At 39.7% G+C, this 72089-nt stretch overlaps 2 protein-coding genes and 2 long non-coding RNA genes across 4 annotated transcripts; 1 reads left to right on the top strand and 3 right to left on the bottom strand.

Annotated features, from left to right (window-relative positions):
- Positions 1–3864: 3864 nt before the first annotated feature.
- On the bottom strand, positions 3865–4514 carry LOC125589228. The gene has a single exon (XM_048761731.1). It carries the CDS (start codon positions 4336–4338, stop codon positions 4069–4071), a length of 270 nt encoding a protein of 89 aa, XP_048617688.1. The 5' UTR covers positions 4339–4514; the 3' UTR covers positions 3865–4068.
- A 38475-nt stretch (positions 4515–42989) lies between these two features.
- On the top strand, positions 42990–52207 carry LOC125589227. The gene is made up of 2 exons (XR_007325407.1): positions 42990–44111; positions 44291–52207. It is a non-coding gene; the product is annotated as an uncharacterized LOC125589227 (long non-coding RNA).
- Positions 52208–55530: 3323 nt separating this feature from the next.
- On the bottom strand, positions 55531–56956 carry LOC125589226. The gene is made up of 2 exons (XR_007325406.1): positions 56538–56956; positions 55531–56436 (listed from the first exon to the last, which is right to left on the bottom strand). It is a non-coding gene; the product is annotated as an uncharacterized LOC125589226 (long non-coding RNA).
- An 832-nt stretch (positions 56957–57788) lies between these two features.
- Positions 57789–58376, bottom strand: LOC106414067. Its single transcript, XM_013854780.3, has one exon. The coding sequence runs from the start codon at positions 58261–58263 to the stop codon at positions 57994–57996; it is 270 nt and encodes an 89-aa protein (XP_013710234.1). The 5' UTR covers positions 58264–58376; the 3' UTR covers positions 57789–57993.
- Positions 58377–72089: the final 13713 nt, after the last annotated feature.

The raw sequence follows: 72089 nt of genomic DNA, 5'->3' as shown, positions 1-72089 counted from the left end.
GGTCAGAGTGCTCCAAGGGATGAAGAATTTGATTGAAATCTCCACCAATCATCCAAGGTTTAGTATCAAGACCAAGGTTCATGTGCAAGTTGAGAAGCTCTACCCAGAGATCCGTCCTTTCATCACTCAAGTTTGAGGCATAGATAGCTGTGTAAATCAGAGGAGTACATCGTGGGAGAAGGACTTCACAAGTAATCTGCTGACGAGACTGAGCGATGACCCGAATCTTTACTGGGTCTTTCCAGATTATGATGATGCGACCATCTTCATCCGACAGATGATTGGAGAAGAAGTTCCAGCCTCTACAAAGAGTATTCATCAACTGAGCAAGCGAGAGTTCCTTTATATGTGTTTCCAGTAAAGCACCAAAAAGTGGCCGATGGCTATTGAGCCAATTTATGAAATTCCGATGTTTTCCCGGATCATTGAGACCACGGACGTTCCAAAAAAAGAGCTTTGCGCTCATTGGGAAGGTAAAAAAGAGTCTCCAGCATGCTGGAGAGCAGTAACATCAGTGAGTATCGAAAAAGGGTTTTGAAGTGGTGGGTCAAAAGATGGGGTTTCTGCAATGAAGTTAGCGAGACCTTCATGGAGAAAAGGTGAAAAAGGAATAGAGGAAGAAGATGGATTTGTCACAGTAGAAGGGAGCGGGGGTGAGAGGGAAGGAGAAGAGCGGCAGCGTTTCAGGGAAGGTTTGTATGATTTAACTGGTGGGCTATCAGTGGATGAATAAGAAAAGCTGGGGTTGGTGGCCAGAGGAGGAGGGGGTGGTTCTTTAGAGGGTGGTGGAAGAGAGGGATGAATAGAGGGTAGGGTTGATTGTGCCAGAAGAAAGGAAGAATTTAGGTTTTTGGCAACTTTAGTGGAGTCTATAGTAGGCGTAAAGGGCAAGGTCGGTTTAGAGGGAGTTTTCTTTGGAACATACTACTTGGTCGGTTTAGAGGGAATCTTTTTGGAAGAGGAAGAGGGGGCCAGAGGACCTTTCGCCTTGCTTGAATCGCCATTCTCAGGTGCTACAGGTGGAGGAGGAGTATATTTAAGGCAATTACGCATGACATGGCCTAGCTCATGGCAGTGAGAACAGGTTGATGGGAGCCAGGGAAAGTCAACTTTAACTTCCACTACCTCACCATTCTGCCGCGTAAATTCCACTACAGACGGGAGTGGCTGGGTAAGATCAAGTTCAACTTTAACATGAGATAACGTTAAGTTCACCATATTAAGGGTAAAATCATCTGTTTCTTTAGGGTCCCAAACTAGTCCCGCGACCCAGCTGAGCCCTTCTTGGTGCCTCAAGTCTAGTGGAATGCCTGTGAGGTGAGCCCAGAGCTTTATCGAACGGAGTGGAGGTGTAGTAGCAGAATGACCCGAGGACCACTGTGCGGTATGGAACATGCTATCACCCACATACCAGATATTTTTCTCCAAAATCTTTTGGCGCAAGAACTCACTTTGAATCCTTACAATGGCAGAGTGGTTGAGTGGATTAAATACACTTTGGATCTGATGGAAAGGAGGAGCTCTGCCATTAAAGTAGCAGACTATAAAGTCTTTATGCAATTCTGCACCTTTTTGAAAGACCGAATCTGGAATCATAACACTAGGTCTTCCATTTTCAGCAATGGTAACAGGAGCTAATCTTCTAAGGGTTTTGTCGCCTTTGACTCTGAGTTTTTCTGCTAGGGTTTGGGTAGGTTGAGGAACAGGGTGAGTATTGGAAGGGCTTGTTGGAAGTGTAGGAACATTGACAGGAATGGGGGGGCCGTAGGAGGTAAGGAGGATGTTTCAGGTTGGGCTGGGGTGAGGTCCATCGGGTCCACTGAAGGAGGGACCACAGAGGTGGATACTGTAAGTGGGGCGGAGGTTGAAGTTGAGGTAGCCCCATTAGTTAAAAGGGGTGAGTTACTTGTAGGAGGTAACATAGTGAATTTTTCTGTACGGACAGAGGTAGGTGTGAAAGTAGGGTTTGCAGTAAGACAAGGTATTGGAACAGATCCAGTAAGAACTGGGGTAGTAGATAGCTCTAGGTTAACAGATCCAGAGGCTTGAGTAAGGTGGGTAGAATGAGTCATGACAACATCAGTAGTAGGTGAGACAGAGGAACGAGAAGCAGAGCGGGAAATTTCTTGGAGGCTTCAGAGAGGGGTGGGTATTGGTTAAGGGATAGGGGTGAGTGGGGATCTGGAGGGTCAGGGGGAAAAGGTGGAGGAAGGAGAGCTTCATCTGAGGAAGGTGACGGTGGTTTGAGGGCGGAAGCACCGCCGGGGATTGACCAACAATTCTGCATTGGGAACTGGGTCAGAGAGAAAAATTAGCCATTTTCCATAACAAATTTTGCATGTATGCATGTTAGCGGAGATTACGCGAAAATCTAGGGAAGTTGGATTTGTGAAATTTATTCACCAATATCCTCTCTTTTATCGTTTAAAATATAGGGCTCTCTAAAATATATCTTTGAAATGCATTTTATTTTTGGACGAACTATACGTTATTTAAAAACGAATTGCATACTTGACCAAAAACTAAAACAAAAATAATTCGGCTAAAACCCGTACTCGGCGGTGCGGTGGAGCCGACATCTCTCTCCTATAAACCTTTGAATAATGTTAGGAGTAGGAACGTTTATAGACAAATGAAAATAACTGCGATTATACCACATGTGTCACTTTTTTTACTGTGCTATACATTTAATCACTTCATTGTTTCATTTCTCATCTAATTTGCTTTGTTTATGACGTTTTAGTATACTAGATTCTAGTGCTAGTTACAAGTTTTCTAACAAGTTAATAATCCGGCAACCCAAGACCACCGAATTAGCTGTCAAAACTACCAGAAAATCGAACAAATCAGCTTTCTGTTTTTTTTTTGTCAAAAACTTAGTTCCAACAGTCCTTACGATAACAAAGATTGCTAGATGTGATACACTTAAGAAGGAAGAGTAAGAAAACAAAACAGAGGCTATACAACAAAACAAACGCCAATGGTAACAAGAACTCGCTAACTGTTCTTATAATTCTAGTCATTGCTGGAGTTTCCTAATATATTTTCTTTCTTCCAGAGACCAGAGCTAGCCTGGAAAAAAAAACGGAACCGAAAAAGCGAACCAGAACTAACCGAAGACCCGAAACTGAAACCATACCAAAATCCTCAAATATCCGAATAGTTAATATATTTCTGTATCCGAATAACCGAACCGGAATCAGAACCGAACCGAAAATCGAACGGATACCCAAATATCCAAAAAAACAATTTTCATCTTTTTGATATAAGGTAAAATGTCATAAACTCCACTCAAACCGAGGTTGAACAGGAAGAGTGAGAACTTTATTACCATCATACCACATTATCTGTAATTTACTCTCTTATATTATAAATATGTATCTTATTTCTAAATTAAAATACAGTAAAACTTATAAAATTAGCACCGTAGTAATTCGTACTCTAGTTGGATTGATGAATATGCAATTATGTAACCACTAAACCGAACCGAATTTCATAAGTATCTATTGGATATAAAAATGTTTTATCCGATACACCCGGAACCGAATGGTTCCTACCCGAAACCGAATGGTTCCTACCCGAAACCGAATGGTTCCCGAATGCCTAGGGCAAACCAGAGCTATAAGGTACGAACCAGTATTTCTAATTGGTGCTAATGTGTTTGATGATACTTAGTTTTTCTTCTCTGTGTGACTAACTTTTTTAAGTCTTTTAACTTCCCAAACATTAATAGATCATATGATTACCGAATTTAAAGCTTGGTTTGATGCATAAGCGTTAAGAATCCCATTCCAAGAAGAGCATATAGTGAAGTTCGATAGCAAAAACAATGGCAAGCTCGATTCATCACACAAATGGATACAGTAACATGAACAAAAAAATTAATATTCATCTCTATGTTCTGTACATTTCGAAACCGTCATTAATTGTATCCCGAAACAATCCATCAAAACCCCAAGACTCATAGCGTCTATTTGAGGTTCTTAGGCTTTCGATTCCACCGACATAGATAAAACCTTTCGGATCCAACCGAAGGCAAATATAATAAAAATCTTACATCTGTCTTCATCAATTAGGACCCCAACAGCTCAAGTACCTGACTGTCCTGAGAGACTCCTCAGCTTTCTTGGCCGTGTCACCATCTTTACCGGAAGCAACGACGGTGGTGGACGAAGAAGAGAACCTGTTCGCCTGAGTAGCGGATCTCACGTTGTTTCGGATACGTTGATTCACCGATCGGATCATGTAATTCCACCTACATAGACCTAATTGGTCTTTGGAAGCCTCCACAGCTCCAATGGTTGCTGCCACTAACCATGCTTTGCTCCTTGAACTCATCTTTTATCTCTGTTTTTTTTTTTTAATCGCGGAAAATCTTGCTTTGTTTTTTGTTGTGTAAATAGATAATTTCTTTGTGAAAGTTGTCGATGAAGAAGATGAAATTTGATGAGTCCGTTTATATAATATAGAAGAAGAGGATTATAGATTTTGCCGCTTGTTAGTGCAAAACCAGGCGCTGTCTTTCCCTGGTTTTCCCAAGTTTTTGTTGTCTAAGTTTTAGTGATTTGATTAGCTAATTACCATTGTGCCAACCTCGGTACATGTTGGACGAGGGTCAATATTGTCTTTTAAGAGATCCTGGATTACAGCAAGTGTGGCTATGCGCACATGGTTTTCCTGTACTATATTTGGCGCTCGTGCCAACCTACAAAATTATAGTGTCTCACCGATTGATTTATAACCACAAAATAGCATAGTCAATCCACGTCTCTTAGTGATAATCAACTCTCTGATCTCTTGTTTGTTCCTCTCACGTTGGGTTTTCTGTTTATAAACACGTCACTGTCGTTTTACTTCAATCATTACAAACATACATCTATTTTCCTGGTTCATGTTTGAGACTTTTTTTTGTAAAGATTGTCACCGATAGGAAAAAATATAAAGGAACGAGCAAACTAGTACATAAAATAGAAAGAAAATTAAGGGGCGGCAGCAAAATAAATTCAGCCTAATTTGGTTTGACAAAGATTAATGGAAAAGCTACTTTGGGCTCTAATCTCCCGAGCAGATTTGCTGAAGGGGATACCCGGTAGAACGTCTAAGATTTACCAAAGCAGTGATCTTGTTTATTAGCAGAGAACCCAATAACTTAAAAGTCTTAGAAGGCATTGTAATCCCGTTATGGCAACGTCTATTCAGCTCCTGCCATATAACATATATTGCTCCTTGCCAAGCTTGGAGAATGCATGTTTGAGCATGTTGGCAGTATACTTCCATTGAGTCATGTCCGAATCAGAAGACGCATCAATGGTGGTAAGATGAGCATGGGGAAGAAGTTGCTTGTTTGTGCATGCTGGGAGTATAGACCAACCACCATTGGATCTAACATCAGATACTGATCGCAACGGCGGAATGCTGAGCCGAGAGAGACCATCGGAGCCAAGATATATAGTGGTATATGTGGGAACTAAAACCGGTAATCAAGAATTCGATAGAACAAGAGTTAAGCCTGGGGAAACTGCGAGAAATAGTCTTTGTGACTAGATATTTGAGATAGTTTGCTCGAAATGAACTTTTATATGGACAATGGATATGGTGAATACAAATAGAAAAGCTTGATATCTTCGTCTAAAGTCAAAATCGGAAACTGTTCACCTTCTTCTTCGATGTCCACCAACAATGGAGTTTGGAGATGACAAATGAGACAAAATGTCGTGAAGAATCTCGATGTCAAACTTCGAGATAACAATTCACTTTTGGTTTTAATTATGCTAAACGTTACGAGATGTCCAGATTCATCGCCTTTAAGAAACCTCTTTACTCCATCGACACGATCTGACATTCCATGTTGCTATTCTTCTTCTAGGCGGTGTTTTTCCTCTTATATAAAGGTGAGCCTTCATCCTTTGAACATCATCCTCACAGTTCATGATAATCCAAAAAAGTTAATTGCAATCTAATGGCTAATTCATTTGTTCTTCTTGCTGATCTGAAGACTGGCCACTGTTCTTCACCGTTTAGGTACGACTTCTCAGGTTCTGGGAGGCTAGGAACTTGAAAGCTGTGGTGAGTTGATAGGTATGGACATGCTCCTCCTTGATGCAAATGTTATTCTGTTCTTTAAACTCATGATCATTGTAATGTTAACATATTCCGACGTTTTTAACTTAAATTATCAGCTTTTGTGTTCATATCTTTATTGATACTCTTTTGAATGAGAAAATTTGGAACCATTTGTTGATTACCTTTCTCTCTTGCTCTTTTTTTTTCATCAGACCCATCGCTTCTTTTTCGTCTTCCTTGGTCACAGTCTAAACGATTTGATTTTTTTTTGCTTCATTTTAACAGAGAATGTAATATCTAGATCACCATGAAACTGGAGTCATCACCGCCGAGTTATGCCCGAGCATGATCCAGTGCCGTTGCCAACCGAAGATCTTGAACATCAGTAAGTCTCTTACTCTTAGGACCATAGTGTTTGGTTTCTCTTGATTTTCTATTTCTTACTGCTTTTGTTTGATGAGACTGAACTTAGTGTGCTGTTGGATGAGGATTTAGTAGACCGGTTCTCGAGTCAGGTGACAGAGACCGCTTATGGGAATTTAGACTTCTCGCTTCAGTGGAAAGAAAGCAAAGAGATGATGGAGTTGATGGTGGAATCTGTAAGGAAGCAATCCCTGGAGCTGCAGGAGAAACAAAAGAATTCTGATTTGAAACAGTCTTTGAAACACAATTAGACTCATGCCAAAGAAACATGAAAAGCAAAACAGAGAGCTTCAAGTTAGAAGGAACTTGAAGAAAGAGAGTACGTGCTTGAACGGAAGGAGCAAGAATTGGATGTACTATCATAACAAGCTGAGAATCGAAAGAGACCCAGGGATGAATTTGAGCTTTCATTGCTGGCTGAGAAGGATAGAGATGACGATCCTACTAGAATAGACTATATACAATCATATCATAGTGTTTTAATTTTTCCTCAGACCATAAAACCATATATGGAAATGGAACAAAAAATTCCAGAGATAAAACTACGTGTGAAATGTTTCCAATAGATAAACGTTTCCAATAGAAAAACATACTGCTCTCTTCTCTTTCCAAAAAGTTTTCTAGATGTACTATCAACCTTGGAATAGTGTAACTCAAAGCTTAACCGTCCAATTGTTTTTATAAAAAAACATGAGGGTTATGTTGATAAAATAGACCAAGATTATTAGCAGATTTAGTTTATCTGGAAACCAACTAAGATTCATACCTATACAAGTTAATCATGACCACACTCACTCAATTTGCACAATTTACATCATTTCAAGACATCTCCCTACGTTAAAAGCCAAATTAGACAGAAATGTGGTTCAATGAAAATCTGAAACGAAGTATAAATGAGACGATATGTTAACTAAATGAGAGGATATGTTAAGAGGTCCGGCAATTGGTCCGGTTTGTTTCTGTTGGAAACAGGTTGTGGTTTGTAATCTAAGCAAAAGCTAATGTACTACAAATCTATAGTCCAAGCAAAAACTATCCGTTTACAAATGATAGTTAGTACCAGTCCCATAGTACTTCAATATAATGACGCCATCTATTGATTTATTACAACTGATGTGTCCAAACGATGGTTTAAATCATTTGGGGTTATATTGCAGATATTACAATGAACGCTACATCAGTATCGTAACACACATGGTAATCACCATTAATCAGCCCAAACCTAATGGTATCCAGTTACCCAAGTATCATCACAATCTTCACAGCACAAACTCTTCCACAATGACTAAACATCTTAGATGTTTCTCCCGTAAGTCCTTAGTGTCCTCCCACCGTCTCCCACAGTTTGTCTTCGCACCTTTCGGTTTTCATGTTCTCTTAGTTTGTCTTTCTTATGTCTTTGCTATGTCTTCCCACCTTTCGGTTTTCATTTTCAAACTCAATCCCAACAAAGCTCCGGGTCCGGATGGTCTAACGTCGGCTTTCTTCAAAGCTTCGTGGGAAACTATTGGTCTTGAGGTCGTTGCAGCCATAAAAAATTTCTTTGCTTCCAACTTCCTTCCGGCTACGACAAATGCAACTATTCTATCTCTGGTCCCCAAATTCCCTGGTGCATCAAAGGTAACAGATTACAGACCAATTTCCTGTCTCAACACTATCTACAAAGTCATCTCGCGACTGCTAGTAAAGAAGCTAAAGCCTATGCTCTCTACGCTAATCCTTCCTAGTCAAACAGCTTTCGTAAAGGGTAGACTATTGATAGAGAACACAACACTAGCAGGGGAGCTTGTTAATGGATATCATAAGAATAAGGGCCCTAAAAGGATTACCATTAAAGTAGACATAGCAAAGGCTTTTGACACTCTCTCCTGGGAGTTCTTGTTCTCTTGTCTTGAAGGACTCCATCTTCCGCAAAGGTTCATCCGTCAAATCAAAGCTTGCGTCTGCACATCAAGTTACATGGTTGGGTATAATGGATCAGTACATGGGTTCTTCAAAGGAAAAAGAGGTCTGAGGCAGGGTGATCCACTCTCACCTTATCTGTTCGTCATCGCCATGAATTGCCTGTCCCACATGCTCAACAAGGCGGTGAGACAGAATAGATTCAACTACCACACCAGCTGTGCCTCCACAAAGCTAACCCATCTCTCCTTCGCTGACGATCTTCTCATATTTATAGATGGGTCCATTGATTCTGTTCAGCAGGTCTTGCAAGTGCTGAAGGAATTTGAGAACCGGTCTGGGCTGGCGGTGAGTATGCCAAAAAAGAGTTTCTATGCCTCGGGATTAACACCTTCAGAGACAGACTTGATTCAAGCTTCTACTGGAATGGCTCTAGGCTCTCTCCCATTCCGTTACTTAGGAGTCCCACTGAACTCAAGAAAATTGTCGCTCACGAACTGTGAACCATTGATTCACCAAATCAAAACTCGGTTCTCCTCCTGGTCAGTGAAGTCTCTCTCCTTTTCAGGGCGCCTTCTCCTCATCAAGACGGTGATTGCTGGCGTTACTACCTTCTGGTGCTCTGCTTACGTCCTGCCCAAAGCTTGTGTAGACAGAATAAACTCCTTATGCAGTATGTTCCTGTGGAAAGGAAACATTGAAGGTCTCAACTCAGCAAGGGTTTCTTGGGATACAGTAGTACTTACTAAAAGGCAAGGAGGGTTGGGAGTAAAGGATCTCTATACCTGGAATAAAGCATGCACCTTGCGACTTCTCTGGCTTCTATTCTTCAGGCCAGACTCTGTGTGGGTTCAATGGTTCAAGGAAGTTATCCTCAAAGGCTCGGTGTATAACTACTGGACTACAACTCCTAAGCAATCTTACTCCTGGCTTGTGAACAAGTTACTCAAACTCAAACAGGTGGTGTTCCCTTTAATCAAGTTGAGGTTGCAGAATGGCGAAACGGCACGGTTCTGGTCAGACAATTGGACACCATTTGGTGACCTTCACACACACTTGTCGGGAACAAACTCTAGGTTGGGAATTCCTCTTCATGCAACTGTCGCCTCTCTGTATGGAAACGGCACTTGGTCTCTACCACCTGCACGTTCAGAAGCGCAGATTGAGTTATATGTCTATCTTACAACAGTCGAACTTAACTCAACTCAAGATTACTATGAATGGGAGATCAATGGTCAAGTTCAAACAACTTACAGAACGGGGTGTCTCTATGATTACCTCTGCGCTTTAAAACCTGATGTCGTTTGGTATGATGCAGTTTGGATCTCAAGGGCTATTCCTCGTCACAGTTTCCACACCTGGCTTGTTATCCAAGACAGACTCCCTACGCGAGATAGATTGTTAAAGTGGGGACTTCAAGTGGAGTGTTTGATCGTGAAACGGTAATAAATAAGATGTGGGCTTAAACAAAGACGTCTTATTAATGGTCGGAGAGAAAACGTTCGATCGGTTACAAGGAAATAAGAGGAGAGTGCGACAGAAAGGAAACCGGTGGCTCGATAAGCTACCGGAGAAGTATAACTAACGGCGAGACGAAGTAAAGGTGAAAACCCTAATCTAGCCGTCAAGTGTTGGTCAGTGATTTCGGATCCTCTTCTCGTTGTCTCTTCTTTCCCTTATATAGACGTCCCGATGCCTCGCTCTTGACCTAATTTTACGCCATCTTGGTGGGCCTCCTTTGCTGGGCCGAGAGGCCCGTAGGTGTTCGAGCAACCGCTGAGCCGAACGCTCTTCAGTCGACGATGGTCAGCTAGAAGTACTCAAGAGTCAAGCCGAGAGACCTGACTCTCGAGCCGACAGATCGAGCCGTCGCTCTTCCTAACTCGGGCCAGGCCTTCCTATTCCTCGGGCCCTGTGGGATGGTCGAATCCATCCTCTACAGTAAGTCCCCCCCTAGTCCATCAGTGAGCGGGTGATTTCCAGCTCGTGATGGATTCTAAGGTTTGAAGGTTTGAGAGAATAGGAGGTCTGTCGGAAGATTTGAACGATCGGTCGGCGAGTCGCACAGCGTTGCCCTCTCGGAAGCGAGCAGCAGAGGCTTTTATCTCTCCTTTTGGTCGTCGTGTCGTAAGAAGGGTTCGTCGCGAAGGTTCGCTGGATATTTGGGAGAGTTTCGAGGCCCATTAAGGCCCGTTTAGGCTTTAATGACGATACCTCGAATCCCCCACCCCTTTTTTCTTCTTCTAGATGAATCGAGAAGTTGAAACGCCGCGAGGGTCCGCTGGGTTTTTAGGGCGGATTTCGAGGCCCGTTTAGGCCCGAATAGACCTAATGATGGCGCCTCGAGTTTCCCCCCTCTCTTTTCCTTATAAATACGCGGATCCCCTTCCATTCCTTCAAGTTTTTCTCCGCGATCAAAGGTACTTTCTCTCTCTTTCCCTTATCTCTCTAAGCGTTGTTAGATTTGTTCGAAACGTTCTTCGCTGTTTCGCTCTGCGATGTCGTCGGGTCAGAGGTTATCGGAACAATCGAAAGGAAAGGCAGCCGCAGCGACGTCGAATCCGACGAGGAATCCCGACGGGAGTCGTGTCGTAGATTCGGAGGCGATTCATCGCGAGGCGATGATGGACACGGCAAATCTATCTCGCTCTCATCGACTTCTGGTTGCGGATGCTGCGAGACTCGCGAGAGAAGGATGTCAGAACGTCGTTGCGAGGGATGCAGTGGAATGTTCGAGAGACGGTCAGAGCGGGGCGATGCCCGTTGACTCGGTCACCCTGAGAGCTCGACCTGCGGAGGTTGGTCTCTCGGATGGCGATGATTCTGAGGTTGAGTTCTTCCCGACCACTTTTTACCCCGATGGAATTTTCGAGGAGCTTCCTCAACTTCATCCCGACTTATTGCGTCCTGCCTTCTTGGCCGGTCAGGACTGGGAAGGCGTAGAGGAGACGAGGTCGACTCTTGGAAGCGTGAAGAGGGTTCTTCGGGCTACGGGTGCCGTAGGCGTGACCTTCCTTGTGCCCACGGGAGCGCAGAGACCCTGGTCTCCTCCGATGGGGTACCAGACGGTGTACGAATCCTATTTTCAGGAGGACACTCGTTGCTGGTTCCCCATCCCGCGACTGATCACAGCATACGCCAGACGTCGGGATCTCGCGATCAGTCAGCTGCTGAATGGCTCGCTGCGTCTAGCGGTTACTTTGTCGGTTTTGGCGGAGCAGATCGACATGCCGATGAGCGTTAGGTCGTTCGAGGAGATGACCTCGATAACCGATATGAAAGATGGCACCTACTCGGTGAAGATGCGACCAAACTGCAACATATGTGCCGGTCATCCGAACAAGACGCAGAATTGGCAGCGCTCCTACTTCTTCCTTAAGTCCGACAGCTCGGCCTTCGAGGAGCCTCCCCAAGATGATTACCGAGTTCTTTGGAACCGTTCTTGCGGTAGAATACTCTATCGCGAACCGTAAGCGATTTGTCGATTCTGACCAACCCCCTTTATTTTTGTATGCAGTCGGCCATCCTACCTCCCCAGCTTATCCCGAAGATTTCTTGAGGAGTGTTCGCGCCGTCGCTCTGCTTCGAGTCTATCGCTGGTCTGAGATATCCGTGGAAAGGATCTGTGGGCTTAAAGATCGAATCACTCGAAGTACGTTCTCTCGCACCTCTAGACTGTGTTCTTTTAGTCGCAATTTTTTTTTGTCGCGTCCTGACTCTTCTGCCTTATGTTTTCAGGAGGGTGGAGATCCGACCTCCCGACCGTTCTTCCCATTCGTGCTAAGCGACTGGACATCTTCCCGAGAGATATCCAAAAACAAATTACCGAGGCGAAGAAGATGGGCACTCTCCCTGACTTGAGCGTAATAATAGCGGCCCAGCTGGGGCTGGCTAGCGGGGAAGGACCCCCAGCAGCGGTTCCTCGTTCTGGCGAGGCTCTCCCTTCCGGCGCCAGAACTGCGGGGAAGGGCAAGAAAAGAAAAAGAGACGATGGTTCGGGAGCCGGGAGGGGCGCCGAGGGGACGAGCGAGGCCCCTCCTTCTATTGAGCCCCGGAAGAAGAGCAAGCCCAAAAAGACAAAGAAGAAGTTCGCCGGCGAGCAGTTGGGAGATGCCGATGAGCAGGTGGAAAATGCCAACGAGCAAATCGAGCAAGAGGAAGAAGATGCTCGAGGAGAAGAAATCCAACCCGAAGAAGGGGGTTCTGAGGTCGAAGCCTCGGAGGGACGGAATAACGAGGAAAGAGTGAGTGAAGGAGGGGAGCGCGAGACTTCTCTTAATGTCGCTTGCTCGGATGATTCCGAAGGGGATAGCGAGGGGTCGCCACTCCTGATAAGGAGGGGAAATAATGAAGGCGACGATGAGAGGCAGTCCCCTGTCCTGACGCTTCCTTGCGAGAGAACTCCGATTCCCGTCGGAGGAGGGGCCGTCCAGATCGGCACTTCTTCCGGTGGCTCTGCTATTCTAAGGAGGGCTCCTGGATTCAACTTTCCCGACAAGGTCGCCTTTCACTACGAGGGACCGGCTCCCTTAGTATATGTTCCGGAGAAATGTGGGGAGTTTCTCCGTCAACTAAGAGGGAGGGCGAAACCTCTTCCTGCTGTGAAGGACCTGATCTTCGGGGGTGAATACGAAGAAGCTGCAAGGGTCAAACTGCTGGTAAACGGCTTGGTCCTAACTTCTCACGATTTTTTTGAATCCTTTGACTCCTAACTTCTCACGATTTCTGTTGTGTCGCGCGTTCAGGGTGATAGCACGATGAATGTCGTGATTGATAAATACGACACGGCCCTTAAAGGAGCCTTGGAGGAGCTCGAGCGGGCCAAAAAAGAGTTCGCTGAGAAGGAAGAGGTGTCTGCTCGTCAACTGAACGAGTCGAGGGCTGATCTGCAGAGGCTCGACGGGGTGATGACCCGCACCGCTGCTCGACGCGACGAGTTTAAAGCTGCGCTGGATTCGTCTCGACGAACCGTCCGCGAGCTTGAACAGAAAAACACCGATCTCGAGAGTGAGAGGGCTTCACTCGCCGCCACGCACGAGCGAGAGATGAAACGTCTGAGAGACTCCAGAATCTTGGAGGTGACGAGAGAAAGGGGGAGAGTAGAGGCGGAAATGGCCGCCAAGGCTAATCGTTGCTTTGCCAGGATTCGTTCTCGAGAGGAGCGTCGGGGTCCTTACGACGAGGCTCGGTTACTCTACAGCCAAGCCTTTGGGACTAGGAAGTGCCTCGAGGCCTTGAAGGGAGCCGGGAACGACATACCGCAAGCCTCCATTGATATGTTCGTCGAGTATGAGAGGAAGTACGAACAAGAGGCCGAGCAGCTGAAGGTTGGCGAGATCCCTGAGGGCGACTTTAGACTCTCTCCTCTTACGTTGGAGTCTCAGTTCGTGGATGCCCGGATTCTGGCGGGCCTCGATCCGTTTGGTTCCAACGCCGGCTTAATTGACTCGGAGACCGCGGCGAATCTTCATGTCTCGTTTACTCGCCCGGTTGGAGAAGGGTGCGAGGAAACGACGCTTCGTATCGAAAATCCTTTGACTGTTCGAGGAGGCGAAGAAGACACCGGCGAGGTGTTGGAAGATGCTGCGGTGCAAGTCCTTCCGATTGCCCGCGGATCGAGCGTCGGAGCTTCGGAGCTTTCCGCGCTTAATGACCGCGAGAGTGATCGGGAAGCTTAGTTTTCCTTGTTTGTTGTTTTCTTTTGAGTCATAGATGACTCATTGTTGTAGTTTTTCGAACCTTCGCCTTCGAGGCTTTTATTTTGTTATTTTCTTGTCATCTCGAACTCTTTTAGTGATCGAACTGAATCTCTCAACTTAGATTTGTCTATCAAAAATCGAAATTTCTCAAGATTTGAAATGACTCTGTTCGTTCGGTGCGAGATGCTGACTCGAGATGTCGAATCGTTATAGTTTTAAGCTCATTATGACTTTGTCTCGGTCGATCTCTTTGAGTCGCGACCGTTTGCCATTTTGAGTTTTAATTGTTAGTCAAGAGTTTTCGACTTTGACGGTTCCAAGTCGATCCTAACGTAATTTTCAAGCGTTTGGTCGGTCGGACCTTACTTAGTCAATTATAGGATGAATTGGAGTCATTGTCTCGGCCGTGTTGATTTCGGTCGCAACGCGGTCGATTTCCGTGAATATGTGTCTGATCGGGACGTATTCAACGTGGGATGCGAGTGCCGATACGTTTGTTCGAGGAGCCGGGGCGTGCTCGTGTAGGCATCGCTTAAGTGATCGTCTGCTTCTGAGATCGATTCCTCGGGGAGGAGTTTTCGACTTTGACGGTTCCAAGTCGATCCTACCGTAATTTTCAAGCGTTTGGTCGGTCGGACCTTACTTAGTCAATTATAGGATGAATTGGAGTCATTGTCTCGGCCGTGTTGGTTTCGGTCGCAACGCGGTCGATTTCCGTGAATATGTGTCTGATCGGGACGTATTCAACGTGGGATGCGAGTGCCGATACATTTGTTCGAGGAGCCGGGGCGTGCTCGTGTAGGCATCGCTTAAGTGATCGTCTGCTTCTGAGATCGATTCCTCGGGGAGGGATTTTGTTTTTTTTTTTTTTTTTTTCGGCTGGACCCTTTTTCTTTGGGCTGCCTACGTATCCCTTTGCGGGAATCAAGCCATTCGTAGTTTTTTTTTTTTTTTTTTTTTTTTTTTTTTTTTTTTGGCGAGTAAAAGTGGCCTTTGGGGCGCATTTACTCGTTTCTTTTTTTTTTTTTTTTTTTTTTTTGGCGAGTAAAAGTGGCCTTTGGGGCGCATTTACTCGGGTTGGTGTTTGCTTTGACTAAGGATGGAAGAGGCGGAGATGTTTGGCGTTCCAGGCTCTCGGTACTGCTTCGCCTGTTGAAGTCTCGAGGCGGTATACTCCTGGCTTGATGACTTCGACTATCTTGTATGGTCCTTCCCAATTGGCTCCGAGCTTGCCGGCTTTCCACTCCTTAGTGTTTTCGAAGACCTTTCTTAAGACAAGGTTGCCCATTTCGAGAGGACGTGACTTGACCTTTTTGTTGTAATAGCTTTCGATTTGATGCTGGTAATTCTGGATACGGAGTAACGCTTGGTCGCGCTTTTCCTCGATGTCGTCGAGTGCGTCGAGGAGCATGTCGCGGTTGAGTTCGGTGTTCTGTGGCATTCGTGATCGGCGCAGACTCGTCACATTCACTTCTGCGGGAGCCATTGCCTCGACGCCGTATGCCATTGAGAAGGGTGTAGTCTTCGTCGCCCCGCGAGGAGTGGTTCTGTGGGACCACAGGACACCATCTAATTCGTCTGCCCAGCAACCTTTCTTTAAGTCGAGTCGTTTCTTCAGACCGTCTATGATGGTCTTGTTCGTTGATTCGGCTTGACCATTACTTTGCGGGTTTCTTGGTGTCGACATGTTGAGTCGAATGCGCCATCTGTCGCAGAAGCCCTTAAAATGATGCGAGATGAATTGCGAACCGTTGTCCGTGATTATCTCGTAAGGTAGTCCGTATCGGCAGATTATGTTCTTCCAGACGAAGCGTTGTACCTCCTTGTCGGTTATGTTGGCGTAGGCTTCGGCTTCAACCCACTTGGTGAAGTAATCGGTGAGGACCAGTATGAACTTCTTTTGTCGAGATGCCGGCATCGGACCTATGATGTCCATTCCCCATCGCATAAATGGGTATGGAGCAGTCAAGGTATGGAGAAACTCCGTTGGGCTGTGTATGGTTTTGGCGTGACGCTGGCATTTATCGCATTTGCGCGCGTATGTCTCGCAGTCGGCGTTCATGGTTGGCCAGTAGAATCCGAGGTTTTTAACTTTTAATGCGAGAGCTCGCCCGCCCGAGTGGTTGCCTGCTGCTCCTTCGTGTGTTTCGGCCATGACGAGTCTCGTTTCTTCACCGGCGATACATTTGAGTAGTACCTTTGTTGCAGTCCATCGGTGTAGTTCCCCGTCCATGACGACGTAGTGTGCGCTGCGTCGTTTCAATCGCCGGGCGTCCCATTTCCCGATGGGCAGTAAACCTTCCGCGAGGTAATCGATGAGTTCTTTGCGCCAATCTGTTGGGTGATCATCTGGCGAGCGAGATTCCACTTCGTCAATGTCCATTGCGTCGTCGATTGCTGCTATAATCGCGGCCTGTTCTGCCTTCGTGTCGATGCTTGGTTTCTCGATTTTGTGGATCGGGATTATCCTTTTGACTTGGTCGTGTAGCTTGCTTCCCAGAGCGGCGAGGGCGTCGGCACAAACATTTTCTCCGCGAGGAACCTTCGTGAGTTCGAAGAACTCAAAGTCTCGCGTAAGATCCTGGACTAGTTTGAGGTAGGCGTCCATCCTTTCGTTGCGGACGTCGTAATCGCCGAGGTATTGGCTTACGACGAGTTGAGAGTCGCAGTAGGCGCTGATTCTTTTGGCTTTCACCGCCTTGGCGAGACGGAGCCCCGCGATGAGGGATTCGTACTCAGCTTCGTTGTTCGATGCCGCGAAACCAAAACTGAATGATTGCCGAATGAGTTCCCCTGTTGGCGATTGCAATTGCACTCCTGCTCCTGACCCTTTACTCGTTGATGAACCGTCGACGTGGAGGATCCAGTTTACACTTGGTAAGATGAGGTCTTGCTCCAGCTCTGGCGTCAACTCGATCAAGAAATCGGCAAGGACTTGTGACTTTGCTGCTGTGCGATTCTTGTATACTATGTCATGTTCGCTCAGTTCCATCGCCCATTTGGTCAGCCGTCCCGATTGATTAGTATTTTGCATCACCGTCCTGAGTGGTTGGTTGGATAGTACTTCAATCGTGTGCGATTGGAAGTAGGGTCGCAATTTTCTCGCCGAGGTGACGACGGCTAGGGCCATCTTTTCGAGTGTTGGATATCTCGTTTCAGGCTCCGTCATTCTTTTACTTGTGTAAAAGATTGGTTTCTGTTCTCCCCTATCTTCTCGAATCAATACGCTGCTGACGGCGGAGGATGTGACGGCGATGTAGAGAGATAGTGTGTCGCCGGCTTCTGGCTTCGATAGCACTGGTGGGGTCGTAAGATAATGCTTGAGTTGATTGAACGCCTCTTCGCATTTTTCATCCCAGACGAACCTCTTGTTCCCTCTTAGCAGCTCGTAGAAGGGAAGACACTTGTCGGTCGATCGTGAGATGAACCTGTTGAGAGCTGCTATGCGTCCTGTTAGTCGCTGCACTTCGCGGCTGTTTTTCGGGCTTGGAAGGTCGAGAATCGCCGAGATCTGCTTGGGGTTGGCTTCTATTCCTCGCTGAGTGACGATGTAGCCGAGGAATTCCCCGGAGGTGACACCGAAGGTACATTTGGCCGGGTTGAGCTTCATCCCATAGTCGTTCAAGATTTTGAAGCACTCGCGCAAGTTATTTAGGTGGTCGTCGGCCTTGAGCGATTTGACTAGCATATCGTCGATGTACACTTCCATGGTGTTACCAAGCTGATCAGCAAACATTTGGTTAACGAGTCGCTGATAAGTCGCGCCGGCGTTTTTTAGCCCGAAGGGCATCACTTTGTAGCAATAAGTTCCTCTGTCGGTGATGAATGCCGTCTTCTCGCGATCATCGGGATGCATCAGGATCTGGTTGTATCCCGAGAAAGCGTCCATGAAGGTTAGGAGTTCGTTACCGGCGGTTGATTCGACGAGACGATCGATGTGAGGGAGCGGGTAACTATCCTTTGGGCATGCTTTGTTGAGATCCGTGAAGTCGACGCATATGCGCCATTTGCCGTTCTTCTTTTTGACGACGACCGGGTTGGCTAACCATTCGGGGTATCGAACTTCGGTAATAAAACCCGCGTCGAGGAGCCTGTCGACTTCGTCGTTCACTGCCTTAGATCTTTCTGGACCGAGTTTCCGTCGCTTCTGTCGGATGGGTTTGAACGTCGGGTCGACATGCAGTTCATGGGAGGTAACTGCGGGGTCGATCCCCCTCATGTCGGAGGTCTTCCAGGCGAACGTTGAAGCGTTATCTTTGATGAAAGAGATGATCCTTGAACATATGTCGTCGGATAGGTAGACGCCCACTCGGATGATTTTCGTTGGGTCGGATTCGTCAATTGCGACTTCGCGAACTTCCTCCTTCTGGGGGTATATCTTGTGGAGTGGTTTGCCGACGGAGTTGACGAGGGAAGTCTGTTGCTGCATCTTTACAGTTGCAATTAGCAGTTCTCTCGCGGCTTGTTGATCTCCCCGAATCGTCTGTGTTTTACCGTCTTTGCCGGGAAACTTGACGCATTGATGGTACGTCGAGGGAACGGCTTTCATGGAATGCAACCATGGTGTTCCGAGGATGGCATTATATGGTGCTTTGGCTCGGATGACGGAGAACTTGACGGTACGGGTTATACCACCTGCGTATACTGGAAGACGAATTGTTCCGATCATTTGCTCCGAGGCTCCGTTGAAGCCAGTGAGCGTACGAGAAGAAGGCTTCATATCCCTTAAATCGACTCCCATTTTGTCGAGTGTGTCGCGGAAGATGAGATCGACTGAGCTGCCGGTATCGATAAGGACTTTCGCGACTAGGCATTCTCCGATGTCGAGGTCGACGAGGAGAGGATCGTTGTGCGGCATGTGGACACCCTTGGTATCTAGTGCCGAAAAAGTGATCTGGTGATCATTTTCGACTGGAGGTGGCCACTTCTTGGAGGCGGTGGCTTGTCGCTTGTAGTCTTTGACAGCTCGAACTGAGTCGCCGCAAGGAGGTGATCCTCCCATTATGACGCTAATGTGCGGGGTGTGGGCAGCTCGCATTGACTCGAGTTGCTTCCTTAAATCATCGGTTGTGTTCTCGAACTGAGGAGTTTCTGCGGGCTTTTTCTTTTTTGATTCGAGACGTCGTCGCAGATCGGATCCTTTCGAACGGTTGAGTTGGATTCGCAGGTCGTTGGCCTTTGAATTGAGCTGGTCGCGAAGGTCGCCGTTTTGACCTATTCTCCTGGCGCTGGATTTGGAGATGGTCGCGCCGAGATCGGCGCTTCCTACGTGCTCGTTCGTAGCACTCTTTCGCTTCAGTAAGGTGCGCAGGTCTTTGTCTGCTGTCGGGGGAGTGAGAGACTGCTCGACCGTGCTGTTCAGTTTGTCGCGTACATCTGGTTGCATTATCGAGGAGTCGTCGTCAGAGGAGTCGCAAGGGCGAGAGAGTATGACTTCCACTCGTCGCCGGCGACGCGGATGTTCGTCTTCTGACGAATCGTTGGCGGGGCCAACGTTGTTGACAGGAGTGCGCTCAGGGCTTGCTCTTTCCTCGCTCGGGGCCGTGTTCTGTTGAGACTTCTGTGCCTTCTTCTCCTTGTTCTTACTCCAACTTTTGGTGTTTTTCGGTGTCGTTGGAGAAGTGGGCATTTGAATCGTCCCGTTAGTGATCCCGTCGAAGAATTGCCCGATGAGGACTTTGCATTCTTTTGTATCGTGGGAATCCCTTTTGTGGTAGAGGCACCATTTCCTTGGCTCCTCGGAGTTTGAACTCGTTGGTTCGGTCGACTTTGATTGCTTCGAGGCGGGGTCTCGATCCCAGTGATTCCAGCCTTTCTCTCGCGTGATGGCTGCTGATTTTGGAGACTCCTCATCATCGACCGAACTTACGTAGCCTCGCTTCTGAGTGGTATTTCCACCGGAGGAATGCTGGCGAGGCTCGGAGCGGGTATCGTTCGTTCGGGGGGCTCGCTGCCTGGCCGCTGCTTCTTTTGCGAACTTTGCTCTGGTGTCTTCTTCCATGCGGATAAAGTTGTGCGAGCGAGCGATGGCGTCGGAGACAGATTTGGTCGGGTATCGGTAAAGATCCTGGCGGAATGTGGAATCGACGTGCAAGGTGTTCATCAAAGATTCGACGGCGATATGGTCGGGGATATCGATCTTCGAGACAATAGCTTTGAATTTCTCCATGAAGTCGCGGAGACTTTGGTCGCTGGCGTGAGTGAGGTTCCACAAATCTGACACTGTTGCTTCCTGGTTGGTGAACATGATATAGTTCTTAAGGAAGGCCGTTGAGAGGTCGTGGAAACAGTCCACGGAGTTCTCTCTGAGGCCGGTGAACCAAGTAAGGGCCGGGCCTTCTAGGGTTTCGACGAAGAGTTGGCAAAAGCCGGCGTCTTTGTCTTCGTCGGTCAGGTTTGCGCGTCGCATCGCTATGTTGAAAGATGTGACGTGGGTGGAAGGGTCGGAGAGGCCTTTGAAGGTTGGAAGACGGAGTTTGTCCATCTTCTGTAGCCGTACGCCGGTAACTTTTCGCGTGAAGGGTGTACGAAGAGAATCCGCGAGTACATGCTCGATCTGGGGGGCGGACGTCGTCACCTGGTGGATCTTAGAATTGATATCGAGGACCGACTGTTTTAACGCGGCTAGTTCGCTTGCGGTGTGCGCACCGGTGTCGTTACCGGCACTTTGGTTATCGTTATCCCGCGTAGGCGCCAAGTCGGTGGTTCGTTCTGTGGCGAACAGGTGTCGACGATACTGCGCTGTTGACGCTTCGGCGTTTGCAGCGAGGGGAGCGAGGATCTTTGCTATCGCCGTGATTTGGTCAACTGCCGCCTTCTGTGCCGCTTCTTGTAGGGCCAGGCGCGCCAGGATAGTTTCCATGGTTGCGGGATGGGGAAGTGGAGTTGCTGGTGTAGGCGTAGGCGTCGCCTCGAGAGCTTCGCGCTCCTCGCCTGAACTATCATTGCTAACGACCATCGTTCTGACGTTACTTTGCTAGGGCCCCACGGTGGGCGCCAACTGTTTGATCGTGAAACGGTAATAAATAAGATGTGGGCTTAAACAAAGACGTCTTATTAATGGTCGGAGAGAAAACGTTCGATCGGTTACAAGGAAATAAGAGGAGAGTGCGACAGAAAGGAAACCGGTGGCTCGATAAGCTACCGGAGAAGTATAACTAACGGCGAGACGAAGTAAAGGTGAAAACCCTAATCTAGCCGTCAAGTGTTGGTCAGTGATTTCGGATCCTCTTCTCGTTGTCTCTTCTTTCCCTTATATAGACGTCCCGATGCCTCGCTCTTGACCTAATTTTACGCCATCTTGGTGGGCCTCCTTTGCTGGGCCGAGAGGCCCGTAGGTGTTCGAGCAACCGCTGAGCCGAACGCTCTTCAGTCGACGATGGTCAGCTAGAAGTACTCAAGAGTCAAGCCGAGAGACCTGACTCTCGAGCCGACAGATCGAGCCGTCGCTCTTCCTAACTCGGGCCAGGCCTTCCTATTCCTCGGGCCCTGTGGGATGGTCGAATCCATCCTCTACATGGAGGGCCGTTGTCTTCTCTGCAACTCAAATCCAGAGTCTCGGGATCATCTCTTCTTCTCTTGTAACTATAGCTATGATCTGTGGGCAATGGTAGCTAGAAGACTACAACTTGTACCCTCTCGTCACTGGTCTATCACTATTCAGCAATTGATCGCACTTCCCCCACCCGCCTCTCAAAGAATCCTCACTCGACTGGCTTGGCAAGCAACTTTGTACTGGCTATGGACCGAACGTAATACTCGCCTCCATACGCAGATGTTTCGATCGGTTGATCAGATCTTCAAACTACTTGACAGACAACTGAAGAACAAGCTTCAAAGCTTCAGGGACACAAACCCGACTCGGTCTTCGATCATGATGCAAAGCTGGTTTCGATTTGGTTGATCACCGTCTCCCTCCGTTCTAATTCATTGAGTTCTCGACTTCTCCGTTACAACTAAAGGTCCTCCTTTTGGGCTTTATCATTGGGTATTGGGCTGTACTGAGTTTGATCTGTTTTTCATTATGGGCTGATATAAGTAACTAGAGTTTATGGTCTATGGGCTCTTGTAAAACAATTTTTATTCCCCCTTTTATTTAAATTATGAATGCAGTTTACAAAAAAAAAAAAAAAAAAAAGTTTGTCTTTCTTTAATTTGCTGCTATCATGGTATGAAATATTACTCTACTTTTTATAAGAAATGCAAGTTCACATTAAGTATCACTCCCATTGCATGTTCAAAGACAATGATTAAAAATGAGAAAGTGATTACTCTTACAATATCATCAAAGACAGACATGATGTTCCCAAAAAGATTAGAACATCAAAATGCATATAAAAATATTCTACACTACTCATACAGTAACTGACTACAAATAAAAGTAGTTCCTTCTAAAACAAGTAATCTTGGTTACGTTACTTATCACTTAAGAAACACTTCGCCATCTTCAAGCAAGAAACCATGAATCACAAACATAACAAAAAGCAACAGAACTATAACTCTGAATTCAAAATCTGAAATGTAAAAGTTCCACCTTTACTACCCCTTCCATCTTATCGTATAAATCGTTATAGAACAAACGAATATAAACAGCTATTTGTTTACCTTCTTTCCAGCTATCACTAAGAACAAACAAGTTATAAAAATAGCCATAATCAATGGATTAAACTAAAACTTGACTCTTATATATCTTAAACAAGCACTTGAAGATATGAATTGTATATACAAATTGTGACGCAAGATGAAATAAAACACATAGACATACACATACACGATGCTCAAATAAAGGACCACTACAAGAAAACGTTTCTATAACAACAATCCTCATAAATTTACATGGCATTTACAACGAAATTACGAGGAGTCCAAAATTCGTCGTAAACTCGATGTAACTTTACGACGAAACAGTTGCGTCGTAAAGTCAATGTAAGTTTACGACGAAAGTACGTGGAAAGATAAATTTGTCGTAACCGTTACATCGACATTACAACGAAACATGTTACCGTTATATTTAGGTGAAAACGTGTATTCTATGTGCTTTAACTTAACTAATTTCGTTGTAAAGTGGTTGTAAGTTCATGTAAAATCGTTGTTATATCCATGTAAAACATTCTTTGTAAAATCCATGTAAAACATTCCTTGTAAAATCGTTGTTATATTTCACCTACCAAACTCGAAAATTTCTCTATATATATGTCATTTCCCACAACTCTTTTCCTCACAACACACAAACGAAAAAAAAAAATCAGGAAAAAAAATTTTCAAAACAAAATCTAAGAAAAAAATGGCCCGTGGCGGTAGTATTTACGAGTTACGGAGTTGGATGTATTTGCACAAAGATTCCGACGGGAGGGTGACGAACGCATTTCTGAGCGGGCTAGAGACATTCATGCACCAGGCGGGTTGTACACCGATCACGTAGGAAAGCGGTAAGATGTTATGCCCCTGTCAGAAATGCAAGAATTCAAAATTTGCACGTAGTGAAACTGTATGGAAGCATTTAGTAAACATGGGATTTACACCACAGTACTACATTTGGTATCAACATGGAGAGGGTTATGGGGGAAATGAAGCTAGTAGTAGTAATAATAATTTTGAGGATGCTCATCATAATGAAGAACCGAATCATTTGCATAATGAATATAATTATCATCAGGAGATGATGATAGGGTTCAAGATATGATTAGTGATGCATTTTTAGAAACAACTACAACAATAGCTGATGAAACTGGAAATGTAGAAGAACCTAATTTGATCATGATAGGGTTCAAGATATGATTACTGATGCATTTTTAGAAACAATTACAACAATAGCTGGTGGAACTGGAAATGTAGAAGAACCTAATTTGGATGCAAAAAGGTTTTATGAAATGCTAGATGCTGCAAATCAACCAATCTACACTGGTTGTAGAGAATGTCTCTCTAAATTGTCTCTAGCAGCTAGGATGATGAATATTAAAACGGATCATAATTTACCTGAGAATTGCATGGATGCATGGGCGGAGTTGTTTAAAGAGTATTTGCCAGAAGACAACGTGTCTGCTGAATCTTATTATGAGATTCAGAAATTGGTTTATAGTCTTGGGTTGCCTTCGGAGATGATTGATGTTTGCATCGACAACTGCATGATCTACTGGAAGGAAGATGACAAGTTAGAAGAGTGTCGATTCTGCAAAAAACCACGATTCAAACCGCAAGGCCGTGGGAGGAATAGAGTACTGTACCAAAAGATGTGGTACCTACCAATTACAGGCAGATTGAAAAGATTATATCAATCTGAGAGGACTGCTGCGTCGATGAGGTGGCATGCTGAACATGTCCAGAGAGATGGCGAGGTTGCACATCCATCAGACGCAAGAGCGTGGAAACATTTCAACAAGGTACACCAAGATTTTGCTACAAATATTCGGAATGTCTATCTAGGGTTATGCACCGATGGATTTAGTACATTTGGAATGTCTGGTAGACAATATTCTTTGTGGCCAGTCATTCTTACGCCGTACAATTTACCGCCGGATATGTGCATGGAACAAGAATTTCTATTTTTGACCATATTAATCCCTGGGCCGAAGCATCCAAAACGGTCTCTTGATGTTTTTCTTCAACCGTTGATAGAAGAGCTAAAGCAATTGTGGTCGGAAGGGGTGAGGACGTACGATTGTTTCTTGAAATTCAATTTTACGATGCGAGCAGTTCTACTGTGGACGATAAGTGATTTCCCTACTTATGGGATGTTGTCTGGCTGGACAACACATGGAAGATTATCTTGTCCATATTGTCTTGGATCGACGGATGCTTTTCAACTGAAGAATGGTAGGAAGAGTTGTTGGAGAAATAAGACATTGTTCCGGCACAAAAAAAGTTGTCAGAGACAGTCCTCCTCTATATCTCACCGGCCAGCAGATCGAAGCGGACATTGATTATTACGGAGCTCAGGAAACAGTTAAGGTTGGAGGAAACTGGCATGTTCCTAGAAATATGCATGATGGGTATGGTGTCTCTCACAATTGGCATAAGAAGAGTATATTTTGGGAGCTACCCTATTGGAAGGATCTTCTCTTACGCCACAATCTGGATGTCATGCATATTGAGAAAAACTTTTTTGAGAACATCATGAATACAATACTTAACGTCCCTGGGAAGACAAAAGATAACAAAAAGTCAATGATGGACTTACCTGATATTTGCTCAAGAAGTGAGTTACATATCAAGAGCAATGGAAACGTTCATGTTCCCATCTTCCGGTTGTCATCAAAAGCCAAAACAACTTTGTTTGACTGGGTTGCATCAAAAGTTAAGTTTCCTGATGGTTATGTTTCAAATCTGTCAAGATGTGTTGAACGAGGTCAAAAGTTCTCCGGAATGAAGAGTCATGATTGTCATGTGTTTATGCAACGACTACTTCCATTTGCTTTTGTCGAGCTCCTTCCAGCAAATGTCCATGAAGCACTTGCAGGTAATTATAAATTTATAATATATACACATATGTTATGAAATGTTATTAATTTGATTACTTTTGCAATATACAGCCATCGGAGCATCTTTCAGAGATTTTAGCACACGTACGTTCAAGGAAGAAGTCATCAAACAACTTCATCAGAACATTCCGATCATATTGGGCAACCTGGAGAAGATATTTCCTCCTTCATTTTTTGACGTCATGGAGCATCTAGTTGTCCACCTACCGTATGAAGCATTGCTTCGTGGACCTGTTCACAACGGATGGATGTATCCATATGAGCGACAGATGAAACATTTGAAGGGGAAAGAAAGAAATCTTGCAAAGGTGGAAGGTTCAATAGTTGCGGGGAGTTTGACAGCCGAAACATCTAACTTCACATCATACTACTTTGCTCCAACTGTTCGTACGAGAAAAAGAGTTCCTAGAAGATATGATGATGGTGGAGTACCGACATCATATGCAATTGATGGTGTTCCTGACATTTTCTGTCAAATTAGACGGTTTGGTGGTAAAACGAAAGAAGTATGGTGGTCATATGAAGAGGACAAAAACCTCATGCAGGAGTCCGTCTAGAAGCTGTAAGTTTTGTTTTTAATATTTATTTTAAAATTTTCAATTAATTTAAATTTTAATATTTAACCTTTTTTTTTGTAGTTAGAGAAGACGGGAGTCTTACCATATTTGTCTGAGCTATTCAAGATGACTCACGCCTCATCCGACGGAGTTTTTGTGGATCCTGCATCTGAGAAACTCTTCTATGCAGTGGCTGCTCGGATTGAAGAACGGGAGACGCAACTAACCCAGCAGTCTCCCGATGGATTACCCGTCACATTGACCACCGAAGAGGCCGACAGAATCTTCGAAGAGGTACAACTTAAAATTTTTGTTTACGTTATTTTTAATATTTTAACATAACTAACTATATTAATATATGTTTTAATTTTATAGGTGGCTCCTAAAAAGAAGAGACGAATAGTCGGCATAGGCTCTGTTAACGAAGTTGAAAGGGCAACTTCGTCATACACTTCGAGACGGGATGAAGAGACTTCTCAGATGAAAGCTCGAATGGATAGCCATCAGGTTCGTTTAGACTCTCTTGAGGATCTGCTAGACGTGATGGCGGTGGGAAACCCGAATATGCAGAGAAGGTTGAGTGAGAGACGAGCCGCTCTTAGGTTGCCATAACGAAATCCCGAAGAGTCCGATCCAAACCGTCAATAGCAGAGCAACCCCACCGACTACTTCGACAATATGTAGTTTTTTTAATATTTTTGTTTGTATTATGAATTTAAATATTGTATGACTTTTAAATGTTTTTTAAAAATATGTTTTTCATTTTCATATTTCGTTTTAAAATTTAAAATATTTTAAATTTCGAATATTAAATATAAATTCAAATTTATTATATACTAATAATAATATAATAAGAATCGATGTAAACTCCTCGTAAACATTACATGGAGTTTACATCGAATGTTTACGAGTGATTAACATCGAAAGATTTACGAGGGTTTTACATCGAAATGTTTACGTGTTCTTTACAACGAAAATGTTTACGTGTGCTTTACATCGAAATCATTACGTGGGCTTTACCACGAAATCTTACGTGTCGTTTACGACGAATACTTTCCCTGCGCTTTACGAGGAATATATTTCGTCGTAAACGTAATGAGTCGTTTACGACGAAACCTCCGTTACGACGGTCGTTTAACAACGAAACGTCTTTCGAAGTTAATTCGTCGTAACAACCCCGTTTACTACGAATTTACAACGAATACTGCCCTCGTAAAAAGTATGTTTTCTTGTAGTGAACAATACACATACATCTAAATGTCGGCCTAATGTAACATTCCTCGAAATCCACCGTACACAATTTGCCAAACCGACTTTTCTCCCTTCTTCCTTGTAGTGGTATTGAGTTGTCTTTAACGAGATTAACATGAAAGCTCTATAAACTAAAACAGATAAATTAAAACCCACATATCAATGTTTCCGAGCCCAAAACATAATAAAATACAAGTAACCCACCAATTATGAGTTTTTAAAAACAACTAGCACGAAGACTATGTAAAACTCTCACAGCATATCATGTACCTTAGACACCCAAACTCTAAAATATATACAACCATCTTGAACGAGCAAAATAAATCATATCAAATATAATCCATGTTCCAATCAAACCAACCCACCCCACGCATAACTAAATACATTAATCTTTCATATAACACTTGCAATCGCAGTCCTAATATACAAACAACAAAATCTAACAACTATAAAAAAATAAATAACAAGTAAAGTATATTGTGCGCGTATAGCGGACCGACCTATATTACATAGTAAAAACAATATAAAAATAAAATACAAAAATTTATAAAATAAAAATAAAACAATAACTAATTATATATACTCTGAAAACTAAATAATAATATATAGAGAAAAAGACAAAAATAGCACTAAATCAAGTTTATGTTCCCAAACTAGCACTCAAGGTCAAAAGTCACAAAAATAGCACTTAATGTTTTATCAAAAGTCACAAACTTAGGGTTTAGAGTTAAAGGGTGGGGTTTAGGATTTAGGGTTTAGGGTTTAGGGTTTAGGGTTTAGAGTTTAGGGTTTAGATTTTAGGGTTTAGGGTTTAGGGTTTAAGGTTTAGGGTTTAGAGTTTACGGTTTAGAGTTTAGGGTTTATGGTTTAGGGTTTAGGGTTTAGAGTTTAGGGTTTAGAGTTTAGGGTTTAGGGTTTAGAGTTGAGAAATGAGGTTTTGGGGATAAGATTTCAAATTTTGAAAAATAAAAAAATTAAAATTTTCAAAGGATAAACTTAGAAAGGTGCTATTTTGGTCATTTTAGTTTTTGAGTGCTATTTTTGTGATATAAACTTAGAAAGGTGCTATTTTGGAGATTTGCCCTAATATATATTTTAATATTTTATCGGTTTGGATAATATGTTGAATGGAAAATATTTCAAATTTATATAGTAACGACCATTATCATATAGATTTTTTTTATTAGCTAATTATAAAAAAATTTATAGGGAATCGATTATTTTATTTTTTGTATCATCTAAATTAATATGTATAAAATAAAATGTATAAGAGAAATTAAAAAAAAGAATGGATTCAAAAACAAAATATAAAAAGTAAAACAATTTACAATTCATAAGTTGTATTTCTACTACATTTTTGAGTAAATCAATGTATTTTACTTACTGATCATAATAAAAATAGAATAAACATCAAATAAATCAATATTTTGACAAGAATAGCAAAATATTCAATATAATTTATTTAAATTTAACTATATTTTATTTGATTTTCATTTAGTTACCCGCCCATATGACGGGTTTTACCCTAGTCATATATAAAATAATAGTCTTGACTTATTTTTATACTCCCCATTTCGTTCCACATAATCTACATATCTAGCGTGCACATGTCATGCCTTTCTCCGAGTATTTCAGAATGTTTCGTAACCACTTGACCGCGAGGTGGCCACCATGTCTTGGTTGTTATTTACTCAATTTGGAGCTCGCTACCCCCAACTGTGAGGTAGCCCTTAGAGAGAATAGTTGAGCTTCACGGACGGGTGATGTAAATGTTACAAATTCAATCTATCTCAATTGGGCTTTAGTGGGCCGGATATATTGTGTTAAATTCTTCTCAAACATATGCTCAAACCACCGTGGTGATCGTTATGAACCAGATTGTGGATGGCTCATAACCAAGAGATTATGATTTGTAATCTTTCAATTTATCTACGACGGTATAATCTCCTATATAAGGAACATCTATGTTATGAATAAAGATAGACTTTTCCATTACTTTTATAACACGTTATCAGCACGAAACTCTAAATCCCTAAGCTAATACCCAAATCGAAAAACCCTAAAACCCTAACCCTAGCCGGCGATCCGACGAACCCTAAACTCCGATCGCGTCTCTTGTTCCCGCATCTGTTCCAGCTCGCGTCCCCGATCAGCTTCAGCCCAAGGCGTTCCGGATCCTAGCTCAGACGTTCGCGACCCGAGAGCAACTCCAGCATGCGACCTCTTCCTCGTTCGCGACAGCATCAGACAGCTCGCGTCCGACGATCAAGGCGTTTCCGATCAAGCAACAAAGGACGTCCGCGACCCGATAGAAGCAACTCGATCCATTCCAGCTCGCGTCCCGTTCGTGTCCAGCTTGCTGCTCAACTCCTTTGGTGGTCCGATTCAACAATCATCTAAGGTTAAAAGGTAATTCAAAACCTAAGAACCCATAATCGAACATGGATTGATTGATAAAGAATGAAACCCTAAAACCCTAATCTTTATGAATAAAAACCATAGGGTAATAGATCAAAAATCCTAATTGAGTAAATCGAAGCTCTAAAAGTTCGATACCCCAAACCCTAAATCATGTTCCTACATAATTAAAACTCCAAATCGGTTTTTACAAGTTAAAATCCGATAAACCCTAGCCCTATATCTATAAACCCTAAATAATATAAGTATGAGAATTAATTATACTATAATTATCAAATCACATATTAAAACCCTAATCGAATATTTTGAAATCAAAATTGTTTTCGGTTTTGATCATTGAGGTTTTAAATCTGATTGAATATGATGCTATGTTGCTAGAATTGTTTGACCGTTAAATTGATAGATTTATTTTCTCATCCTGCTTGGTTAATTGTTCATCTGATTTAAAATTGTTTAAACCGACCAGCCTGTTAAAACATTGATTGAATCCGATAGGTTGCTAGCTTGCTTTGCTTATATAATCTTATAGGTTGATAGATTGATTGAGGTTTACGTGTTTAAAATCTGAATGATATGATTGCATGATTCTTGAGGTTTAATATCATCTGCTAGGATTGATAGTTTTGTAATCTGGTCTGTTTTAAATAGAAACCCTAAATAATCTGTATGATAGGTTATATTGACTAGATTTGGATGTCTTTGAGAATTGAGAATCCGTATGCTAGGTTGATAGATTCATGATAAAATCTAATGTCTTGAGGTTTAAGATTGTATGCTAAGTTTGATTAAATTGAATGATCTGATTATATGTTTTTGAGGTTTGATAAATTCGGATACTAGATAAATTATTTACACATGGTTTATGCTAAATACCAATCAACCTTGAAACTGATTCATTGAAATTCATGCTTGAAATCTATATTTTAGTATTGCTAAAATCAGTTTTGAAACTGATTCATTGAAATTCATGCTTGAAATCTATATTCTAGTATTGCTAAAATCAGCCTTGAAACTGATTGAGTGATTAATAAATCTTTTTACTAGTCTTACTAAAATCCATTGATTGTTAAACCCTAATTGCATGATTAATTGAATCTGTTTTTGCTAGTCTTGATAAACCATAATATTATGAGCACATAGAAATAGTATTGCTGAGACTTTCTAGAAATCGACTGATTTGATTAAATGCCTTTAAGATTGATAGTCTCATTGTCCTCACAAGATTGAAATCCGAATTGATTGTTTTTAAGAGTAAGGCCGCATGAAAATTATACCTAAATATTGAGTGATATATGATTTGAGATGTCGAAAATCAACCTGGATTTTGCTGCCCTAAATCTCTCTGGAGATAATTATTTACGGTGGGCATTGGATACAAGATTATCCTAAAGTAAAAAAAAAAAACTTGGTGAATGTATCATAGAAGGCAATAATGCCAATGAGAAAGATTGATACAGGGCAATATTAATTATTAGCCATCATCTTATTAAGAGTCTCAAAGATCAGTATCTGACTATAGAGAATCCTCTAGACCTTTGGACAGAGTTAAAAATCGAGATATGATCACCAAATAACGGTGTTATTACCAAATACCCTATTTGATTGGAGGAATCCCAGAATCCAGGACTATAACTCCATGGAAGAGTCTATTGCTAGCTGGGCAAAATAATGGATTACTGATGAGAAATAGTGAATTGAGACCTCTTGGATTAACCCCATTACCTGATACCAATAAGGCCGCAGAAGGAAAAAAAAAGGTAACCACGTCCAGAATGATAGACTACACGGTCATGGCCGTGGAGGGTGGAAAGGACGTGGCCATGGCCACTATAAAACATTTGGTCGTGGGAATCACGATGGTAGAGGCCGTGGGTATCAACCCAATTTGAGCCATGGTCAAGGCAGTAGCCGTGGTATATCCTTTAAACCTCAAAGCTCGACCAAATCAGTGTGCCATAGATTGGAATGGGGAACCATTGGGCTAAGATATGAAGGACTCCCAAACATTTTTGTGACCTCTATCAAAGAGAGTCTGAAAGGGAAGAATCCTGAAACCCACTTGGTCTATAAAGATGGTGAAAATAATTTCGAACATGATCAAGATGATCTTATGGAATATGAGACTTATGATTGCCTAAAACAGTCAAGTTGATAATCTGATTTTGACATCAAACTTGTGTGATTGCTTTGCTTGTATGCTTTCTCTGATTTTTATCTCCTTGAATTTATTTCTATTACACTGTCTGCTTAAATTAAATGAATGAATGATTTTTCTATATGAGTACACTGAAAAACGCCAATATAAGTACTAAAGCAGGTATCGCCAGTCTGAAAGAAGACTATGGCTAAGCTAGGCTAATATATTATTGCCTAAGGGTATGCATCTAGAAATCAGTGATGCCTTATATTAACCCAGCTCTAAGAGCAAGAACGGCCTATTGAGTTTTAAAGATATAATAATGAATGGTTTCCATATTGAAACAATGGGCGAAGGAAACAAAGAGTTCCTTCAGATATATGTATAAAATCTCCCAAGGCCATAATAAGTCCTAAAGAATATACTTGCATTATGTACTGACCTAGACTATGCATAGATCAGTATGATAGAGGCTAAAAGCCTGCGAAAATATACACTTTATGGCACGGCCGGATTAGCCATCCTGGTCCAAACATGATGCAAAAATTGATATTCAAAAGGCACATATTAAAAGATAAGAACAGTTATCCCAGAGAATCTCACGTGTGTAGCATGTACACAAGGGAAACTCATTAGGTCATCACCAGTAAAACGGCTACGAGCCCCTTTTTCATAAATAAAGACTATATGTCTAGATAATACTGGTGAATACATGTCCCAAGCGTTTAAATGATTATGGTATGTCCATGGGGGTAAGTGTGGACAATTCTGTGATACATGTCCATACCAAGAACGGCTTGGCCGAAATCTTTTAAAACGCAAATAGCTGATTGATAGACCATAACTTATGAGGTCAAAACTCCCATTCACAGCTTGGGCCACACGAAATTTACATGCACCTAAGTTAATACGCATCAGACCATTTAGTGAGCATAGATATCCCCTATCACAATTATTAACGGGTCAAGAGCCAGACATACCCCATCATAAGACATTTGGATGTGTTGTCTATGTACTAATTGCTCCACCACAGAGAACTAAGATGGGACCTCAAAAGGAGGATGGGGATATATGTTGGATATGATTCTCCCACAATAATAAAGTACTTTGAGCCAACTATGGGTGATTATATTTGTGGCCATGTACACGGATTATTTTAAGACCAGGAGGAGGAAAAATAATAATAAAGCTGGTAAAAGAATGTTAAGAGAAATAGAATGGAATCAACCATCAATGTCTTGACAAGATCCTCGGACTAAAGAATGTGAAATAGACGTCCAAAGATTATACATTTACAAAGCTAGCTAATCAAATGCAAGACACATTTGCTGACCCGAAAAAGAATGACTAAGTCATATATAAACCAGCTTGTAAAGCACCAACGAATTTGATGTCCAAGAAGAGACACAGTCAAGTTGCTACAGAGTCTAGACAACGTATGAAACATGGTAGACCAAATAGGTTCCAAAAGATAAGAATCCTCGGAAACAAAAGAAAGGTGCAGAGAATGATAATCAAAATCCAAATCCGAGGTTACTAAGGAAACCATCTCAGACATGGAGATAAGGCCGGCCGGCTCTAAGGTATAGGTACCAAACAATGTAGCTTGGGACGCCAAGCTGCAAAGTATTAAAGGTCCTGATAATAATGAATCTCAATCGATTATATCATGTCTGGAATATAATGGAACCAATAAGGAATGTCGACATAAGATGATTTATTTGCATACAAGGTAGCACTTGAATTTATGAATATAAGCGAGGATCATGAACCCACGTCAATATAAGAGTGCGCACTCGTAGAACAGATTGGATTGAATGGAAACGTGGGGTTAAATAGTTTAAGGAAGAAAGGCGTATTTGGCCATATGATTAAGACGCCATATGATGTTAAAACCAGTGGATATAAATGGGTCTTGTGAGGAATAGAAATCGTGAGATATAAAGCTGATGTTGCACAAGGATTCTCACAAAGACCAGTAATAGATTATGAGGAGACATACTCCCATGTGGTGGATGCAACTACTTTTAGATTTCTCATAAGTCTGGCTATATAAGAGAGAAAATTAGACTTGCAGCAAGTTGATGTAGTGACTGCATATCTATATGGTCCACTGGATAATGAAAGTACTAAAGGGTATTGAGCTGAAAGTACAGCAAGTTCTCGAGAACAATATTGATAATCATCAAAGTATATGATCTGAATATCCTAGGAACCTCTGGATACAATTTTCCAAACAGTTGAATATCTCAAGAAAGAGTTTGAGATGAAAGATCTTGGAAAACAAAGTTTTGTTTGGGATTACAGCTTGAGTACATTAACAATGAAATCCTTGTGCATCAAATAGTATATACAGAAAAGGGTACTCAAGAGATTTAATATGGACCAGTCTCACCCATTATCTAGTACATGGGCGTGAGATCACTTATTTTGGACACTAATCCATTCCAGTCCAAAGGTGGACGATAAAGAAGTCCATTTAGTCCTGAGATGGACGATGCAGAAGTCTTGTTTTAGACACTGATCTAATTGGTCCATAAGAAGTACGATGAAGAAGTCTTTGATTTTGGTTTATTTTATACTAACTAGCCCAAAGAGGGGTTATTTGGTTTTGTTGATTTGTTTTCAGACAGGTTATGTTTTACACATGGTGGTACACGCATATCACGGCAACATCATCCAAGATTTCGTGTGTGTGTATTTGAGGTCGATGACTCAATATGTTCGATCAGATTGTGGCATGGCCGATGGTAAAGAAGAACCAATTATCATGTTCGAGGACGAAGCATATTCTGCCCAAGATCTTTATCACCCACGGATTGCAGAAAATTGGAGAGGTCCAAGGGATTTTCAGTAATGTCCAAATCAAGGGGAGTAATGTGTGTTGTACTCTTTTTCCTTCACCATGGTTTTGTCTCAATTGGGTTTTCCTGGTAAGGTTTTAATGAAGCAACATTAAAGCACATTACAAGCTCTAAATGGTTATGGCATCTAAGAGGGAGTGTTATAAACCAGATTGTGGATGGCTCATAACTAAGAGATTATGATTTGTAATATTTCCATTTATCTATGACGGTGTAATCTCCTATATAAAGAATCTCTATGTTATGAATAAAGATAGACTTTTTCGTTACTTTTATAACAGTGATAGTTTTTTCGGTTTTTTCCTATATGTTCGATCAATTATTATTCTAAAGAACTGCTCATTGATCACTATGATTCATTAGATCCTTGATCAAACAACTCGTAGAGAGAATGTGACGTTCGTTTTTGGCGTGAGATTGCTTCAGAGGACACGTGGGTAGTTTGGATTTGACGAGAGTCAGACATATTCTGATGAAAGTCATTTAATCTTAAACATTTGCTCAGATCAGACGGCTCAATTTTTATAGAAGAATATTCGATTTTATTCTTGATAATTATGAGCGGATCCAAGTTTCCACGTTCTTTTAATTGTTGTGATATCTAGGTATTCTCCTCCTCTATCTATACATCTGAGTCGCTCTATAGAGATAATTATGAACCTTTCTTTTGCTTCTTTTTTTACAGAACTTTTGTCACCGTCTTTGCTTATTTTAGCTTTCCATGACGAAGTCGCCCTAGTGAAATAAGGATGTTTTTCTAAAGGGATAAAATAATATCGGGTTTTGAGGGTAGTATAAATACGGGTCTAACTGATTGTAATTTTTTTCATTCACATAATAAATATACAACTTCTGAACATGTATTTGCCTCAATCGTGTTTTGCTCTCTTAAGTTTCTTTGCTTTATTAAGGTTAATTAGCATTAGTTCATAACATAAATTGACTATATCCTAGTGGGAACGAATCAAGTTCCCTGATTTACCCGGACATTGACTTGATTTTGATTTTGTTAAGCATATCCATTGAATGAATATAATGAAACCTCTGAATCAAGTTGGATCCCCAAAAATTCAAGTACATTAAATTTTGTAGGGATTCATCAGCATACTTTGTATCACCTGAGGCGATGGAGGCGGAGACAATGGAAAATGCGAAAGAAATACTTTTGGTATGAGAAATGGATCTGGCATTATTCTGGATCATGTTGAGATACAACGGAGAACTTAGTTCCACCGGCAGACGCCTAACTGGTCTTTAAGTGTATGATGCTTGCCGCCAACGTCCATGCCTTTCTTGTAGAATTCATCTTAAAATTGATTGAACAATTTAAGAGGAAAATCTGTTTTTTTTGTATGTTCCGTTAGATATTTGGATTTAGCTATGAAGTTTGTGAATTCTCCAATGGAAGATAATAGGGACTGAAGGCTAGATTACAAGGAACTGAAAACAGACAAAAACTGCGTTTAAAAGCTGAAGTGGGATTGAAAACCAGATGCATTAAGCTGCTAATTTTTCTTCGTTTTCTACCATTTTAGGCTGTTGATAACATCTAATATTTCATTTTTATATGCTTAGACTACTCATTATTTTATAGTAGTAAATGTTAAGGACGAATTGGTAAAAGTAGATTCCCGTATAGAGTTCGTCCTAGCCGCATAACGCTCTCATGCACGACTTCTGAGACAAACGTTAGTACCCATGCCTTACGGCGCTGGTGACGCGTTTTCTTGCACGCGCCGGATTCTTCGTCGCCATTACAAATTTTCTCAATCTACCAGCTCTTTCACTGTTGTCTATGTGTTATACCGTCTTTGCTCGCCTTGTATCTCTGTGGAAGAAGATCCTGGCAGCTTTCTCGAAGGAGACGATCCATGGAACCAGCTCATGCTGCACTCTCTCCATCGGTTGGTCCTTTCGACGACGTCAATCTGTGTGATATCTTCTCTCTCCCCCCCGCTGATCTTTGCATTCTGAGTGCTAGCGTCGTTGAATCTGCCTCTGTTTGCCGATGATCTCTTGCCTCATCCGATTATGCTAAATTGTCACCGGAGCTCCATCTTCACCAGTTGAGCCCTCTCTTTCCATCTCCCAAAAGCCATGAGCTTAGCCATCCACCATTAGCTCCATATCTATAAATCGTCGCCGGATCTCGTCGTGAAGTACATATAGATACCGAGGTTTCTCGGAGTTTGTCTCCCCTCTTCGCCTCTCCTGATGATGAAGTCTTCCCCGACGTGGCTTCTCTTCAGTGACTGTGCCGTTCTTCTCCGACAAATCAATGAAGGTGGTCTCCTCTCCACTTTTGATGTACGGTATATACTCTTCATTTCTCAAACCATGAGGAAAACAATGCGCTCTGCTTCCTAAATAGGCTTGGCCCCACAATACGTGTGGATCGAGTTACTCTCGAAAGGGTATTCTCCTCTTCGTCAACCATTCCGCCGCACTGTCCCATCCTTCCAATCTCCCGGGACGCATCTCCTTTAACGCCGCTGCCATCGTAACACTTTGTGGCCACCGGTGTTAGTGTGATCTAAGTAACCTTCTCCCTGTCATGCCCCACCAAGACTCTTCAGTGCTCCAGTGAGAGAAGCTGTTCGGTTGGTGCTCCCTTTCCCGGCATTTCCCTGTGTTGTTGCCTCCTTTCCATCTCCGAGGATTTGCGAGTCCGACACACATCTTGGTACATTTGGGCCTCGTCTTACTATGCTAGAATGGGCCTTTGCTGCACTTTAATTTTCAAGCATTCCTTCGGTGTCATGGGTCCCTTATTCTTTGACACATCCTCTGCCAAATTAATTTGGAACTTTATTTTCAAACTCAGGCATCTAAGGCCTCATCACACCATATTTGGCTACGGTTCTGAAGTCTCACAATTATTTTCTGCCAACTATCGGATATTGCCAGAGACAGTCTCTAATCGCTCTCAAACCCATTGATTAGGTACTTCAACATCAGTATTAACTCTGACTTCTTCTTGTTCTTTCGAACAATGGTTTTAGGATCTACAATGAAGCTCTTTTACCACATCTATCTTTTTTTTTGTTTTAGTTATTGTCACTTATCGTCTTGTCATTGAGTGTATCTCCAGTTGTAAACGCTTAAGTCCATTGGGATTTTTTAATTTTAATATAAATATTTGGTGTTCAAAAAATAATGTTTGGAACGAATATAATAAAGGACATAAGTGGGTTTTTTTGTATCATGGATTGCCAAGGTTTCAGCGTTTCGGCAACTGGTTTTGGAGTTTTGGTTTTGGAGTTTGGCCTCGAATTCTACCCACATTCAACTCAAGTGGTTTTTTTCCTTTTTTTTAGTAACTTTTTTTTTCTTTGCTGCCTATTACACCATCTTTATATTAACCATTACCGCTTGACATTCTAATAACCTAGTTTCTTTTTGAACATTTTCTAATGAACTAGTTACCATAGAATGTTAAAAAGCTTTTTCTCTATATTAACTTTTCATTAATTCAATCCTGGGTTTTGGTGTTAAAAACTAATATGTCATAGTATAGAGAAAAAATATATATATCACAGTATAATAGAGTTTAGCTACATAATTCACATATTCCAAAAAGGTACATAATTCACAAAATAAATTTTCTTAGAGTATCTCCAAAAATACACTCTATTTTGAAGTTTCTAAAACTCTATATTTGAAATTTAAATGTGTTGTTCTCCAAAAGTAAAACTTAAAACCTAACTTCAAAACGTTTTATATTGTGATCCTTATATTTGTCATAATTAATTTAAATTCATAAAAATTTTACTAGCACAAATATAAAATATTACAGCAATATTAATTAATAAAATTTTATATTAAAATTTAAAAATATAAATAACATAATTAATATTAAAATTTAAGCGAAATACCATAATATTTCATAAAATTATTTTTGTAATGCATATATGATATTCCAGTGCATTTTAAAGTAAAAATGACTCTCTCTTTAATTTTAATTTGTAGATTACAAACTAAAAATTGTTGAAATCGAGTGATATTAATACTTGTAATACATTAGATTTAAAAAAGAATGTAAAAGAGGACAATAAAATATTGTTAAAAGATTTAACTTCTACCGATGATATTAATACTCGTGAATACATTCGATCTGAACAAGGAAGAATCCTATGAAAAAAACATAAAAAGAAAACAACAACCATCTTCGGTTACAAAATTTGTTTGGACAATATTTTGGAGATTTTGGAGGTTTCGGATCAAGTTTACCTGACTATTAGTGCTGTTGTAATATTTCAATTTTTGTAATAGTTATGTCCTCATGTAATTTTTTAAAATCTTTTTTTGTTAAGTTTTTTTTTGTATATTGTTGTTGTATAAATATACTTTTAAAATACTTTAAATCTTATTTTAAAATTTTATTTTATGTGTAAAATTTAAATTTATAAAAAAATTGAAATATTTATGAGATACAAAATTTGTAAGGATTAAAAAGATAAACGGAAAAATATTAGAGAATCATAAATGCGATGTGTAATTGTAGACACCAAAATGCAAACAAAAATATGAAACTTCAAATTTGAAGTTTTGAGTAGTAAAACTTCAAATATAGAGTCTCACTCTTCAAAATTTAAAATTTGAAGTTATGAAATTTCTTTTTGAAGAGAAAAAAAATCATATTTGAAGTTATAAAGTGTCTTTTGGAGATGCTCTTATCTATTCTATCAACTACTATATATTCTATCTCGGGGTTTGAACACAGATTGATATTTGGCAAAAACAGTTTTGAGATATTTATTGCAAAGACGGATGCAAAACCAAAACTACTTAGATGGATTCTACTAACTTGTATGTAAATGCTTGCCTTGTAATATATATATACTGGCTTTCCTTTTAAAAATAAGTTAATTGGTTGAGGTCCGATTTTTTTGGATTGTTGACCTTAACGCTATATCTTAGTGTTTAGTATCAGGTCTGTGTGAGAACCGAAGTTCACACTGTCAAAATTTGTGACGGGAGAAAGCATAGCTTTCTTTAAAGATCTGGATTCTCTGCGCAACCACACATACACGGAAAGTTGCACAGTGGCGTTTTATTGATTATGACGAGAATAATTCAATACGAAATTACACACAAGAGAGTGTACGGAAATCCGTTAACAGTGAGGAACAATAGAACAAATAGAAAAACTTCTAAGTCTAAGCATGCTATTCAACCCACCTAAATCATATGTTCTCTTAAGCTAACATGAGTTTTTCAGCACTTTCATTTGTGATCCCCTTCATGAATGTCCAAGGTCTTGTTTAGATATTCTCTCAAATCTGGCCGTGTTACCTCTTTCCGCGATTCATATCTTCTTTTTCCGATTCTTCTTTATCCACCCATATTCGAATTTATCCTTTTTGGAAATATTCCATTATCTTGTTTACTTCCACTATCCTCTCCAAGCAAGAAAAAACGTTATTGTCATTGGGCCGCTTCGTGTTTCTAAGTCGTAAGTGGGATGTGTCGTATTTTAGGCCATTTTGGACCGTTTTACGACTTATGTGTTTTATCACTTTTCTCAGAGAAATCGTCAATTCGCTCAAAGTTACGATTTTTTGCATCGTTGGTCTTTGTAGAAAAATTATGGTATTCAAGTTAACCATTTCTGACGCGACGTTTGGCTAAACTTTACGAGAAAAAGGCAATTCTGATTGCAACAACACGAAAAACATATCATACAGAATTCACTCGAGAACATTATGAACTGAGGAGCTTTCAATGTAGAATGGGTGATGAGGAAAGAGAGATAACTTAAAGGCGATGTGGCTCAGGCGATGTGGACCGTTATGGAGCTCAAGGGCGATGTGACTAGAACGATGTGGATCGTAAGGGAGCTCAATGGCAATGTGTTCTCAGCGACGAAGACAAAGAGAATGCTTAAGGTGGATGTGGTCTCGGCGATGTGTAGTGGTGATGAGGACCGATAGAGGGCTTAAAGGCAATGTCAAGAAAGAGAGTGGAGATGAGGGAGGAGAGAGGAGATGAGGGCGGTGAGGAGGAGAGAGAATGGTGATGAGGGAAGAGAGAGGAGATGAAGGCGATGAGGAGGAGAGAGAGTCGATGAGACCACTCTCTTCCTTCATCTCATCTGTTATATATGTTCTCCGTCGATGGTTTCGTATATTCTCACACAGTTTCCAAAACTATTTCGATGAGTTTTCTACGAAAGTTTTTCCAAATAAACTCTCCGAAGTTTATCTCTACGAAAGTTCATTTTGTTGAACTCTTTAGTTTCGTGAACGCTCGCCGAAGGAATATTTTTTTGGATAGCTCTTCTTTAGATAAGAATAGCTTTGTTTCTTTTCCGGGGAGAGGTACTCATATATTTATTCTACTCGTTTCTAAGTTGGCACGACACATGTTAATTTTTTATCTCAAGATTTTTGGCTATTTTGATCTTTGCGATTCTGTTTACTGAGTTTTTGCAATCTTGGCCGTTGATCTCGAGATGACCGATTTTGACCCCAACAATCTGTTTCTATGCATATGCTAGAGGTGCATTTATGCACGATCCAATATTAATTTTCTGTTTTTGTTTACTTGTTTAGCTGGTAAAATGGTCCAAAATGTTTATATGGTTTAGTTTTCTTACTCAAAAGGGCCCACAAAAATTCTTTATACTAAAATTATGACAAAAGTGTTTTTTTATAAACTTGCGAGTTATTTCTGTAGGAGTAGGAAAATCGAATTAAAAGTGTGTTTATACTGTAAACAATTATAAGGAAATAGAAGAAAAGAAAGACGATTAAGAAAACATTTTCGTAAACGATCATGGAATCAAAATATGATATTTCTCTTCTTAACTCTTAACGCTACGTAGTGAGATTGTACTTTAGAGAAAGAGAATCCCGTGATAAAATTATGGTAGACGATTCATGCATCACTAGTGAAAATCAATGCAAATTACAAATTCCATGAAACACTCTGAGACTTACTTTGGGAGACTTTTTTTTGCTGTTGGTTTTCAATATAAAAATATCGATGAAGAACAAGGAAAAGCGTAAATGAGCCATTTTCCGTAATAGTTGTTGTACGTGTACACATTAGCAGAGATTACGTGAAAATCTTGAGAAGTTGGCGTTGTGAAACTTCTTCACCAGTATCTTTTTTTTTATCGTTAAAAATATATCTTGAGAAAACAGATGAAATGCATATTATTTTGAGACGACTACGCTCATTTAAAAACGAATTGCATACTGGACCAAAAAAAATTTGGTTAAATCCCTTATTCAGCCGTGCGGCGGAGACAACCTCTGTTCTGTAAAGTGTAAACCTTTGAATAATGTTAGGAGCCCGGACGAGGTAGTCCAAGTGGAAGGACGGGCCTGTGGTGGCAACCACCATCCGGGTTCGATCCCCCCATGCGGAAACTACCCTGCCTCATCTGGACACCAAAGCGGGTACTGGGCCTTCGGGCTCAGAGAAAAACCTCCCGGGTGAAGCTGGCCTGCTGCCTGACCGGGCCCAGGGATTGATCCGCGAAGCGGGGAACCCTGGATTACAAAAAAAAAAAAAAAAAAAAAAGGAATATATCTACACAAAAAAATTTGTTGGGTCAAAAACATATATCTACAAATAAAAATAAGAAAAACAACTACAATTACCCGATATGACACTTTTTTTAACTGTGTTTAAATCTAAGTTCCTCACTTCATTGTTTTTTTTTTTTTGGAAAAAGGGCTTTCTATTTAAAATTAAAACTAAAGAGTACGCTTACAAGCCATGATCCATGATCCATGATCCATGATCCTCACTTCATTGTTTCATTTCTCATTTAATTTGATTTGTTTTTGTCGATTGAATATACTAGATTCTAGTGCTAGTTACGAGCTTTTTAAAGAGTAATAATCCGGCAACCAACGACCACCGAATTAGCGGGAAAATCTACCCGAAAAGTCTAACAAATCAGAATTCTGTGTTTTTTTTTCCTTTTGTCAAAAACTTAGTTCCAACAGTTAGTGCTTAGATACCAAAGATTGCTAGATGTGACGGTACAATTAAGAAGGTAGAGTAATAAGAAAACAAAGCGGAGGCTATACAATAAAACAAACGCCAATAACAACAAGAACTCGCTAACTGTTCTTATAATTCTAGTCATTGCTGTAGATCCTTAAATATTTTATTTTCTTCCAGAGCTATAAGGTACGAACCAGTATTTCTCATTGGTGCTAATGTGTTTGATCGTACTGTAGTTAATCTTCTCTGTGTGACTAATGTCTTTCAAGTCTTTTAACTTCCCAAACATTAATAGATCATGTGATTATTGTATTTAAGGCTTGGTTTGATGCAGAACCTTTAAGTAAGGAAAATTAGGTGATATAACCAAACAAAAACTCATAATCTAATAACATAAAGAAGAAGGGGATTGATTCTCTTCTCCTCTTGCCAGCGCAACAAACAGAGGAAGGATACGCCGACACCTGTCCCATCTCTTTATACTCTGCGTTCCAATCCTCTTCAGTCATAAGCTTCTAAAAGAATCAACGGAAAATAAGCTTCTAAAAAAAATCCACAGAAAATTGCCAACTTTGCTGTCATCCTCGCAGATTTAAAGGCTAGCCGTTGTATCTCCTCCGTCGAGGCTCGAATCCCTCTTGCGACGATCATTGAATCCTGTCACAACCTCCCTCCTGTGATGATCATTAAATCCCGCTGTAACCTCCATCTTGCGTAAGATCTCTGTCTATGTTCATTATAATTCATATATTTTTAAAACTTTTATCATTTTCTCATGATCCCATTTAGTTGTGTGGCCTGAGAAATTATGCTTATATGAGTTGTTCAATAGATGCTCGCCAATAGCTTCGTCACTGGAACGATTGCAGAAGCATCTGAAAAAATAACACAGGCTTATAAGCATAGAAACAAGGTTATTGTATGTTTCTTTAACTCTTCGACTATGTTATATACTGAACCATATTCAATTTGAAAGGGCTGACTTTTCTAAAACATATATCTGGAACTTGTGTGTTGGTACATGCTGAGCATGCTCTTGACCCCTCACTTGCTAGGGTTATCTGTTTAAATACAGAAAACCTATTTCTTTCTCTTATTTGTGGACACTTTAATCCAAATTGATTTGGTTGATGTATTGTCTCTTACTGTGTTATTAAGGTTTAATATGAGATGAATAATGGATCGGTGAGTTTAGCCCGAGCTCTATATTTCTCTCCTCACGTTAAGTTTTTTTTTTAACAGGGGCACTTGAGTATGAGATGCGTGATGCTCATATAGCTATCCAAGCCAGATTGATTAGCCAAGCTTTGATAAGCTGAGCCACTCTTTCTATAACCCTTATCATCTTTATAAATCAGGTATTGAACTTCTTTATGTAATATTTAAAGAATTATGTTAGTTTCAAGAGTTTGGCATATTTTATGATCGCTCCCCCATTGTGTTATCATGTAGTCTGATGCGTCCTGCTAATAGTATCAAACATTCTTTCAATTTCAAATGTCTTTTTTGTCTAAAGCCTTTAGTCTTTGATTTTCAGACATGCTATTCTCTGTTCGGGAGACTTCATTGTGGCCAGGTGTGAGGAACCAGTTAATGGGGGAGGTTGACTCAGTCATTGCAATTTAGGATGCTGAGGTTCTGATATTTAAGGCACATGTTTTACATTTCGTTACACCAGAGATTTGGTCGTGCTAAATCACTCTCCCTCGAAATGACAGACTCATATAAATAATATATATAAAAAACGTTTGATGCAGGCTTCCAGTTCCTCTCCTAATAACATAAAGAAGAAGGGGATTGATTCTCTTCTCCTCTTGCCAGCGCAACAAACAGAGGAAGGATACGCCGACACCTGTCCCATCTCTTTATACTCTGCGTTTCATTAACGTAATCAGCGACTCGTGTGTTTTTTTTGTTGTTGTTGTGGGCTTTGACTCAAAGAATCTAGCCCGATAGCGAGAAACCCTAATCCTCTCATTCTAGAGTTCATCCGATCTTTCTTCTCAGCCATCGATAGATTTAGATTTTTAATTTGACGTGATGAATCTCTTCGATCGCGTCGTTTGATCTTCATTTTCGTCAACCAAAACGTCTCAGTTAAATATTCATCGCTCTAAACCCTTTATCTCCATCAACCACGATCTAGACTTCAAAGTGATTTTCTCCTTTGCAAGGTGGTGTAAATGAGTATAAATAGGCTAGCCTTCCTCCTCTCAAAACCATCCTCTCAATCTGGTTAAACAGCGAAGTAAACTTGTTCGTCTTTCTGATTTGAAGTCCGGTAGGTGTTCTTCCACTATTCAGGTTACCTTGCTGCGATTCTATGGGCCCAGGAATGTCAAACGCGGTGGTACGTCCTCTCCCACGAAAATCATCTATCCAATCCTCTTCAGTCATAAGCTTCTAAAAGAATCAACGGAAAATAAGCTTCTAAAAAAAATCCACAGAAAATTGCCAACTTTGCTGTCATCCTCGCAGATTTAAAGGCTAGCCGTTGTATCTCCTCCGTCGAGGCTCGAATCCCTCTTGCGACGATCATTGAATCCTGTCACAACCTCCCTCCTGTGATGATCATTAAATCCCGCTGTAACCTCCATCTTGCGTAAGATCTCTGTCTATGTTCATTATAATTCATATATTTTTAAAACTTTTATCATTTTCTCATGATCCCATTTAGTTGTGTGGCCTGAGAAATTATGCTTATATGAGTTGTTCAATAGATGCTCGCCAATAGCTTCGTCACTGGAACGATTGCAGAAGCATCTGAAAAAATAACACAGGCTTATAAGCATAGAAACAAGGTTATTGTATGTTTCTTTAACTCTTCGACTATGTTATATACTGAACCATATTCAATTTGAAAGGGCTGACTTTTCTAAAACATATATCTGGAACTTGTGTGTTGGTACATGCTGAGCATGCTCTTGACCCCTCACTTGCTAGGGTTATCTGTTTAAATACAGAAAACCTATTTCTTTCTCTTATTTGTGGACACTTTAATCCAAATTGATTTGGTTGATGTATTGTCTCTTACTGTGTTATTAAGGTTTAATATGAGATGAATAATGGATCGGTGAGTTTAGCCCGAGCTCTATATTTCTCTCCTCACGTTAAGTTTTTTTTTTAACAGGGGCACTTGAGTATGAGATGCGTGATGCTCATATAGCTATCCAAGCCAGATTGATTAGCCAAGATTTGATAAGCTGAGCCACTCTTTCTATAACCCTTATCATCTTTATAAATCAGGTATTGAACTTCTTTATGTAATATTTAAAGAACTATGTTAGTTTCAAGAGTTTGGCATATTTTATGATCGCTCCCCCATTGTGTTATCATGTAGTCTGATGCGTCCTGCTAATAGTATCAAACATTCTTTCAATTTCAAATGTCTTTTTTGTCTAAAGCCTTTAGTCTTTGATTTTCAGACATGCTATTCTCTGTTCGGGAGACTTCATTGTGGCCAGGTGTGAGGAACCAGTTAATGGGGGAGGTTGACTCAGTCATTGCAATTTAGGATGCTGAGGTTCTGATATTTAAGGCACATGTTTTACATTTCGTTACACCAGAGATTTGGTCGTGCTAAATCACTCTCCCTCGAAATGACAGACTCATATAAATAATATATATAAAAAACGTTTGATGCAGGCTTCCAGTTCCTCTCCTAATAACATAAAGAAGAAGGGGATTGATTCTCTTCTCCTCTTGCCAGCGCAACAAACAGAGGAAGGATACGCCGACACCTGTCCCATCTCTTTATACTCTGCGTTTCATTAACGTAATCAGCGACTCGTGTGTTTTTTTTGTTGTTGTTGTGGGCTTTGACTCAAAGAATCTAGCCCGATAGCGAGAAACCCTAATCCTCTCATTCTAGAGTTCATCCGATCTTTCTTCTCAGCCATCGATAGATTTAGATTTTTAATTTGACGTGATGAATCTCTTCGATCGCGTCGTTTGATCTTCATTTTCGTCAACCAAAACGTCTCAGTTAAATATTCATCGCTCTAAACCCTTTATCTCCATCAACCACGATCTAGACTTCAAAGTGATTTTCTCCTTTGCAAGGTGGTGTAAATGAGTATAAATAGGCTAGCCTTCCTCCTCTCAAAACCATCCTCTCAATCTGGTTAAACAGCGAAGTAAACTTGTTCGTCTTTCTGATTTGAAGTCCGGTAGGTGTTCTTCCACTATTCAGGTTACCTTGCTGCGATTCTATGGGCCCAGGAATGTCAAACGCGGTGGTACGTCCTCTCCCACGAAAATCATCTATCCAATCCTCTTCAGTCATAAGCTTCTAAAAGAATCAACGGAAAATAAGCTTCTAAAAAAAATCCACAGAAAATTGCCAACTTTGCTGTCATCCTCGCAGATTTAAAGGCTAGCCGTTGTATCTCCTCCGTCGAGGCTCGAATCCCTCTTGCGACGATCATTGAATCCTGTCACAACCTCCCTCCTGTGATGATCATTAAATCCCGCTGTAACCTCCATCTTGCGTAAGATCTCTGTCTATGTTCATTATAATTCATATATTTTTAAAACTTTTATCATTTTCTCATGATCCCATTTAGTTGTGTGGCCTGAGAAATTATGCTTATATGAGTTGTTCAATAGATGCTCGCCAATAGCTTCGTCACTGGAACGATTGCAGAAGCATCTGAAAAAATAACACAGGCTTATAAGCATAGAAACAAGGTTATTGTATGTTTCTTTAACTCTTCGACTATGTTATATACTGAACCATATTCAATTTGAAAGGGCTGACTTTTCTAAAACATATATCTGGAACTTGTGTGTTGGTACATGCTGAGCATGCTCTTGACCCCTCACTTGCTAGGGTTATCTGTTTAAATACAGAAAACCTATTTCTTTCTCTTATTTGTGGACACTTTAATCCAAATTGATTTGGTTGATGTATTGTCTCTTACTGTGTTATTAAGGTTTAATATGAGATGAATAATGGATCGGTGAGTTTAGCCCGAGCTCTATATTTCTCTCCTCACGTTAAGTTTTTTTTTAACAGGGGCACTTGAGTATGAGATGCGTGATGCTCATATAGCTATCCAAGCCAGATTGATTAGCCAAGCTTTGATAAGCTGAGCCACTCTTTCTATAACCCTTATCATCTTTATAAATCAGGTATTGAACTTCTTTATGTAATATTTAAAGAACTATGTTAGTTTCAAGAGTTTGGCATATTTTATGATCGCTCCCCCATTGTGTTATCATGTAGTCTGATGCGTCCTGCTAATAGTATCAAACATTCTTTCAATTTCAAATGTCTTTTTTGTCTAAAGCCTTTAGTCTTTGATTTTCAGACATGCTATTCTCTGTTCGGGAGACTTCATTGTGGCCAGGTGTGAGGAACCAGTTAATGGGGGAGGTTGACTCAGTCATTGCAATTTAGGATGCTGAGGTTCTGATATTTAAGGCACATGTTTTACATTTCGTTACACCAGAGATTTGGTCGTGCTAAATCACTCTCCCTCGAAATGACAGACTCATATAAATAATATATATAAAAAACGTTTGATGCAGGCTTCCAGTTCCTCTCCTAATAACATAAAGAAGAAGGGGATTGATTCTCTTCTCCTCTTGCCAGCGCAACAAACAGAGGAAGGATACGCCGACACCTGTCCCATCTCTTTATACTCTGCGTTTCATTAACGTAATCAGCGACTCGTGTGTTTTTTTTGTTGTTGTTGTGGGCTTTGACTCAAAGAATCTAGCCCGATAGCGAGAAACCCTAATCCTCTCATTCTAGAGTTCATCCGATCTTTCTTCTCAGCCATCGATAGATTTAGATTTTTAATTTGACGTGATGAATCTCTTCGATCGCGTCGTTTGATCTTCATTTTCGTCAACCAAAACGTCTCAGTTAAATATTCATCGCTCTAAACCCTTTATCTCCATCAACCACGATCTAGACTTCAAAGTGATTTTCTCCTTTGCAAGGTGGTGTAAATGAGTATAAATAGGCTAGCCTTCCTCCTCTCAAAACCATCCTCTCAATCTGGTTAAACAGCGAAGTAAACTTGTTCGTCTTTCTGATTTGAAGTCCGGTAGGTGTTCTTCCACTATTCAGGTTACCTTGCTGCGATTCTATGGGCCCAGGAATGTCAAACGCGGTGGTACGTCCTCTCCCACGAAAATCATCTATCCAATCCTCTTCAGTCATAAGCTTCTAAAAGAATCAACGGAAAATAAGCTTCTAAAAAAAATCCACAGAAAATTGCCAACTTTGCTGTCATCCTCGCAGATTTAAAGGCTAGCCGTTGTATCTCCTCCGTCGAGGCTCGAATCCCTCTTGCGACGATCATTGAATCCTGTCACAACCTCCCTCCTGTGATGATCATTAAATCCCGCTGTAACCTCCATCTTGCGTAAGATCTCTGTCTATGTTCATTATAATTCATATATTTTTAAAACTTTTATCATTTTCTCATGATCCCATTTAGTTGTGTGGCCGGAGAAATTATGCTTATATGAGTTGTTCAATAGATGCTCGCCAATAGCTTCGTCACTGGAACGATTGCAGAAGCATCTGAAAAAATAACACAGGCTTATAAGCATAGAAACAAGGTTATTGTATGTTTCTTTAACTCTTCGACTATGTTATATACTGAACCATATTCAATTTGAAAGGGCTGACTTTTCTAAAACATATATCTGGAACTTGTGTGTTGGTACATGCTGAGCATGCTCTTGACCCCTCACTTGCTAGGGTTATCTGTTTAAATACAGAAAACCTATTTCTTTCTCTTATTTGTGGACACTTTAATCCAAATTGATTTGGTTGATGTATTGTCTCTTACTGTGTTATTAAGGTTTAATATGAGATGAATAATGGATCGGTGAGTTTAGCCCGAGCTCTATATTTCTCTCCTCACGTTAAGTTTTTTTTTTAACAGGGGCACTTGAGTATGAGATGCGTGATGCTCATATAGCTATCCAAGCCAGATTGATTAGCCAAGCTTTGATAAGCTGAGCCACTCTTTCTATAACCCTTATCATCTTTATAAATCAGGTATTGAACTTCTTTATGTAATATTTAAAGAACTATGTTAGTTTCAAGAGTTTGGCATATTTTATGATCGCTCCCCCATTGTGTTATCATGTAGTCTGATGCGTCCTGCTAATAGTATCAAACATTCTTTCAATTTCAAATGTCTTTTTTGTCTAAAGCCTTTAGTCTTTGATTTTCAGACATGCTATTCTCTGTTTGGGAGACTTCATTGTGGCCAGGTGTGAGGAACCAGTTAATGGGGGAGGTTGACTCAGTCATTGCAATTTAGGATGCTGAGGTTCTGATATTTAAGGCACATGTTTTACATTTCGTTACACCAGAGATTTGGTCGTGCTAAATCACTCTCCCTCGAAATGACAGACTCATATAAATAATATATATAAAAAACGTTTGATGCAGGCTTCCAGTTCCTCTCCTAATAACATAAAGAAGAAGGGGATTGATTCTCTTCTCCTCTTGCCAGCGCAACAAACAGAGGAAGGATACGCCGACACCTGTCCCATCTCTTTATACTCTGCGTTTCATTAACGTAATCAGCGACTCGTGTGTTTTTTTTGTTGTTGTTGTGGGCTTTGACTCAAAGAATCTAGCCCGATAGCGAGAAACCCTAATCCTCTCATTCTAGAGTTCATCCGATCTTTCTTCTCAGCCATCGATAGATTTAGATTTTTAATTTGACGTGATGAATCTCTTCGATCGCGTCGTTTGATCTTCATTTTCGTCAACCAAAACGTCTCAGTTAAATATTCATCGCTCTAAACCCTTTATCTCCATCAACCACGATCTAGACTTCAAAGTGATTTTCTCCTTTGCAAGGTGGTGTAAATGAGTATAAATAGGCTAGCCTTCCTCCTCTCAAAACCATCCTCTCAATCTGGTTAAACAGCGAAGTAAACTTGTTCGTCTTTCTGATTTGAAGTCCGGTAGGTGTTCTTCCACTATTCAGGTTACCTTGCTGCGATTCTATGGGCCCAGGAATGTCAAACGCGGTGGTACGTCCTCTCCCACGAAAATCATCTATCCAATCCTCTTCAGTCATAAGCTTCTAAAAGAATCAACGGAAAATAAGCTTCTAAAAAAAATCCACAGAAAATTGCCAACTTTGCTGTCATCCTCGCAGATTTAAAGGCTAGCCGTTGTATCTCCTCCGTCGAGGCTCGAATCCCTCTTGCGACGATCATTGAATCCTGTCACAACCTCCCTCCTGTGATGATCATTAAATCCCGCTGTAACCTCCATCTTGCGTAAGATCTCTGTCTATGTTCATTATAATTCATATATTTTTAAAACTTTTATCATTTTCTCATGATCCCATTTAGTTGTGTGGCCTGAGAAATTATGCTTATATGAGTTGTTCAATAGATGCTCGCCAATAGCTTCGTCACTGGAACGATTGCAGAAGCATCTGAAAAAATAACACAGGCTTATAAGCATAGAAACAAGGTTATTGTATGTTTCTTTAACTCTTCGACTATGTTATATACTGAACCATATTCAATTTGAAAGGGCTGACTTTTCTAAAACATATATCTGGAACTTGTGTGTTGGTACATGCTGAGCATGCTCTTGACCCCTCACTTGCTAGGGTTATCTGTTTAAATACAGAAAACCTATTTCTTTCTCTTATTTGTGGACACTTTAATCCAAATTGATTTGGTTGATGTATTGTCTCTTACTGTGTTATTAAGGTTTAATATGAGATGAATAATGGATCGGTGAGTTTAGCCCGAGCTCTATATTTCTCTCCTCACGTTAAGTTTTTTTTTTAACAGGGGCACTTGAGTATGAGATGCGTGATGCTCATATAGCTATCCAAGCCAGATTGATTAGCCAAGCTTTGATAAGCTGAGCCACTCTTTCTATAACCCTTATCATCTTTATAAATCAGGTATTGAACTTCTTTATGTAATATTTAAAGAATTATGTTAGTTTCAAGAGTTTGGCATATTTTATGATCGCTCCCCCATTGTGTTATCATGTAGTCTGATGCGTCCTGCTAATAGTATCAAACATTCTTTCAATTTCAAATGTCTTTTTTGTCTAAAGCCTTTAGTCTTTGATTTTCAGACATGCTATTCTCTGTTCGGGAGACTTCATTGTGGCCAGGTGTGAGGAACCAGTTAATGGGGGAGGTTGACTCAGTCATTGCAATTTAGGATGCTGAGGTTCTGATATTTAAGGCACATGTTTTACATTTCGTTACACCAGAGATTTGGTCGTGCTAAATCACTCTCCCTCGAAATGACAGACTCATATAAATAATATATATAAAAAACGTTTGATGCAGGCTTCCAGTTCCTAACACCCGGAAACAATGACGCTTTGTTGTACTCTACATCTGAAGATCATGTATTACTATTCCTTATTGCTGCACGGAATCTTATTACCTTTTTGTTTGTTCTCAATGATATTGGACAGGTTAGTTAGTGTCGATTTGCTCTTCAACATTTGTTGCAGGAGGTGAAGGGTTATGCTTAACCTGCGTACGAGTGCTACAATATTGTTTAAAAGGATGGGCCTGAACAACTTCTATTTTGGCGCCAGTATTATTACATGTTGCTTATTTCGTTTGTAAGGTTATTTGTGTGTCGGAAAAAAACTTATTATAAGTGTATCAATTATATGATATTGGTTGCTTGCTTGATAGTTTTTGAGGGGTTGGTGATGCTTTTGTTTCATAGTACATGTTCTAAACCGGGGTATATATATATATATTTAATGTTATACCAAACACAAGTCTAAATTGCAAATTTGGGTGAATAAACATTGATTAATCAGAAGTTTAGTAAAAAATTGTTTTAACATGATATATATGTATAAAAGAAATAATATTTTAAATAAATGATAGTCAAATAAATCAGAAAACTTTTTTGAAGTAAAACACAATAACCTTTTCTTAAAATAAATTAATTATATATAAGAAAGCCAATATTAAAAATACAAAAATAGTGAGTACAATTTTCTTACAAAACCTAATCTGTTATTGGATAATATTTTTTATTTAGTCTTCAAATATAATAACATATAAACTATTCAGTCTTATTTTTATTTAAATATATTAATAGTTAGAACTATGATTTCATTTTTTAAAACAAATAGTCTACTATTACTGTGAATTATATATTCATTTTTGCATTATTTAAATTAGTAAATTTCAAATAAAATATGTAAAAAGAAATAAAACTACAAATACATTCAAAAATATAAAATAATCAATGTTTGGAGTATTAAATCTAACCACAATAATAAAAAAACTCCATTCTACTTACTGATGAAAATGATACTTTTATTTCCAAGCTCTGACCAGTTGTCGAACAACCTCAGTGATGTCGGGATCACCACACTTGAGCAGTAGAGGAGAGATGTCTACTAGAACCTGGATGTTGAGTAACTATTTGATTCAGAGCAAAGAAGAATAGATAATGTTTTTTTGGTTAGTACCGATGACCGGTAAGGATTTGACACTGGACACATTTTAGTTTCAATGGATTGGCGATAGTGGAGAGGGAACCTTAGTGTCAGTACATTACTTAGATGGAATTTGAGTTCGAGAGAAAAAAAGTTACTAAAGAGAATATCATGGAGCTAATATCTAGGGAGATAACTGACATACTAATAAGTTTGGGTGATCAATTCGTTTTTGTTAGGTTGATGGTAAGGTAGGAGAGTTTACTAGCATAAACCATGTGATGGAGAAAACATGAACTCTTACAGTGGACATGAAGAATCTGTTACAAGTTGGAGATTGCCACTAAAGCAACTCTAGACGGAGAGTTTCTAATTGCTTTTCCTTTATTTTTCTATGTGAAGTCGTAAGCAACTTCATACATAGAATTTCATATACAAGTTTAAAAATAATGTATATATTATTATTTACAAAGAACTTTATGACATATTCTAAAATTATTTCTATCTATATAATTTTATAATACTTTTATCCATTATTTTCTTATTTAGTTATTATAGTTTTAAAAGTTAATGTTTATTTTTTCCCACTAAATATAGATTTTTAAAATGATTTTAATTTATTTTTACTAACTAAATCAACAATCATGTTTAAAAACACATTTTATTGGATATTCAGACATCAGTTATCTGGATGGTCTCTAATTAAATCGGATTATAAAATTGTCAACCTAAACCTAAATGAACGAAGAAAATGACGAATATTTCAAAAAAAATATTAATACTATTTTAAACAAACAAAAAAAAATTCTTTTTTTGTCTTTTCTTTTTATTTCTTATTTTGCCATTCTTCCTTATTAATAAATTTATTAGTACAATTAATTACATAATATATATAAGCAAATATTGCCCAAAAATATCACATAAAAGAAACGAAGAAAAGTCAAAACGAAAACAACAACAATTGTTAATAATATCAATTACTAACATTATTCAAAACAACTATAATAACTTTAAGAGAGAATTCTTCTAAATAAAAATTTCATTCTCCACTATATTTTAAATCCTCACAAAAAATGATATAATGGTATTAGAAAACTCCACCTCACTCTGTTTTGATCGAATCTAATTGATTTATGTATTTTATAATGTTATAAAATTAAAACACTATAAAAGCTTATAATTTGGGATTAAAACAAAAACAATACTAAGAATTCGGTCATTTTTAGTTATATAATTGAAATTTTGTGTATACAACAAAAATCATACCTAGACCCAACTTAACATAAATATTATTTACACAAAATTAAATATTTTATAAAACTCGATCTATCAAATCTCGCGCGTAGCGCGGACCTCACTTATTCATTATATAATCAAAATCACACATTTTCTCCTATTCTCTCTTATCTCTTTCTATCCTTTTTCTACAAAACTAACTTTACTTTTTTTTTAGTTATATCACAAATAAACCCTTTAAGAAAAAGAGTGAATCGAATGAAAATCCTATAAGAACTTGTTAATTAGCAAACTACCCAAGGCAAAACTTATGTGGGCTTTAATGTGTCAGTAATAGAAGCAAAATGACAATAATATCCTTTTCGTACTTAACAAGCAATATTTATTTTTCTCCCCCAATTATGTGAAACATGATAAGTTACAGATATTAGACCTATCAAATTCTTTGGTATTCTGATACAAGCGGCTTCTAAATTACACGTCTCATACAATAAAATATGTATTGAGGAGAGAGACTGGAAGCTTAGGGGAACATCTGTCTATAAATTTAGTACGGCAAAATAAAAAGATTATAGATAAGTTCCATTCTGGATTACACTTCTGGGTATAGATAAGGGCCATTTCTGGTCCAAAGGCCATTCATGAGTTTAGTGACTTTCAATTAGATATTGGTGGGAATTACACAAGGCCGATTCAAAAAGCATTTTACTAAGTTGTAAATAATTTTGCCTAAAGGACATACCCAATTACTTGTTTAGAATTTTCCTCATGTGCCTTGTTTATTTAGTTGAGCAGAATTTGCCTCAAGGATATACAATTAAATTAGGTTTAGAAATAGTTTTATACGATTATTGAACTAAATTAGGTTTAAAAATAGTTGTAACCGTTTAAAATAATATTAAACAAGTAAGAATTATCTTGGCTGCAAAGATTCTTCAATTAAATTAGGTTTGGAGAGTAGCCGGTTTAAAATAATATTAAACAAGTAAAAATTATCTTAGCTGTGAAGATTCATTAATTTAACTAGATTTAGAAATAGTTGTAGCAGGTTAGAAATAAGATTAAACAAGTAAGGATTATCTTAGCTGTGGAGATTATTCAATGCACTTGAATTAATAAACAGCGATATTTCATAAACTTAAACAAGGTACAATATTACATAGTCGGAGTTCATTAATACATATCAAAAGCGAGAACCAGAAATATCCAAAGGGTGCTCAGGCAACATCACAAAATAACAGCACAATTAAGATAATAGAAAAGCCCAAGTAGCTAAGTTCAGAGGGCTCCAAGTCTCGTGTCGAGAGTGTCCGTCGATATAGAAAACAAAGAACAACTTAGTAATCAATGTTTAGATGCAGAGATTGGCGAGAAGAAAAACTACAAACCAATTGGCATTGCGGAGCACTAAAGCTGATGTTGGTTGGTTGACAAAGTCTGCAGGAGATGGTTTCTTATTATGATGTGTAGCCGTTAGATTTACTGTAATTGTAACAGAAAAATGATAATAATTAAGTTAGACAGCTAAACATATATCTGACCGGAATTTTTATAAAAGTAGCAGGGTAATCAGATAGCCTTACAATGCGTGTCCGGGTAAAATTCTTAGGTCTAGAATTTATTTGGCTGGACCTTGACAGGAATGAAAAAATTAGCAAACAATGTGGTAGAAGCAGAACAAACAAAAAATGACACAAACATCATTGGCGATCCAAACAAAACATAGTGTCTGCAATCTTTATGAATAAAAATCTAAGTACATTCGTAGCAATGTAGTGTGGAGTGCATTGTTGCTAATATTAGTACTTCAAAATCCAAATATAAATTTGGACAATTCTGAAAAAAAACGAGTATGTCTTACCATGTCTTCTCCACTTGTATTGTTGGTCCCGTCACCCTCATGGACTTCTTCAGCCTCACGATCGAGTATTCATACGTTGGAAAGTAAATGTGAAGACCTTCCGACAATTGCAGTCAACTCTCTGCTATCGAGAGATAGGTCACCAACATTTATAACACTGTATTTGTTACAGAGGAACGCTAATAAATAAACTGGATGGTCAAATATTTGAAAGCTCTGAATTTATATAAAAGTAGCAGGCTAAACGGTGAGACTTACAATGTCGATCCGAGTTTCTCTGAGAGTACACCAAATTTGACTAATCAATGTTTGGGATTCTGCGAGTAGCATTGACAAAGTCTTCCCAAGCACGAGTAAGGAATCATTTATCACAATGGTACTCTCGCACCAGCCCCCTTGGAACTACTTTTGGCCGCTTGCTTTTCCTATATGGGGGCACCAAAGCATCATTGTATGTGGCAGGAACTGGTGCGAGGAAGACCTTTTGTCCTCGTCCGTAGGTTCATCGCCAATATCCACATCAGGAAGAGATTTTTCAGTTAGTTGGGGATCTTCCTATGTAAGTCCAAGCAAAAATGTTGGCTTTGGAAAAGCAAGACCAGTAGTGGTATCCTTCGGAAAAGGAAAAAGGATCAACATAATAGTAAAAAAGATGCAGATATTTGAAATAAGCAACAACTATACTAACCAGATTGAAATTGGCATCGCGGTCTACAAGGTGAAGATGAGTTATTGACAACGACACGAGGAGATGGGGGCGTGCTGTAATTTCCAGCCGTCGTGTTACCATGGACCTTGACAACAATGCAACCTTCAATTGTCTGAATAACAGGAAACACCCAAACCAGCCAGAGAAGGAGGGTTCCTCTGCAATTTCTACGAGTTTACCAAATGGAAACTCCATTATGACTCTGACTTCATCTTCACCGGAGGCATTTAATATTTTGGTGATACATGATGGTTTGTGATAAGGGGTAACCCTAATGCTCAAAGGTTCTTCACCTACAACAAACATCCTAGAGGGAAAGGGAGGATGCAGAGGGGTAACACCACCGCTGGGATCCATAAAAAACTTGACGGGATCAGATGGATTGGAATGTATGGAGTAAGAATTTCACTCTGGTTACTATGAATGAAATGAGAAAATATTAAGAGAAAATAAAAATAATACTCCGATCGAAGCATTTTAGTTCAAGAGAAAATAAAAAATATAACTTGTCTGACATAAAGGAGTTTCGTGTAAACATGAGCTATAAGAAATAAAATCTAAAAATAAGATTCATACAAGTTTATGGAATTATAACATCGATCAATAGTAGGGGTATAACGGTCCAAAAAAAATTCACCAATATCAAAGAATACCCAAAATGTGTATTTGCCTAAATATCCAATAAAGCTAATGTAGAGAGTGCAAATACTCTAAGAAAAATCCCATTCCAAGAAGAGCATACAGTGAACTTCGATAGCAAAAACAATGGCAAGCTTGATTCGTCAAACAAATGAATACAGTAACATGAACATAAACTTTTATATTAATCTCTACATTCTGTACAATTTGAATCTGTCATTAATTGTATCCCGAAAGAATCCATCAAAAAACCCCAAGACTCATAGCGTCTATTTAAGGTTCTTAAGCTTTCGATTTCACCACATAGACACAACCTGTTGGACCCAATCGATGGCAAATATAATAAAAATCTTAGATCTGTCTTCATCAATTAGGACCCCAACAGCTCAAGTACATGATTGTCCTGAGAGACTCCTCAGCTTTCTTGGCCTTGTCACCATCTTTACCGGAAGCAACGACGGTGGTGGACGAAGAAGAGAACCTGTTCGCCTGAGTAGCGGATCTCACATTGTTTCGGATACGTTGATTCACCGATCGGATCATGTAATTCCACCTGCATAAACCTAATTGGTCTTTGGAGGCCTCCACAGCTCCGATAGTTGCTGCCACTAACCATGCTTTGCTCCTTGAACTCATCTTTTCTCTGTGTTTTTTTTTCTTAATCGCGGAAACTCTTACTTTTTTTTTGTTGTGTAAATAGATAATTGCTTTGTGAAAGTTGTCGATGAAAAAGATGAGATTTGATGAGTCCGTTTATATAAAGAATAGGATTAGTGCAAAACCAGACGCTATATTTCCCTGGTTTTCCCAAGTTTTGTCGTTTAAGTTCGATGAATTGATTAGTCGAATTACCATTGTGCCCAACTCAGAACAAGTCGGATGAGGGTCAATATTGTCTTTTAAGAGGTCTTGGATTACGGAAAGTGTGGCTTTGCGCACCTGGTTTTCCTGTACTTTAGTTGGCGCTCGTGCAAATATATTCCTTCGATTGATTATTTTCTTAAACTCAACTTCATACTTTTGCATTAACAAAGCTGTTTACTTTTGACCAAAAAAAAAAAAAAAACTGTTTACTCACTTTGTGTTTTTTCTTTTTAAATAAAAAGTTTCATTTATTAATTCTCCCATAGAGGACATCACACAGTTACGAGAGAAACGGAATTAAGCAAAATTGGTACAACCTAAGAATGGGTAGTTTTGATTCCTCAGCCACACTGCCAAGTTGCTGGGCACCGACTCCCGAGCTTCCGTCATCATCACAACCTCAGCCAGGTTAATCTAGGAGGGAGCATGATGCATAAGAACTTAACCAAATTGGTATAATCTCTTGTATATCAAAGTTCAAGTCACTTGAACACATGTCATTGTTTTACAATTTTTTTTTTTAAAAAAAAATTACACTGCATTCCTATATTTTCAACCAATTTTGTAAATTGCCAAAAAAATAATCTAGGACTTCTTAAAAGACAAAAAAATTACAATCGAAAGTAACAAATTTTTTAACTGCCAAAAAAGTAATCCAGGACCTCACATGCGTCCAGAATCAAGCCAGGGTAGATGCTACGTGTTGCACAGGGGAACAAGTTGCTTCTTCACTGGAAAATTTACAAAAGCCGGTGGCCGCATCCAAACTCTAAAGAACAAATCTGAAACTGATTCCATTTGCTTAAACGCCTCTGCCTCCAAAACTTCAACATTTACACCAGATGTGAATTCGCCAAGAAGCTTCAAACAATTGACCTCGGTCATTGTCGAAACACTTACAGAGAATATGCTTCAACTTTTCTTAAACTGGATCAACCGATGAAGACAAACATGCAAAACTTGATTCTTTGTCATATTGAAATATACTTCGGCCTATCACAATTTACAAGCAAAGATTGACTTCCTAAAAAGATAGAGATCAAGCATAACCGATAATAAGGTATAGGATCTCGGAAAAGCAATAGGGATATGTAGAGATGAAGAAAGAGAGTACCCTTGAGATATTGCTGATCAAACAAGATCGAACCTTTATTGATTCAATCCGAAACAAAGGAAAACATCATCGTTGTAACCAGCTCTCTTTATGGTTGAAACACACACCAAAAGACTCGCCATAGCGAAGAGCTAGATCTGCATTCGGAAAATCAAGATCGATCTATTGATCGAAAAAATTTTACAAACAGAAAAGGGTGGTAAGGAAATATGATATAGATAGAGGACCTCCTTGTAATTACTATATTCTACATTTACCCTGTACACATCTGTATAAATACTGTAATCATCTCTAATTAACGTATTCATTCAGTCATAATACTTTTATGGTATCAGAGCACGCTTTTATACCTAATCAAAGCCGCCATCTCTAATTTTTCAAAATTTTCTTTCTCTCTTCTTCATACTCATGGCGAGCAACAACTCATCGACTTCAACCCACGAGACCATTCTTGTCTCCAACACCACGAGCCTCCTCCATGTCAACATGATGAACGTAACGAAACTCGACTCCTTAAACTACCTCATGTGGAGCAGACAGGTTCATGCTAATTTACTTGACGGGTACAATCTGGCTGGACACCTTGATGGATCGACTGTAGTCCCATCCTCCATGATCAACACTGATGATGGATCTGTGCCCAACCCCTCCTATACGTTGTGGAAGCGTCAAGATCGTTTGATCTACAGCGCTTTGCTAGGAGCCATCACAACATCTTTGCAACCGCTTACGTCGACTGCGAACACTGCAGCTGAGATTTGGACAACGCTCAACATGACCTATGCCAAACTGAGCAGAGCCCATATCAACAACTCCGTCAACATCTCAAGAACTGGACAAAGGGTAACAAGTCCATCAATGTGTATTTTCATGGTCTTACTACTCGTTTCGATCAGCTAGCCTTACTTGGCAAGCCTTTGGATCAAGAGGATCAGATTGAACACATAGTTGAAGGTCTTCCAGAGGACTACAAGACCGTAGCTGATCAAATTGTAGGACGTGAAGCTCCACCTTCTCTTACAGAGATACATGAAAAACTACTCAATCATGAGGCAAAGCTTCAACTTATCTCACCGCTGGTCCCTCTGTTCCGGCCACAGCCAACTATAGTAATCACCGGGGCTCTTCCAACAATCACCATAACCGCCAGAACAACACCAGACGTGGAGGATCTGGACGTGGTTATCAAGGGAATCACCAAACATGGCAGCAGCAACAGTTTGTATCATCGCAACAATCAGGCGATGGACGAGGCAATCAAGGCCGCTGTCAAATATGTTCTGTCTATGGCCATAGTGCTAGACGCTGTCCTCAACTGCACGGCTACTCTAGACAACAAACACAAGGTGTGTCGTCTCAGCTGTGGTAACCTCATGCTCATGCTGCTCAAGCGACACTCTACAATGCGGCTCCTTGGCTCCTCGATAGTGGAGCCACGCATCATCTGACATCGGATTTGAGTAATCTTGCACTTCATCAACCCTATCATGGAGGAGAAGAAGTAGCAATTGCTGATTATACTGGTCTGCAGATCACACATACTGGTTCTGCTTCTATTCCTACACTCTCTAAGACTCTGCAACTCAAAGATATATTATGCGTCCCGACTGTCAACAAAAACCTGATTTCTGTTTATCGCCTATGCAATGCTAATCAAGTTTCTGTGGAATTCTTTCCGGTTTCTTTTCAAGTGAAGGATCTGAGCACGGGGGTCCGGTTGCTTCAAGGCAGAGCGAAGGGTGATCTGTACGAGTGGCCAATGTCCTTACCCAATCCATCAGTGTCCTATGCCTCATATCCAGACACAAAAACTACCCTCTCTCAATTGGCATCAAAGGCTTGGTCACCCTTCATCTTCTATTCTTCAAGCTGTTGTTTCCAAGTTTTTATTACCTTGTTCTAATAACTCTTTGAGCTCTTTTCCTTGCAATGATTGTCTTTTTAATAAAACACAAAAGCTTCCTTTTCATCAAAGTACCATTGTCTCCTCTCAACCACTTGAATATCTCTTTACAGATGTTTGACAATCTCCAATTCTCTCTACCCAAAACTATAAATATTATCTTGTGATTGTTGATCACTTTACACGTTATACGTGGATGTTCCCTCTCTCTGCCAAATCTCAAGTGAAACAAATCTTCATAGCTATTAAACCTCTTGTTGAGAATCGCTTTCAGACAAAAATTTGAACTCTCTTTTCAGATAATGGTGGGGAGTTTCTTGCTCTACGCCAATTCATGTCCTCTCATGGGATCTCTCACCTCACATCTCCTCTTCATAAACCCGAACATAACGGTTTTTCTGAAAGGAAACATCGACACATAGTTGAGACTGGGTTGTCGCTTCTTTCTTCAGCAAATATGCCTCTTTCTTACTGGCCATAACCCTTTGCCACTGCTGTCTTTCTTATTAACCGTATGTTAACTCCTGTCCTCTCCAATACCTCACCCTACCATAAGCTCTTCAAAACCCCACCAAACTACCACAAACTCAGAACCTTCGGATGCCTTTGTTTCCCAAAATACGCTCCTAATAAGGTCGAAAAGAGGTCTATTCCATGTCGCTTTGTTGGGTACTCTCTCACTCAAAGTGCCTATTAGTGCTTAGAACCTATCTCTGATCGTCTCTATACATCTCGTCATGTTCGATTTAATGAGAAAGACTATCCTTATAAAAGACTTAAGCAGTCTACTTCCAACTCCTCCCCGGAACCTTCCTCTTCACCTTCACCATATCTCCCCTATACTCTTATACCTGTTCCTACTCCACCGCTCGTACAGTCACCACCGCCTGCAATGAACGATCAGACCACTAGCTTGGAACCGACACCATCGCCGGTTACGGAAGCTCCGTCTGCTGCTACAGTGCCTCCAACTGAAACAAAGGTTTCTAGCTCTGCTTCTGGGTTTGCCTCTGGCTCTGTTACACCGGTGGTTGAGTCTTCTGTTCCGCAGGTTACATAACCATCACATGTTGCAGCAATAGCTCCGGCACAACAAATTCCACCCCAGCATTCGATGACAACAAGATCCAAAAATAATATCAGTAAACCTGTGACAAGGTACAATCTCGCAGCGAGCCTGCAAACTGATCCTCATTGGACACCATCTACTTATCAACAAGCGATGCAAGTTAAACATTGGCGAGACGCAATGAGCTCTGAATTCAACTCCACCAACAGCAATCATACGTGGGATCTTGTTGCTTGCTCAGAACGTATGAATGTGGTTGGCTGCCGCTGGGTCTTTACTATAAAATACAATCCAGATGGAAGCATAGACAAGTACAAAGCTCGTATTGTCGCGAAAGGGTTTCATCAGCAGGAAGGGATCGATTACACGGACACTTTTAGTCCTGTGATTAAATCAACTGCCATTCGGTTTGTTCTCGGTCTAGCAGTAAACAAAGACTGGCCAGTGAGGCAAATTGATGTTAACACTGCTTTTCTTCAAGGACACTTACAGGAAGAGGTTTTTATGTCGCAGCCACCAGGTTTTACAGATTCTGATCGTCCCTCTCATGTCTGTAAACTACGAAAAGCGATCTATGGCCTTAAACAGGCTCTCCAGGCTTGGTATTCTGAACTCAAATCATATCTCCTTTCAGCAGGCTTTAGCAACTCTCTCTCTGACACTTCGCTTTTCATCCTCAAAGCCGGACGTGACTTAGTCTACGTATTGGTGTATGTAGACGATATTTTGGTTACTGGCAGCAATAACATCCTGATACAGCGAGTCATTGATGCCTTGGCTAATCGTTTCTCCATCAAAGACATGGGTAATCTGAGTTATTTTCTTGGTATTGAAACGATACGAACTCCAGCAGAAATCCACTTGATGCAACGGAAGTATGTTACTGACCTTCTCGACAAAGCGACATGCTTCATTCAAAACCAGTGGCTACACCTCTTCCTACTTCACCGAAACTACTGCTCAACTCTGGAGAACCTCTTGGTGATCCACGTGAATATCGATGGCTCGTTGGAAGTCTTCAGTACTTAGCTCTCACTCGACCTGACATCTCTTATGCTGTTAACAGATTGTCTCAGTTCATGCATAAACCGACTTCAGAGCACTTGCAAGCAGTCAAAAAGGTTCTGCGATATCTCTCTGGAACCTTATCTCATGGTCTCTTCTTGCGTAAACAGCAGACCTCTTCGCTCCATGCATATTCAGATGCAGACTGGGCTGGGGATTCAGACGACTACGTCTCCACAAATGCCTACATCATCTATCTTGGTTCTCAACCGATATCATGGACTTCAAAGAAACAAAAAGGAGTGGCGCCCTCATCCACCGAAGCTGATTATCGCTCAGTAGCAAATACAGCTTCAGAACTGCGATGGATTTGTTCTTTGCTCACGGAGATGGGAGTCACGATTCCGACAATGCCGATCATATATTGTGATAACATTGGAGCCACTTACCTTTGTGCTAATCCGGTGTTTCACACAAGGATGAAACATATAGCCATTGACTATCATTTTGTCAGGGGCCAGATACAATCAGGAGCTCTTCGTGTCTCACATGTCTCGACGAAAGACCAGTTAGCAGATGGCCTGACCAAACCACTATTGAGAACAATGTTTCAAGCATCCAGGTCCAAGATTGGTGTTTCTCAAGTACCTCCATCTTGAGGGGGCGTGTTAAGGAAATATGATATAGATAGTGGACCTCCTTGTAATTATTATATTCTACATTTACCCTACTTGTACACATCTGTATAAATACTGTAATCATCTCTAATAAACGTATTCACTCAGTCATAATACTTTTAAAGGGAGCTCAATTTCTTTCCCTTTGAAAAATAGAAATCCGATAAGAGGGATGAAGTAACTGAAAGAAAATATCTCTCTCTAAAGTAGAGAGAGAAAGCTTGATTTATTTTGGCTTAACTTCGTAGCTTAAGACCCAGCGCAATTACTCGGTATAAATGTTATATATAAAAATAATTTTTATCTATTATTATTTATTTATATTCATTTATGTATTATATATATAATTAAATTAGATTAAACACATAAATCAAAACAATACATCTTGTTTATTTACGATACTTTTCTGATAAATAAATCAAAGCAATCATTATTTTTTATTTTATATGATATATTACTAAATTTCAGTGACATAGACATAGATATATAGTATATTTTAATATAAATATTTATTACTGAGAATTCACACTCATATGATAAACACAAAATTTCTAATGTACGATTTTCTGAATACAAATTTCAAAATTAAAATATTAAGGTTTCAATACTTTTTCAATACAAATTTAGAAATTATCATATTTAAGTATTTTTATATGTTATATAGTTTAATTTTAAACTATATTAATATATAATATGAATGTCTAGTAAATGAGACTTCATATTCATATGATTTATGATCATTTGTATCTTGTCATTACCAAAAACAAGTAAACCATTGATCACAAAAGTTTAGTGTGAGACATTTAACGTTTTTAGTAATTTATAGTCGTTTTAAAAATTCAAAATATAACATATAAAAAATTATTATTTTATTAAATTGTTAATATGGTTGCTTAATATATTTTAATAATATAAAATTAAACCAAAAAAGCTAAAATACAAAAATTATTATCAAATATTTATTATTTATAACTCTTAATTTTCATATATACGTTAATCATATTAGGCAATTCCGTAGCTTTTATTTAAGAAATATGTGAGAATATTATTTTGTACACTAATTATCAATTTAATAGTTAGTTTAATAAAAAGTATAATGTAAGTTAAGATGGACCAACCTATTTCTCTAAAAATTCTGAATTTCATTTTCATGGTGTGACACGTGGCTACAAAACAATGTTGTAATGTTTCTCAATTAATATATAAGAGATTTTTCACACTTTGTTTATCATCCTCAACTTAAGAACAAAACCAAATTGGCATAATAGAGTACAATTTAGGAGCATTATCCTCCTTTAAAATCTTACCTTGTGATCTTCACGACATTGAAAGCCTACCATGTTTTCTACAGAAGCTTCTGTCAAATATTGTGAGATCAGCTCTAACCCACTCCATTTGTTACACCAAACTCCATTTAGAATAATAATTGCTTCAATCCTATTTTGTTTTCTAATTTCTAGCAGAATAAAAGGTAGATTTACTCCATAAATAGAATAATTCATTTTATTTGTTTATTACTCTATTTTCATTTTAAAGTAGAGTAGGGTTGAAGTAAAATACAACTCTACTATAAAATTATTTTATTTTGGAAGAATTTTTTTATATATTAGAGATACTCTGAATATGTGCATGTAAGGTCGGCCAAAGTACAATATCAAATTTATCGATAATTATTTTTGGGAAAAAAAGGCATAATATAAATGGCAATCCATAGGTAGAACCAATAATATAGTAAATCACAATTGCTCAACATTAATAAACGTCAAACTACCATTGTAAAATGTCCTTTAAATGATGTAGAAATTACTTTATCAATTGGCTTAGCAAACAAGAGGACTAAAAACGTTAAGAGGTACATTTTGGGAAATTTTTCAGACATCTGTAAATCTTAAATCTTGATTTGGTGTAAATGTTCCAACTTTAATAAAACCTAGTGGTTGGCCCGAGATTCACGTAGAAAATTTGTATTTATGAAATATTTTATTTAACTTTTTTTTTATTTAAAAAAGTTGGATTTTTTTTTCACTAGAAGATATTTATATTAACAAAAGTAATATTACAACGCCGGCGGTTAAGAAAACCCCGGAAACAGAGCCGGCAGACTAAACAATAGTCTGCAGAGACAGATGCCCACACATGGGAAACAAGAGGAGAAATATAGACAACTGAAACGCTTAGAAACATACACAAACTAGAACAAATAATGATTGACCAAAAGAAACCCAAACGGTTAAGAACAGCTTGCATGTTGGTGATAACAGAGAGACTTTGCGAGAGAAGACGATGGAGCCAATCTCGGCGACAAACCATCGAAGAACCCGCCTATAGTGAATAGCGCAAACAAATAAAACCATAGCTCCAAAACCGGTGAGACAGAACTTCGAGTTCCTAAGCCTTTGACCGGTAGAGGCGACGTCGGAGAGGTAACGACTTGAACAGCCAAGTTGGAGCATAACGAATGATTAGATCTCGATCAGATCTGAGAGGTAATGACAAGGAGCGGTTCGAAAACGACCCTGGATTCAACCACACACGAAAAGTCGAGAAAGGCTGAAGATCAAACCAGAGACGAGGCAAAGAGATCTCAACACCAACATGCAAGATCAGACATCAAATTAGGGTTTTACAAAAACAGAACTCAATCATATCCGACTAGTTTATGCATGCACCGAGAAGCGATTAAAACACAGGAAGATCAAACCCCGCCTTCATCACTCAGGTATGACAGAACCCATATCCAGATCTAGAAATTCTCTCCGATGAGTGAAAGGGAAGACATGAGGAACAAACTACCCACAGAAACAAAAAAAAACAAAGGATTTAAACCCGACCCCGGCTCTATGGAAATAGCCGGAGTCGGAGGAGGAGAACTCAGATTTGAAAGATCTAGTAAGAAGGCAGAAGATTCTAGAGAGTTGATTTTGATCCAGGAAAAAGTTGGATTATATATTGTTTTATTGTTGTTAATTATTATTTTTCGGATGATATTGTTAACTAATTATGTGATCGTCTTTATTTGTTAAAAACATTATTTGATATTTTTATTATGTTATGTAGTAATACTGTAGTTATCAAGTCTCAAGAACACACAATATGAATCACAATAAGAAACTCTTCTTATTAATCTCTTTGAGGAAAATCACTCAAAACCTCACACTCATAAACTCCACTCTCATTATGCAAACTCTTGCATATGTTTATATAGACCCACACTTATCCTAATCGCATTAGGATTTACATTTTCATTAGATAACTCTAAATCTAACTAGGATTAGATATCTTGCCAATCAAGTTATTCTCAAGTTTATCTCCAACATTCTCCCCTTTAAACTTGAGCTTAACATGACTAACATCTTGAACTCCTATCAACTCTCTCATCTCCTTGTACTTGATCCTTCCAAGTGCTTTTGTCAAAATGTCAGCCTTTTGTTCATCCCCTGGTACATGCTGAACTTCAATCAAGTCATTTTCAACGCACTCTCCAACTGTCTCTTGCTTCTGAGAACACCATGTTATTGGACTGTCACCAAGATAGAATACATGCCCTGCTGTACTAAGCCTATCATCTTCATCTACAGCATGAGAACTATCACTGAAGCCTCTCAGGTCGCCTTCAGTTCCTTGATTGAACATGAATCCATAAGACGTGGATCCTTTCAGGTACCTTAGGATTTGTTTCAGCGCTGCTCCATGTGACTCCATAGGTTGCTGCATATATCTACTCAAAACACCAACAAAGTATGAAAGATCCGGTGTAGTATGAAGTAAATACCTGAGACATCCGATATTCCTTCTATACTCTTTCTCATATATGTTCTTCTCATTACTCGCCTTTGACAGACGCACACCTTGGTCCATTGGTATTTGTTCATCATTGCATTCATCCATCTTGGTTTCACTCAGAATCTTCTTCTCATACCTCTCTTGATTCAGAGTAATTCCTTGTTCATGTTGGCACACCTCAATCCCAAGATAATATGTTAACTTCCTTAAGTCACTCATCTCAAATTTGTTAGACATCCTTCTCTTAAACTCGGTTATCATGTCCATACTTTTCCCTGTGACCAAGAGATCGTCAACATACACAGCTACCAGAAGAAGTTGATCATTTTCTCTACTTCTATACAACGCATGCTCTTTAGAACACTTAACAAAACCTAGTTGTTCAAGGACTTTATTTAGTTTCTCATTCCATGTCTCCTTGGTGCTTGTTTTAAACCATATAATGCCTTGTTTAACTTGTACACCTTCTCTTCCTTTCCTTTGATCACATAGCCTTCTGGCTGAGAAACATAAACGACTTCCTTAAGATCACCATGAAGGAAAGCTGTTTTTGCATCCAAGTGATGTACTTCCCACCCGTTGGACGCTGCTAATGCCATGATGAAGCGGATGGTCTCAATGTGTGTAACTGGGGCAAATACTTCCTCATAATCGATCCCATGTCTCTGTATATATCCCTTTGCCACCAGTCTAGCTTTAAACTTGTTGATACTTCCATCAGAATTTTTTTTTATCTTAAACACCCACTTCAATCCTATTGCCTTAGCTCCAATGGGAAGATCTACAAGATCCCATGTCTTATTCTTCTCGATTGAAGTGATCTCATCATCACAAGCATCTCTCCAAACCTTTTATTCCTTTGCCTCACTGTAACTCCAAGGCTCATCGTTTAATAGCATCAACAATTCCTCACTATCGATCTCTGCCAATAGTATATAATCCTCTAGGTAGCTAGGCTTCTTGCTCTCTCGACTTGATCTTCTCAACACAACATCATCAACACGAGGCTCACTCCAAACTTCTGTAACGGCTTCTTCATTATCATCATCATTGTCTCCAATTTCAGCGACATCATCATCATCGTCGCTTATACCTCTGTTTCCAGAATCTCCAAAAGCAATCTTAAACTTACCCGGGTCACTACTAACTTCTTTCTCCACTAACTTCCAGTTCCAGCCTTGACTCTCGTCAAAAACAACGTCTCTGCTCACTACAATCTTTATTTTGTTGGATCATATAACCTGTACGCTTTTGAGCCTGGATCGGTTCCCAGATGGACTAGCTTCCGTGACCTGTCATCCATCTTCCTGAGGTGGCCGCTGTCGATCTTAGCATAACCCAAACAGACAAATACTTGTATGTGGTCCACGTTTGGCTTCTTCCCTTTAAACATTTGATAAGGAGTTTGAGACAAAACCCTTGTAGCAACACGATTTATGATGTATGTAGAGTGCCTCACAGCCTCTCCCCACAAGTAGTTTGGAATGCTCATGTGCTTTAGGATGCTTCTTGTCATTCCTAGTAGAGTTTTGTTTCTTCTTTCGACAACCCCGTTTTGTAGAGGAGAGTAAGGAGCGGTTAAGTGTCTAGCTATGCCATATGTCTCACAAAACGCTTGAAACTCATGTGAACAGAATTCACCACCACGGTCTGTTCTAAGTGTTTTGATCCTTGCTCCTGTTTCTTTCTCAACAATCTCTCTGAACTTCTTAAATTTATCAAAAGCTTCTTCCTTATCTTTGAGAAAAATCGACCACATATAACGAGAATGATCATCAATTAGCACAAATATGTACCTGTTACTTGAAGGCGTGGGGGGGGGGGGGTTTAATAGGTCCGCATAGATCCCCATGTATGAGCTCTAGTACATGACTTGCATGATATGAAGTTGCCTTTGGGAATGTGTTCCTTGCTTGCTTTCCAAGTAAGCATGAAGAACATGTTTCTCGGCCGACGTCTACGTTAGGTATTCCAGTAACAAGCTCCTTTTTCATCATAGACTTCATTGAATCTTTCCCAATGTGGCCCAACCTAGCGTGCCATCTATCACCTTCACTAAGTACCTGTGTTTGTAGACACTTTGGCTTGGCACCTTCCATGAGAACTTTGTAAAGTCTGTTCATTGACCTTTTCGCTTTGGTGATCAGTTTGCCATCCTTATCATGTAAAGTAAGGTAATCACCTCGCATCCTTATGTCACAGCCTGCCTCAGTAGCCTGACCAAGACTAATGATATTGCTTCTCAAGTCAGGTATATAGTACACATCGGCTAGAACCAGTTTCTCTCCATCTCCACTCACGAACAGAACCGAACCTTTCCCTTTGATATCGATGCGTGAATCATCACCAAAACAAACTTTTCATGTGATTGTCTCGTCAATGGTGCGAAAATAGCTTTGGTTCCCAGTCATATTGTTGCTTGCACCATTGTCCAATTACCAAGTATTCTATCCTGCCAAGTTTGTCTCAAAGTCTTGAAGGTTCATGTTCCTTTCGTTGAGAAATATCACTTCATGCATCATCAGATCTTCAGCTTCTTGTGTATCTGTATCCTTAGCTTCTTGTGTTTCCTGCAATTTCAATAGTCGATCGGGACAGTCCATGGCAAATTGACCATTCTTATCACACCTGAAGCAGGTGATCTTTGAGAGATCGTGATCATAGTTGTAGGTATAGCGCCCGCGACCTCTTCCTCTATTATAGAACAGTCCTCCTCTGCCTCGTCCTCTGTAGTTGTTGCTTTTACGATTGTTGTTGTATTGATTCTTGTGTTGAGACTCATTGCTTGCGTACATCAGCTCTGTTTTGTTGTCTTGTGTATCTTCTTCTTCTTCAGCTACACGTTCCTCAAAAGCTTTCAAGCGACCTACAATATCTTCAAACGTTGTAATCTTTAGGTCGAGTACTTGCTCCAAGGATGCCACGATGTGTATGTATTTCTTCCTAGGAAGACTCTTGACGAACTTCTTAACAAGTTTGGTTTCTTCAATATTTTCTCCTAACGCAGCTGATTTGGATGAGAGTTCTGCCAATCTTCCAACAAACTCATCAATTGTATCAGTTTCTTTCATTCTTAGCCGTTCAAACTCTGAACTTAGGGTTTGTAAGCGTGCCTCTTGAACCATATCTGCTCCCATGTGTCGTACTTTAATGGCCTCCCAGACTTTCTTCGCTGTATCTAGTTCTCCAACCTGTAGTATTAATGTTTCCGGTATTGATTGGAAAAGTAGCTCCAGAGCCATGTTGTTCTTCTTGACGTCGCCGGTCTCGGTTTCAACCACTTCCCAAACCTCATGTACCTTTAGCAAAACCTTGATCCTCATGGCCCAAACCGTATAGTTAATTGGTTTAACATCGGGCAATGTATTGAGGAAGATCCTTCTCTTGGTTTCGTATATGGTATGAGGTTTCCCATTGCTTTCGTTTGCTCCAGTTCGTGTCCGTAAGCTCTGATACCAAATGTAGTTATCAAGTCTCAAGAACACACAATATGAATCACAATAAGAAACTCTTCTTATTGATCTCTTTGAGGAAAATCACTCAAAACCTCAAACTCATAAACTCCACTCTCATTATGCAAACTCTTGCATATCTTTATATAGACCCACACTTATCCTAATCGCATTAGTATTTACATATTATTTAGATAACTCTGAATCTAACTAGGATTAGATATCTTGCCAATCAAGTTATTCTCAAGTTTATCTCCAACAAATAGGTGATATGCTAACATATTATGTGTTTGTTTTTTTAATAGTGTGTTGTTGTGGGTATAATAGTACTTATTAGTAATGGAGTGAGTTTGTAATGTAATGCATATTGAATTTCAATAATTTTACATTTAGACATTTGTTGATTCTAAGGCTAATAGTTTCAGAGTAAAAATTAATATTTTTTCCAATTATTTGAACATTACTTTTTAAAGATGTTTTGTACTCTCTCCCTATATTTTTACATTGAGCCGTCACCATCTATGCATTTCGTTTACCTTTCCGGTGTTCTGTGATTCTCACCATCACCGAAAAAGACTCACATATGTGCTCTTGT

Source organism: Brassica napus, chromosome C6 (genome assembly GCF_020379485.1).
Source record: "Brassica napus cultivar Da-Ae chromosome C6, Da-Ae, whole genome shotgun sequence".
In the NCBI taxonomy this organism is placed as follows: Eukaryota; Viridiplantae; Streptophyta; class Magnoliopsida; order Brassicales; family Brassicaceae; genus Brassica; species Brassica napus.
Note: the sequence above shows the minus strand (reverse complement) of the source record. Positions and strands in the feature narration are given on the sequence as shown.

Coding starts and splice junctions, on each gene's coding strand:
- LOC125589228 (XM_048761731.1), bottom strand. CDS start 4,338: ATGAGTTCAAGGAGCAAAGCATGGTTAGTGGCAGCAACCATTGGAGCT.
- LOC106414067 (XM_013854780.3), bottom strand. CDS start 58,263: ATGAGTTCAAGGAGCAAAGCATGGTTAGTGGCAGCAACTATCGGAGCT.